The following is a 72,089-nucleotide window of genomic DNA, read 5'->3' on the forward strand; positions in this document are numbered from 1 at the left end:
TCAAACTTCGATACCGACATGGTAAATGATCATATGTCTTTCTCCTTTTAACCAACTTTATGAAGGTATAAAATTAATGTCTACATCAATGTGCAAATTCAAGTCTAAAATAATAAATAAAAAAATATAAATATAAATTTTAAAACCATCTTAGCCAAAGATTGTCCACCAGAAGAATTTGATGAAGTTAAAAATAAAAATATGAAATTAAAAGAACAATTAGAATATCTTAAAAATTCTACAAGTTTAAATTTTTCACAAAATCCAAATTCTAGAAATTATGGTGGGCTTAATTGGTATTTACAAAATTATAGGACTCAAATACTATTTTTTAATATTTCATTTTAAACAATAATTTTATTTATTTAAAATATTTGTTATGGTTAAAATAAAAATATATTGTATATGAAACTTTGACCATGCCTTCAAATACTTATGATTGTAACTGAAAAAAAAATTTCAAGATTTTTTTGACACTTTAAAATAATTTTTTAATTATTTTTTTTATGTGATCAAAGGAGAGTAATATAGGGATTAAATTTAGGGGGGATTTTTTTTTGTATTTTTTATCACACAATTCATGCTTTAATTGTTATTTTATTTCACAAAATAAAATATAATGTCTTTGCTTACCCTAACTTTAACTTGAGTTGATATATATAAAAAATGAGAAGATTGCAAGGACCTCAAGATAATTTTGATGTGGTCAACTGAGTTAAAGTTAGATCCTGTTGTGTCTGATCTTTGTGTCTAATGACCAGAGAATGACCCAAGCGACCGGAGCAACGGCCAGACAAGTCAACACGGAGTTGACTTATCCAGGTACCTGGAGTCCAACGCTCGGACAAGTTCGGGCACTCAGACCAGCCTGGGTCAAAATAGGCGCCCCTTTCGACCGTTGTGGTGAGAATATCTTTTGAAGTTCATGTCAGCACCAATCTAGGCACCCAAATTGGTCTAGGCGCTAAGGCAAGAATAAATACCTTATCACAAAGTTGTTGTGAAGAAGATTGAGGCGACCAATGGAGGCGCCCATACCTGGTCCATACTCTGAGAGACTGCCACTTTATCAAATAGCTATTTTGACCAATGGATTATAAATAGAGCTCTAGTCCTCTTAGTTAAATACAACACTTGACCATAAACATTGTACTTTCATTTCAATATTATGTAGTTTCTTTTCTGCTCTTAAACGTTGTAAAAGGATACTCTGCCTTCAATGAAGGAGCTTGATAATGCGCATTCTTCTGCCTTGGATTAACAATCTCTCGGTTATAACTAAGTAAAATTCGTTGCCTCTCATTCTTTTAGTTTATATTTTTATTGTTCAACTAGCTTGTGTTCGTCTTTGCTAAAACTAGAAAGCAAAAGAATTTGGTAATCCAACTTGCAGGCTATTCACCTCATCTATCCGACCTCATCGGGACTAATACGGTATTCCAAAACCATTATATTATTCTTCCAGAAAATATATTACTCAGCTATTATAGTAGCTTTGCTACAATAATAGTGCTGCCACAGTAACTACTACAATGTTATTACGCTACAGTATACCAAAAAATCAACCTCATTTTCCTGAGCAATCCCAATTTTGGATGCTACAGTAAGTGCTATAGTATCTATAGTACACACAAAAATATAATATTCTCGAAATCAATTTATTCATCTGGACAATATCATCAAATATCTCCGAGCAATATACTCAAGTGTTCCAGAGTAATACAAATAAATCTCACCGAGCAATTAGTCAAGTTTTGCCGAGCAACAAAGTATTTGAAGCTTCTAGTTGTGAATGCATGCCAATCATTAAGTGGATATGCAAGTAGTTGATGTTAGATTTGATTCTCTTGATTTGTTCCTTTCGATATGTGGAAATCAATAAATGGATAAGTGAATAATGAATTGTCAAAGGTTGTGTCTTCACTCATATGGGAGAAAGTGGGAAGGACGTGAAGGATCTGATGTGGAGATGCCTTTCTGATAGCTATATAAGCATTAGGAGAGGTAATGTATAGGTAAGTTGGTTCTCTTCTTCTCACACACGGAGGCGACTTCTTTCTATTAGCATTCTTCTTTATCTTTTTCTTTAGTTTTCTTTATTTGATTGATGACTGACTTGAGTATCGGAGGAGCTGTACAATGAGCGAAAAAATAATCCATCATATATCACCAAAAAAAGCACAATTATACAAAAGAACCCAAGTCCTCGCTCATGTCATGCCTGACAAAGTATCATATTTGAGATGACATCTAAGGTATATCATACAAGTGTTCACATGCATACCATCATTCTCCCTATGTCTCTATAATCAGGCGCACAATGATTAATGGCCCAGTTCCCATGCCGAACATGGGAGGTCAGGTATCAACTGACCCTGTCATCAATATTAAAGCCAAGGGCCACCTCCTGGAGGTGCCTCAATGTCTTGTGTGTCCTAACATCATAGTCCTCATCCTCTAGAGAGTAGGTTTATCTGGTGTCCAATACGGCTTGGTTGAAGGCTGACGGATGTGAGTAAGCTCGATCCCACCTCTCCTAACCGAAAGCGTGGTCTAGGGTCTTCAACCTCCACCAGAGCCAAGCTGCACTCGAGTCACCATCACCTTCTCTCATTCTTTTCAATCCTACACTTGCTGGTTCAAATGCGGTAGATAAATTTTTTATGTTCCTTGGTTTTGAAACCCTGGGTGCATAGGGAGTCCCAAGAAGTACTTACCACTACACCATAGTTGGGGCAGTGTGAATGATTCGTAAACAATATCCATGAATACAATTTATGAACTATATCATTAACAGAGTTTTTTTTTTATCATGCTTACTAACTAATTGAATAAACTTAAAAATATAAAAATTTTAAACAATCATTATACTCAAATTGAGAGCTCGAGAATATCTAAATGAATTAAGTTCAAACTAATTTGAATTGAGCTTGAGCTTAAGCTCATAAAAAATTGAGTCAAACTTAAATAATCACTTCAACTTTCATTCTAGACTCAGTTTAGCTCCCATGGGCATGGTGCAATGGTAAGATGTTACATGATTTGATCATGTTCAATAATTTTTAAAAGTTTATATATTGAAGTAATATTTATCAAAATTAAATAAACCTTGTAATAAATAAAAAACAATTAAAAAATTCAATAGACATAAAATACAATTCCTAAATAAACTTTGAATATATATACACAAAAGAATTTCAAAAGAAAAAAAAAACATATATGCTAATATTCAACTTAGAGGGAAAAAAGTGAAAATGAAGCTTAGTATCATAGATAGATGTAATACATAAAATACAATAATAAACTTAAAAAATAAATAATAATTTGTGAAAAATACAAATTTACAAATTAGATTCATTGGAAAAATTTACAAATCTACCACCCAAATCTAAATACTTACAATTATATCACCATTAACACAAAAGAAATTTGTCACCTTATGAAAACTAAACTAAGAAACAGAGAGGGTTGCTGGAATTATTGAGAGTAAAAATTTGTAAAAATAATATGAGATACATAAACCTCATTTTTATAAATTTCGGTTATGATCTTCAGAAGTGGTCTTAAACTACTCCAAAAAGTAACTTATAGAATTGGTCATTAAAAATCGATTCTAAAAGTGGACAACATAAACTGTTTTATAACCACTTCTAAAGGAATTGAAGCGATTTTAGGAACGATTAACTATGACCGATTCTATTGTTCTACTTTTACAACCCCTTTATCGACCATTGTCAATTTTTCATCCCAATTTTTTTTTTAGTGGGAGTTAAAGTGGATTCCTAAAGCACAACAGATCAATCCTTAACTGGGATATGTGTGGACACTTAATTTGGAGGAAAATACTTATATTAAGGGATTTATGATTAAGTACTGACATACTACTGTGAATGCTTTTAGAATTACTTGGTGGGCAACTCAGAGGAAGGTTGCCCGTGAAGTTACCCGCCTTCACGACTAGTAGAGTCTGTAAAAATTTAGATATCTAGATTAGCAAATTTTTTTTAAAAAAAATTCTAGACTCAATTTTAACTTCATTACTTTATCAAATAAGATTAGATAATATAAAGTTGAACTGGGCTCGTTTAGGATGCCATATCATAACAATTTTAAATCTAGACTTAATTAGAATAATTTTGATAATTTAAAATATTTGAATTAATGTCAAAATAATTTTATTTAGTAATTTTCTTTTAATCAAGAAAATTATAATAATAATAAAATAAAAAATATTTTGGGATGAAGATCAAAAAGGGACTTTTTATAATAACAAAAAAGGAAACACTCTTTGAATATTTGCTTGAATACATATGCCATATGCATGAGATAAGATATGTTATCCAACTCCCGATGGATGATTTTGTCCGTGATTAATTTATATTTTCGAATGCCTAAATCATTTTCAAACATTCTATACATCCAGGGAAAAAAAAACAAACAACATATTAATATCAACTAGGGATTATAATTTTTTTTAATTAAAAATATAATATCCAATCCAAATAAAAAAGAGTATGATAAAACTATTAATATTTGATATCTAATCTGAATACTTGATTAAATAATATATATATTATATTATTTTTTTTAAAAAAATTATTTTTATTGATATGATGAGTAAATTATATAAATGTTTAATTTGATTTTTTTTATTATGATGTTAATTTTAATATATTTATATTAAATGATAATAATTAGTTGGAAAAAAAATTATTAATATAAAATATATTTAATTCTTTAATAAATATTGGTATGGAAATAAATATTCAATACTCGATAAATATAAGAAAAAAAGATATAAAAACCTATTCGAATCCGATCTATTAACCTCCCTAACGTCGACATATTGTGTAAAATGGAAGGTGTATATTCATGATTCACTTCTTTCTTTATTTGTATAAGCGGGAATTTCAAATTTCAAAGCAGTAATAAATGCCGCCTCTCCTCCGCTCCGCCGCTTGTGTTCACGTGACGCGATGACGGCCCCTCTCTTCTCGTGACGCTCCGTCGATCTGCTGACGCGATGACGGCCCCTCTCTCCCCGTGACGCTCCGTCGATCTGCTATCGCACGGAGCTCAACGGCGGTCATGGCGTCCCTCACGCCGGGCGTCCTCCTGAAGCTGCTCCAGTCCATGAACACTGACGCCCGTGTGGTCGGCGAGCATCGTTCCGCCGTGCTCCAGATCATCGGCATCGTCCCCGCCCTCTCGGTCCCCACTGGTGGCAGCTTCCTGCCCTCCCACGGTTTCTACCTCCAGCTATCCGACTCCGCCAACTCCACCTACGTCTCCCTCTCCGACGCTGATGCCGACGCCGTCCTCTCCAGCCGGCCCCAACTGGGTCAGCTCGTCCACGTCGATCGTCTCCAGTTCGCCCACCCTGCGCCCCGCGCCGTCGGTCTCCGACCCGTTCCCGGTGCCCGTCCCCACCCCTTCGTCGGATCCCCTGACCCTCTCATCGCTCTCTCTTCCCCCGGAAACCGCGGCTTCGTCATCCAGCCGGCCACCGCCGCTGACGCTGGTCCTCCTCTCTTCCCCTCCTTTTTCGGGGCCAATCAATCCCACCAAGTAGAAAAAAGATTCGTATTTGCTTCAAAGGAGAATGTTGTCGTCGGATTAGGCAAGAACCAGGGAGATTGCTCAGGAAAGACAACGCGATTCTCCTCCCCCGTCACAGAGAAATTGTCCGTCGTGAAGAGTGGTGCCGTTAGCGCTGATACAAAAGTGGAGCTTTCACGCGAGCCATCTCCTGCCTTGAAGGCAAACTTGCGGCACTCTTCTCCGGCAATGGCGGCAAGGGCCAACTCGAGGCAATCGTCCCCGATCCCATCCAAGTGCGAGGTGCCTAGCCTTGTTGCGGCCAAGGAGGAAAATCGGAGATCTGTGAGAGAGCCCGCCATTGTCGTCCCATCAAGGTACCGTCAGCCATCACCAGCGGGGCGGAAGTCCTCTGCTTCCCAGATAAAGAGGCGCAGCTCTGTGTCCCCAGCACGAAGGCTGTCGATCGGGTTGAAAGTGCCATCGCCGGCAACTGGGGACGGCAGTGAGAAGAAGAAATTCGGAGTGGTCGTTGCTGGGATTGCTATGGGGTCTGATGCACTCATAGGTTCTGCCAAGTCCACAAGAAAGAGTTGGGATGATTCAACCATGACTAGTTTGGTTCTGCCTTCCGAACCCAAGGAGAAGGGAGGATCGAAGAGAAAAATGGATAAAGAATCAATTTTGCGAACTCAGGTACCTGTCGAAAACTTTGCTATAATATGTTCATATGTTTAATTGTGATTCAGAGCATGAAAGAATAAACTCCAAGTTAATTGGATTAGAGAAACTTATAAAAATAAAACTTCTTTTTTAACTTCATTAGATCTAAGATTGAATATGTATAATATAATTTCAACGTGTAGCAATATTAAGATGATTGAACATATTTGAAGAACAATAATAGATTCTATAATTAGACAAGTTAAACAATTAAGACAAGGTGAAATACATGGCAGTATTAACAAGTATTGGATAAGTAGAACTGTGAAAATCAAAATTTTAGGGAAAACTCAATCAAGTGATTTTGCGTAAAGAAGGTGGCAACACCTCTCAACTTTTAATGCGGAAGAAGAAGAAGAGTTATTGTGGTTCGACGATGTGCCTACTCCACAAAAACGGTTGAAGCTTTATTAGAATTTTCTCTATTCAAGAGAATTACATTCAATGATTCTTGTGATTGTATACTATGTTTACAATGATTCTTATAAATAGTGTATAAATCTTATACCTAATAAAATCGTAACAGAATTTTGTTATGAAAAATCACATCAGAATTCTGTTATGAAAAATCGTAATAGAATTCTATTATATAGAATCGTAAAAAAAATTTATTAAAAAAAATCTTAATAGATTTTTCTTTCATAATACTCTCGCATTGACCTTTATTTAAATATGAGTTATTCGTCAATAATCTCCACCTTGATGAATATTCACCCATTTGAATAACACGACTATTTGAATAGAACTCTACCTTGATCTCTGGGTCTGGATTTCCTTCCTCTAGTATCTAGAGATATGGATTAAGTTCAAGCAATGCTAGAATTTCTGTGTGGTCATTGGCTTTGTCAGTATATCTGCAGCATTTTCTGTAGTGTGAACTTTCTCAAATTGAATTTTTCCGAAAGCAATCAGCTCTCTGATTTTGTTAAACTTCACATCAATGTGCTTGATTCTCGCATGACATACTTGATTCTTCGTCAAATAGATAGCACTTTAACTATCACATAATAACTTGACCTTATCTTGCTAAACTCCTAATTCTCTGTTTAACCTTATAAGTCATAAAGCTTCCTTCTTTGCTTCAACTGCTGTCATGTACTCTGACTTCGTAGTAGACAATGTTTAACAAATATGCCCTCTTGATATAGTGAACATGTATCTTATAGTAGACCTCCTGTCATCTAAATTTTTTGTATAGTTTGCATTTGTGTATCCAGCAACTGAAGGATCTTCCGATTGTCTACTGAACATGATGCTATAATCAATTGTATTTTTCAAGTATCTGAAAATCTACTTCATTGTATCCCAATGTGGTCGATCAGGATTTGAGAGAAACTTGCTTACCATACTAACTGCTTGCACTAAGTCTGGTCTCGTGCAAACCATAGCATACATCAGACAACCAACTGCACTGGCATAATAAACCTTTGACATCTCGTGGATCTCGTCATCTGTCTTTGGATACTGTGTATTAGATAACTTAAAGTGATGCGCCAGGGATGTGCTCACCAACTTTGCATTCTTCATGTTAAACGTATTCAACATCTTCTCCACATAGTTACATTGAGACAACCATAATCATCCTGCAACTCTATTCTTGTGAATTTCTATCTTAAAAATCTTCTTGGTTTCTCCCAAATCTTTCATGTCAAATTCTTTGCTCAATAGCCTCTTTAATCTGTCGACCTCTTTCATCTTCTTTGCAACAACGGACATGTCATCTATGTATAGTATTAAGAAAATCAGTGATTCATCTTCAAGGTTCTTCACATATATGTAACAATTATACTCACATCTCCTATATTCGTTTTGAATCATATACGAATTAAAACGTGTGTACCATTGTCTAAGAGATTGTTTCAATCCATTGAGTGATTTCTTTAACTTGTAAACCAATCGCTTTTATTCGGGTTGACTAAATCCCTCAGGTTGTGATATAAAAATATGCTCCTTCAAATTTCCATAAAGAAATGTTGTCTTCATATCCATTTGCACTAGTTGCAAATCGTGATGTGCTACCAAAGTCAACACTGCTCTAATTGTGTATGTCTTATTACTGGAGAGAATTTCTTCATAGTTAACTCCCTTTCTTTGTGAATACTCCTTTATTACTAACCGAGCCTTGAACTTCACTTCTTCTCTCTCCGACATTGTTTTTTTCTTTTTGAATATCCATTTGCACCCTATAGCTTTCTTTTCTTCGGGAAGTTCCATTAGATCCCACGTTTGGTTTTTATGCAATGACTCCATCTTTTCTGCCATAGCACTTGTTCACTTGTCCTTCTCAGAGCTGTGTATTGTCTCCTGAAAAGACATAGGATCTTTACTACTAGTGATAAGTGTATAAGATATCAAGTCTTTAAATCCGTATCTGGTGGGTGGTTTTACGACTCATCTCGTTCTGTCACTAGCTATAGTGTGATGCTTCGCGTGCTCTGAGCAAGAATCATCGGAGACTCTCTAGCTCCACCTGCCCAATAATTTTCTCCATGTTGCTCTGTGGTGTTTTCTTTCCTTCTTCTTGAGTACACTGTAGTATAATTTTTTCGTCAAACACCACATCTCTGCTGATCACCATCTTGTTTGCCTTTGAATCCTAAAACTTGAAGCCTTTAACTTCTTTCTGATACCTTAGAAAAATGCACTGTTTTAACTTTGTATCCAGCTTTGATCTTGCCTCACTAAATATGTGCATAGAGGTTGGACATCTAAAAACTCGAAGATGAGAATAATCTATTTGATTTCCTGTCTATACTTCCTCTGATACTTTATTTTCTAGTGATACCCTTGGTGATCTATTAATGAGATAATGTCATGTTAACTGCTTTTGTCTAGAAATTCTTTGCTAGCCTTTAACCTGAGACATCTTACCTTCTTAATGATTGTCTTGTTCAATCTTTCCACTACCCTGTTCTGCTGAGGTCTCTTGCAAACCGAGAAATGCCTCATTATCCCACGCTGTTCATAAAATTTCTAAAATTTTGAATCTGTGTACTCAATCCCATTATTTGATCTAAGACATGTGATCTTTCTTCCAGTTTGATTCTTCACTTCAGTTTTCCATAATTTAAATTTTGTAAAATTTTTTGATTTGTGACACATAAAGTATACTAAGACTTTTCGTGAGTAATCATCAGTAAAAATCACAAAATACAAGTGCCCTCCATGTGATGTTACACTGGCTAGTCCCGCGAGATCTGTATGTACGTAGTCCAGAATCTCCTTCGTCTTGTTTGTTGTCGTCTTAAATTGCACTTTGCTCTGTTTCCCAAAAATACAGAATTTGTAAAATTCAAGCTTGCATGTCTTGATATCCTTTAACAAATCTCTCTTGTGAAGTTCTAACATCTCACGTTACCCATATGTCCTAGCCGCATATGCCACAAGATTATACTGTTTGATTCAGACTCCACCGAGGTGATTTCACCTACAACTATAGTCTCTACCACCTTATAGATGTTCCTTGCTATTTTTTGTCTTTTCATTATCGTTAGAGCTCTCTTGCTGACTTTCATCACCTCGTTTACTGATTTATAACTATAACCAATATCATCTAGTGTGCCTAGCGAGATCAAATTTTTTCTTAGCTCTTGTATAATCTGACATCATATAGGATTTTGATCACACCATCAAACTTCTTGATTTTGATGTTCCCTATGTCGATAACTTTGCATGATGCATCGTTTTTTATCAACACTGAACTAGAATTCACTGTTCTATAGGTGTCAAATCAATCCTTGTTTGAAGTCATGTGATATGAACATGCAGAATCTAAAATCCATGCATCTATTAGCTGCTTTAAACTCGATATAACTTAATAGCATATCTCCATTACTGTTCTCTGATTTTTCCTCTTCAACTATGATCTTGTCCGAATCGCTGAATCAACGGATGCTGGGCACGTGACGCTCTCCTAGTTGCTGGCGCAGGTCTCCGACCGGTCGTGCGGAGCTCCAGCGAACCTGCAAAGAAGTCGGGCCGGGAAGGGGTTCTCGGCGACGACCCTCCGACGCTCAAGTCAGGCAAGTGGACAACAAAGAAGTGACTTCGAATATCGTAGAATGCGTACCTCCGGCGAAGTGTGAGGCCCCTTATATAGAGCTGGGAAGGGGCTCACGCACACACACAGAGGCTAATACGTGTCCTCAGCCCATACCTCAGTATGGGCTTGTCAGAAAAGCTTACCTGACTCCATACTGCTAGGGAGAATCCCGGTAGTGTACTCCGTGGACTGTTCGCAGTATTGCTACTTTATGCCTTCGGCCGAGTAAGCCACCCGCTCGGCCATATGACCATGTTCCACGAGCGTCGGAACCCCGACTCCCTCCGGGGCACCTTTGCTTTTAGTTGGACACCGGTAGCCGGTCGGTCCAACCACTTCCGGTCGGCCGGTCAGTCCACCCTTCTCCGATAGTCTTGTTAACCATTTGACCTCCACGTGGCGTTGACTTCTTGGAACGGGGGTCCCCTGTTCTTACCGCCGGATCAAACTATATTTGCAGACTTTGTCAAACTATTTTTGTTCTCTGTAACATGTTTCTTTATCTCTGGACAATCTCTCTTGATATGACCTTTGCTTTCACACTTGCAGCACGTGATCACCTTCTTCCTTCTCAACTTAGAATGAGCCTTGTTGTTGTTACCCGATCCATGTCGAGATTTACTCCTACTACGCTCTTGGTTGCTATTTATCATAAGTCTTTCTCCTTGAGAAACTTCATCGCTTGTTTTCTTCTTTTGGTGAAAACCTAGTAACGCACTTGTGATCTCCTCTAATTTGAGAGTTTTCTTACCTCACATCAACGTAGTAATCAAATTCTCGTACGTAGGAGATGAAGGTAGTGAATTCAACAACATCAAGGCCTTGTCTTCATCTTCGATCTTTATATCAACCTGCTTCAAATCACTTACAATGTAGTTGAATATGTTGATGTGCTGGCTCAGATCAGTTCTTTCTATCATCTTTAGCTCGAATAATTTTTGTTTAAGATACAGCTTGTTTGTCAATGATTTTGACATGTACCAGCTTTCTAGCTTTTGCTAAACTGCTACTGGTGACTCCTTGTCCATGACATGATACATCACATCATCCGTAAGACAAAGCCTGATTGTTGCCATTGCCTTCGCTTGAGGTTTTTTCCAATATGATCTCTCCTTGCTTTTCAATTTCCTTCTCCTAGCACCTTCACTATGCCTTATTGCACTAACAAGTTCTTAACTATTTTTTTGTCATAATATGAAGTTTCTGGTTTCGTCAAACTTCATTATATCAAACTTAGCAGAACTCGGCCCTGACATGTTGAAGAAATCCTTCAAAACACGTAACTCTGATATCAATTGTTGCAGAAAGAAGAGGGCAAACACCTCTTAACCTCTAATGCAGAAGAAAAGGAAGAGAAAAAGAGATTGCATGGAGCAACAAGACAAAGACACAAAAGGAGCAAATACGAGGAAAGAGGAGAAGAAGAAGAGCAAGAAGAAGAGTTACAGTGGTTCGGCGATGTGCCTACTTCATAAAAACGATCGAAGCTTTATTAGAATTTTTTCTACACAAGAGAATCACATTCAATGATTCTTGTGAGTGTACAATAGGTTTACAATGATCCCTATAAATAATATATAAATTTCAGACCTAGTAAAATCGTAATAGAATTTTGTTATGAAAAATCATAATAGAATTCTGTTATGAAAAACTGTAATAAAATTTTATTATATAAAATCGTAATAGAATTTTATTACGAAAAATGTTAACAAAATTTTCTTCCATAACATCTCTTGTATTAACTTTCATTCAAATATGAGACACCCATCAACAAATGAGAAAATAGATAATTTTAACACAAAGAAGGTAAATGCTATTCAATCAAAATAAAGATATATATTATGTGTCATATTATTGAATAATTGATTAATTAATAGACTAGTCATATTAATAAAAGCAACATTACATCTCATGACAAATAGTAGGGGTGAGAATGTAGCCCCAAGGGCTAGCGTAGATGGTTTTTGCAGGAGAGTTACCATAGATAAGTCAGGGTTGATTCTTAATAGGTGTGAAATACCCCATTGATTGTCTTACCCTTATATGCATGCTCTACTGTTGTTGGGCAACATGATGGTTTTATCTGTAGGTACTCTGGGTTAGTTTTGATGTTGATCAATTAAATTAAGTTAGGTCCTGTATGTTTAATACCTTGTGTCTAAGTGAGTAAGAGCTTAGGAACATAAGAAGTTGAGCGGAAGACGCAGTGAGTGAGAAGGATAGTACGAGAAAGGAGTCGACGGATTCGTTGCATCTAAGGAACAAGGAGTTATAGAAAAGTACACTGGTGAAGCTAGAATGATGTACGCAGTGCATCTGAGAAATGAGAAGTCGGGAGGAAGTTTGTTCGAGGAGAAGATCGGAATTGAGTTAGGATAAACTTAATTTCGGACAACCGAAGCATCATCAAGCGAGTGGATTAAAGAATGGTTAACTTTTGATGTTGATCACTCGAGATGCCTCGGATGACTCGAGGCACCTTGAAGACTCAAGGCGCCTCAAATGACCTAAGGCGCCTTGGATGACCATAGTTAGAGTCATTGCTGCGGATGATAGCTATGGGACTTGAGGTGCCTCCATTCACTTAAGGCACCTCCGAAGAAAAGAGGCGTTGCGACTCGAATAAGAAGCGGGAATCCACATCAACCCACTCGAGACACCTCTAATGAATCGAGGTGTCTCTAATATCGACAGTTTAGTAGAAAGATGTTGCGTGGATAACAACTCACCCTATTGGAGGCGTCTTGGATTACTAGAGGTGCTCTGGATGGCCACGTTAGCAAAACAGTCACTTCGACCAAGAGGCTATAAATAGCGTCCTAAAGTGAGTTTTGAAGTAACACGCTTTGTATTAAGTTCTGTAATTTCATTTGAAGCTTCAAACTGTTATAAGAAGTTATTCCACCTCTGACCTTGTCGAAGAAAGAGCTTGATAGTGCTTTCTACAATTTTAGATTAATAATCACGCAGGTTGTAACCAAGTAAAATCATCATAGTCTCTACTTTCTTTTGTGTTATTTATTTGTTAATTAATATATGTGTCATTACTAATGTAAGTACCCTGTGGTAGTTTTGATGTGATCAATCAAGTCAGGTTAGATCCTGTTATATTTTGATGCCCTGTGTCTAAGTGTGCAGGAACTTAGAAGTACAGGAAGTCGAGCGAAAGACGCAGCTAACGAAAAGGATGACACGGGAGAGAGTTGAAGGGCTCGGTGCGTCCGAGGAATGAGGTGTTGCGGAAGAGTACGTTGGCGGACGAGAAGGGAGTGTGTGGCGTTTCCGAAGGACGAGAAGCCGGAGTAGAAGCTTGCTCGAGGAGAAGGCTGGAAGATGAGTTCAGGTGAGCCTAATTCCGGATGGACGAAATCATCCAGGCGATCGGCCAGCGTAAGAGTCAACGGGGAGCTGTGGAGCTGCTGGAGGCGCCCTCAATGTGGTGGGAAAGCGCCTTTAACATGATTGAAAGTGCCTTCAACTACCATGGAAGACGCCTTCAACCCCTTGAAGGTGCCTTCGACTGATCAAAATTAATCGTTAGTGAAGATAAAACCTTATCTTCACTTACCTCACTAGAGGCGCCTTCCACCTTGTAAAAAGCTTATCCGCCTTCAACGAGTTGTTGTCTATTTTCTAGGTCCAGGGGTTTTTTTTATAACCCCTGAAAAATCTTATCCAAGATTGGAAGGTACCTCCAAGAAGGATTTTTAGTGCCTTCAACGAAGAAGATTTTTAGTGCTTTCTTTTGCCTTGGATTAACAACCATCTAGGTTAACCAAGTAACTCTTTTGCCTCTTTCTTTTTAAAGTTGTTCATTTAATTTGTTATTATAATTGTGCTACTAATTAGAGTTGGAACTCGAGAAATATTTGTAATTGTTATATAGGTAATTCATCCCCTCTTGTTTACCTCTAAGGGATCAATAATTAGTATCAGAGCAAGAACACTTCAGAAGGACTAACTATCGACCGAATCAAAACCAATGGCCGGACCAAGCCTCATTCGACTAAAGTTCAAGGGGGAGTTCACACACTGGAAATGTTAAATGGAGATATTCTTAAAAGCTGACTTTGAAATTCTTTTAATAATTAAGTACGATTTTGCAGTTTCAAAAGATTAACAAGGCGTAGAGAAAGAAGAGTACCTCTGGATGAAAACGGAGCAAATAGCAGAGTGGAATATCACCTTTTAAGTGTATTACCGTCTTAAGAAGTAAATCACATCGGAAGCTATATATTGGCAAAAGACCTTTGGGAGAAATTTGTGGAACTCCACGAAGGAACATTCGAAGCGAAACTCGCACGATGGGACATTCTTCGAAACAAATTGACGAACATCTATCTAGAAAAAGGTGAGAAGATAGCCAAACTGCACACGAAGATCAAGGAGCTGATCATCGGACTGGGCAACCTCGATGAAACGGTAACCAATCGGGACTTGGTACGCTATGCATAAACGCCTTTCCCAAAATCCCTGAATGGACTTCGATCGTAGATGCCTACTATATCTCGAAGGACCGACAGGTAAGTACCCTAGAGGAAATGTTTTCAACTTTAGAATTACATGAGACTTAATGTGCAGGTACAACAGTAGAGTCAAGCCAGAATTTGGCACTAAGAGCTACCAAGAAGGACGAACCTGAGTCAAACTCAGATATGGAAGGAAACCAAGAAGCGTACATGATAAGAAAGTTTTAAAAAAAATTTAAGTTAATAAATTTAAAGAATTGCAGAACAGAAAAAATCAAAGAAATAGTAAGAAGGTTCGATGCTACCAGCGTCGAAAAGGACACATAAAGGAGGATTACCCGGAACTCAAAAAGGAAAAAGGCAAAGGCCCCAAGCAAAATAAGCACAAGAATCTCAAGGCGACTTGGGACAAAAGCTCGTCATCTGAGTCAGCAATAGAAGCATACGCTGAACTAGCATTAATGGCTAATCACAAAGAATAAAGCTCCTTATAAGCGTATTGATGAAGGGGGAGCTACATCAGACGAATATAGCGAAGCAGGGGGAGAATCAAACTTCAGATCTAACATGGTAAGTGAGGTATGTCTCTAATCTCCTGATAAACTTTACTTTGATATTAAATCTATGACTAAATTAATATGCAAATTAAAAACCAAAAACAAATTTGAAAAAATAAGAAAATTTAAAAATAAAAAGAATCTTAACAAAATCTTGCTTAATAGAGGAGCTTGATAATTGAAAATTCAAAATGCTACGTTAAAGGAACAAATAGAAAAATTTTAAAATTCTGTATGCTCATATTCTATATATTATCAAGGACTTAATTGATATTTTAGATATTATAAGGATCAAATTAGAAAGTTATCACTAAAATATGTTCCTAAAAGATATTTGATCAATCCAGTAAAAAGAAACCTATATTGGATTCCCAAATCCTGCTTAGAATAAATTATTTTTTTAAGGTTAAAATTTGTAGAAAGAAAATTAAATGTTTAATTTCTTTAAAAAACTTTGTCTAGAAATGACTGTTGTTTTAATATTCAAGAAGACATAGTGTCTCGCCATAGCCTGCAAACTAATTATTGAAATAAATGTTTAATTCACTAACTGTTAAATAGTTAGCTGTTATAAAATTTTTTTTAATTTGTCAAATCTAAAAATATTTGTTATTTATTGAAAAAGGGTAGGTATTAAAATTTAAATTTTTTTTTTGAAATTATTTTCTTCTTAAGGTAACTCGTTTGTGCAAAAATATTTTTTAAAATTCATTTATACCTTATTAAAGTCTAGATTTTGTTGAAATTTAAACTTTTATTATTTCTTGGATAATCGTTATTATAGTATTTTTCTTTAAACTTTGTTTTGGACTGACTTCCAAGTCATTTTAAAGTACCTTATTTTTTTTAATGTGATCAAAGGGAGAAAATTAAGATTAAGTCTAGGGGGAGGGTAAATTTATTTAATTTTTTACACATTTTTTATTTGTAAAAATTATTATCTTACTGTTATTTATATTTGATTTACTCTAACTTAACTTGGGTTGCTCATATTAAAAAATGAGAGATTATAAGTACCCCATGGTAGTTTTGAAATGATCAACCAAGTCAGGTTATGTCCTGTTATGTTTTAATGTCCTATGTCTAAGTGTGCAGGAACTTAGGAGCATAGGAAGTGAGCGAAAGACGCAATTAACGAGAATGACGGTATATGAAAGAGTCGACGGGCTCGGTGTGTCTGAGGGACGAGGTGCTGCGAAAGAGTATGCTGGGACGAGAAGGGAGTGCGCGACGTTTTCGAGAGACGAGAAACCGGAGCGGAAGCTTGCTCGAGGAGAAGGCCGGAAGATGAGTCTGGGTAAGCCCAATTTCTGATGGATGAAATTACTCAGGTGATTGGCATAGCGAAAGAACCAACGGTGAGCTGCGGAGCCGCTGGTGGCACCCTCAATATGGTTGGAGGTGTTTTCATGCCTTTCTGTGGGAAGGCGCCTTCAACCTTGTTGAAGGTGCTTTCAACCACCAATAGAAGGCGTCTTTAATCCTTTGAAAGTGCCTTAGATCGGGCAAAATTAACCATTAGCTAAGATAAAACCTTATCTTCGCTTGACTCGCTGGAAGTGCTTTCCATCTTGTTGGAGGCGTCTTTTAGCTTCGGATAAGATTTTTCAAGAGCTATAAAAAGATCCCTTGACCTAGGAAATAGAGAATAACTCAAGTATTTATTTCTTAACTTACTCCTAAACGTTCAAAAAGTGTAAGAAGCTTATCCACCTTCAACGAAGGAAATTTTTAGTATTTTTTTACCTTGGATTAATAGCCATTTGGGTTGTAACGAAATAACTTTTTTACCTCTTTCTTTTTAAAGTTGTTCATTTAATTATTGTTATAACTGTGCTACTAATTAGAGTTGGAAGTCGAGAAAGGTTTGTAATTGTTATACAGCCAATTCATCCTCTCTTGCCGGCCTCCAAGGGACCAACAACTAAATGTAAATTAGCAAGAGAAAGATTAAATTTTTAAGTTGTAGGCTATTCACACTCTCTAGCCATTCTATCGGTCTAATCGATCTTACAAGTGGTATCAGAGACCGTTCGCCTTAAAAGGGCAAACTGCCGACTAAAATAACAAGGAAGATGGTCAGATCAAGCTTTTGCCCACTAAATTCGAGGGGAAGATCATGTTGTGGAAACGTCGAATGGAGGTATTTTTTAAAACTGATTTCGATATTTTACTAACTATAAAATATAATTTTGAAAAGCCTAAGGATGAGAACGGAGAAGAAAAGGAAGTACATTTGGAACAAAAGGCAATAGATCGAGTTTATGACAAATGGTAAGGTCAAGTTGTATCTTCTAAGCGTATTACCGCCTCAAGAAGTCAACTGAATCAGCGTTAACAATTTTGCCAAAAACTTTAGAAGTTTTTGGAGCTTAATGAAGGAATCTCAGAGATCAAGTTACCTAGACGAGATGTGCTCCACAACAAACTCAGTAACCTCCAACTGGAGAATGGTGAGTTAATTGATCAATTATATGTAAAGCTCAAGGAGTTGATCACCACACTCACCAATCTTGGAGAAACAGTGTCAAATCAGGATTCCCTCTCATATGCATTAAATGTATTTCCAAGAACCTTGGAATGGACATTAATTATAGACTCCTACTACATCTCTAAAGATCTCAAGATAAGTAATTTAAAAAATTTATTTTCGACTTCAAAACTTCACGAATCTCGATGATCAACACTAAGAAAAGAAAAGGAGTGAATTAGAATCTAGCGTTTAAAGCTAAGAAGAACGAATCGGATTTAGAGTCATTTCTTGTTGGAGCAGTGGGGGCCGGCAAGAGGGGGGTGAATTGCCTGCAAAATTAAAGATACCTTCCTCAATACTTTCAACTCAAAATAAATAGCAATAATAATAAAGTAATAAGACAAAAAGAATCAGAGAAGACCAGAAGTTGACTTGTTTACAACCAAAAAATGCACTAACGATTTCCTTCTCTGAAGGCGGATAAGCCTTTTACACACTAAAAGCTCAGAACTATTGCTAGAAATGAATACAGAGTTGATTGCTTGAATTAATGAAAAGATCTGGATCAAGACTTTATTAAGCCTTGGTCGGAGCACCCTGAAGGGTTTCGGGCGCTTTGGGGGGATAAAATTTTATCCCCCAATGTTCAGATCGAGCTTTGACTCGATCTGGTCAAAATCCAACTCCGGGCGCCCCGAGTTGTTTCGGGCGCTCGGACATGAAAGTTAGCTCAGTTTTGATTTTTGGTCCGGGCCTTTTGCTCTGTTTTCAACTCGCCTCGGTCCGGGTCTTTTCTACTCCGGCTATATTTGTTTGGGTGATCTCGTTATTCGGAATAGGGCTCATCGGAACCTGTCTTTCGGTCTTTTCCTCGAGCAGGCTTCCATCCTGGCTTCTCATTCCTTGAATGCCGCGCACGTTCTTCTCGTCCACTGGTGCACTCTTCCGCAGCTCTCTCGTCTTTCGGACGCACTGAGCTCGTCGGCTCTCTTCCCGTGTCGTCCTTCTCGCTAGCTGCATCTTCCGCTCGACTTCCTGCGCTCCTAAGTTCCTGCACACTTAGACACAGGGATCAAATAACAATCAGGACTTAACCTAATTTGATTGATCACATTAAAACAACCACGGGGTTCAACAATCTCTCCCTTTTTGATGTTCATCAACCCAAATTCAAGTTAGGATATAAAAATAAATAGTAATTCCAAAGAAATTACTAACTAACAGTTTAAGCATAAAAATTGTAAAAAGAAATTTGCAATACCAAAAAAAATTTAATTTGTCAATTTTCCTAACTCCCCCTTAACTCGTATACCTACTTCTCTTCCTTTGATCACAGCAAAAAGAATTGGGTAAAAAAAAGTAAAAGGTAAGGGTTTTTTTTTTAAATGAAATTTTTTTAGAGAATGTTTGAGAAAATCAAAAAATTTCTGAGTAGAAAAATCAGTTATTTTCAAAAATATTTCTAGGAATTTCCTTAAGATTTAGCAAAAATTCTAAGTTAATCCAAGGTTTTAAGTATAAAAAAATTCTAATTGTTAGAGGATTTTTTAACTTAGGAAAAAATAGTTTTAAATATTTAAAAAAAAAAAAAATTTAAGTTAAAAAAATTTTTGCAGGAGAATTTTTCTAAGAATAAATTTTAAAAAAATTTAACTTAAACAAAATTATTTTCTCAAAAGATATTTTTGAAAAAAAATGTTTGAAGAACTTTTACAAGCATTATTTAATTCTAATTTTAATGCTTTTCAAGAAAGTTAATTAAACATTTCATTTCTATATTTGGCTTCTAGGCAGTGGCGATGCACTAGGCCTTCTTGGTTATTAGAGCAACAAGCACTTTCTAGTCAAAGCCTCATAATGAAATTCACTGTTTAATTTTTTCATTGAAAACCTTTAACTTTTTAAATTTAATCTAGCAATGGTTTTGGAATCCAGTAAAGGTTCTTTCATACTGGATTAATTAGAAACTTAGGGGGTATATAGTTTCTTGGAACTTTCCTAAGTTGTCCCTGATGTTTTCTAATATACCAATTTAATTTTCCAAAAGTTCTTAGTTTGATTTTGGAAATTTACTTAAGCATGCATGATTATTTTTCAACTTCTCAATTTCAATTTTTAATCTTTCACTTTCTAATTTTAAATTATCATACATTTCTAGTGGGCATGCTTTTGTTAAGTTCAATTTCAATTCAGCATTTTGTTTTTCTAATTTTGCTAGATTTTTCGTAAGCACTTTGATAAATTTAAAGGACTGAGTAGGGGTGAGATCGCGTACTTTACTTACCTCTCTTGGTAATGCTCCCCCTTTGTTGCAGCTTTCTTCTTCTTCTGAGGATCCTCCCCTTTCATCTATACTCATCTCCGAGTCAGAGTCATCTTCAAGGAGATGGTTGGCCATCAGTGCTACTCCAGAGAAGGCTTCGACTTCTGATTCGGATGATGAAGAATCATCCCAAGTGGCATTCAGACTTTTGCGTTTAGTGGATATCGGTCTCTCAGACTTATCCTTTTTCTTTAATTTGGGGCAGTCATCCTTGATATGTCCTTCCTCGTTGCAATTGTAACATAGAACTATCTTTTTATAGTGTTGATGCTTTTTCGACTGCAATCTAAATTTGTTAGTTTTAATAAATTTATTCAATTTTCTTACCAGAAGAGCCGTTTCAGTTTCGTCGATCGATGCTTTAGAATCGAGATCGTCCTTTTCGGCTTGTAGGGCAATATTGAGGTTCGTCTTCTCCGTTTGTTTTGGCTATGCGATTCGAGACTCGTGAAGTTTAAATGTAGAGAATAAATTTTTTAAACTACTTACCTCAAGGTCCTTAGAGGTGTAGTAAGCATCTACTAAGGGCAGCCACTCTGGAGTTCTTGAGAAGGCGTTGAGCGCATATCGGATAGAGTCTCGGTTCGTTACCGGTTCTCCGAGGTTGGTCAGTTGAGTGATCAACTCTTTAATTCTTGCCTGGAGTTGCGCTACCTTCTCGCCGTTGTTCATCCGGAGGTTCGTTAACTGGGTCCAAAGGATGTCGCGCTTCGCTAGCTTTGCTTTTAAGGTGCCTTCGTGGAGCTCCGGGAATTTGTCCCAGAGGTCTTTGACGGAGTTGTAACTTCCGATCTGACTTACCTCCTGGGGCGGCAGAACGCTGGGCAGGTGAAATTCTGCTTTTCCGTTGGCCACGAAATTGGCCTGCTCCTTCTTCGTCCACTTGTATTCTTTGTCTTTTGGTGCTGTATATCCATATTTCATTATTAAAAGGATATCAAATTCGGTCTTAAAAAATACCTCTATTTTTCGCTTCCAAGTAGCGAAGTCTCCGTCGAATTTCAGGGGATGAATGTTCGCGCCGGCCATCGTTATGATCTTTGTGCTTCAGTTGGCGGTTAGTCCTTCTGAGGCTATCGGGCTCTGATACCACTTGTTGGCGCAGCGGGGGCCAGCAAGAGGGGGGTGAATTGCCTGCAAAATTAAAGATACCCTTCTCAAGACTTTCAACTCAAAATAAATAGCAATAATAATAAAGTAATAAGACAAAAAGAATCAGAGAAGATCAGAAGTTGACTTGGTTATAACAAAGATAGTTGTTAATCCAAGACAATGAAAAACGCACTAACGATCTCCTTCTCTGAAGGCGGAGAAGCCTTTTATACACTAAAAGCTCAGAACTATTGCTAGAAATGAATACAGAGTTGATTGTTTGAATTAATGAAAAGATCTGGACCAAGGCTTTATTTATAGTCTTGGTCGAGGCGCCTTGAAGGGTTTCGGGCGCCCTGGGGGGATAAAATTTTATCCCCCAACGTTCAGATCGAGTTTTGACTCGATTTGGTCAAAATCCAACTCCGGGCGCCTCGGGCTGTTCCGGGCGCCCGGAGGTCCGGGCGCCCGGGATTGACCCGAGCGCCCGGACATGAAAGTCAGCTCAGGTTTGATTTTTGATCCGGGCCTTCTGCTCCGTTTTCAGCTCGCCTCGGTCCGAGTCTTTTTTGCTCTGGCTCTGTTTGCTTGGGTGATTTCCGCTATCTGGAATAGATCTCACCCAAACCCATCTTCCGGTCTTTTCCTCGAGCTGGCTTCTATGTCGGCTTCTCGTCCCTCGAACGCCGCGCACATTCTTTTCGTCCATCAGAGTACTCTTCTGCAACTTTCTCGTCCTTCGGACGCACCGAGCCCGTCGGCTCCCTTTCCGTGGCGTTCTTCTCACTAGCTGCGTCTTCCGCTCGACTTCCTGCACTCCTAAGTTCCTGTACACTTAGACATAGGGATTGAATAACAAGCAGGATCTAACCTAACTTGGTTGATCATATCAAAACAACCACGGGGTTCAACACTTATCTAGTAAGAAAAATGAGTCAATTTTTTAAAACTAACGATTTTGATAAGAAATAGGCGACAAAGCTAGTTCGAAGGAAAAAGAACAGAGACATAAGATGCTACAACTGTGACCAACAAGGTCACGTCCAGAACAATGGTCCAAGAATGAAGAATAAAGGAAAAGAAAAGGACAAAGGGTTAAGAAAGTCCAAGTAAATAAGTCTCAAAGCGATGTGGAGTGAGTTGTCGTCAAAAGAATCTGAGATCGAATATACTGGACTATCACTAATAGTGAACCATCAAGAATCAAACGACAAAGACACCTCAGTAGAGAGCATCAATGAAGCAGAAGCATCCACTTGCGAGTTTGACACAGTGAGGTACAACTCTTACGCTCCGATAAATTATATGATGTAATAAAAATGTTATATAGATCTTTAGGTAAATCTAGAAGCAAGTTTCTTGAATAGAAAAATGAACAGTAAAAACTGAATTGGAAAATACATGCTTAGAACTAGAAAAGTTCAAAAAATGAAAATAAAAAATTAAAAGAAATAGTGAAAACTCAAAAATTAGAGATCAAACAATTTTCTACAAATTTAAACTCATTTTTAATATTCCTATAAAACATGTTAGAAATTATGAATGACTTAATTGGTATTTAAGAAGTTATAGGGGCAAAGTTAGAAAATTTTAAAACCTTAATATTCCACGAAAATATAAGTAAATTCAATAAGTAGAAATTTATTTTGAATTCCAAAATCTATTTTAACCTATTAAATTATCTTTATTTGCATGCTAGAAATTTACTTTAAATATTAGTAAAATTATTTTTCGTAAAATTTCTGTTCAATTTTCTTTAGGTTTAAATTTTTTGTGATGAACAAATGTGTTATGTTAGTATAATTTTTTTTAAAAAATTTAAAATTAAATATTTTTGGCGATTAATTTTTGAAAAAATTGATTTTTCTATAAATAACCATTATATTTTGAATATTCAAAAAAAAATAGTAAGTTGGTTTGATGTTGAAATTTATTTTTAAATATTTATTTTCAAAAATACCTATTTCTGCAATGAAAAATATTTTCTCTCTAACAGAAAAATATTTTTCTCATGAAATTTTTTTCCATAATCAGTTTGATTATGTTTAACATTAATAAAAAAATTCAGTATTTTTCAACAATTAAAATTAATTTTAAAATTATTTTTGTCAAATATATGGTTTAATTCTTAAATATTATTTTATTTGTAAAATAATTACAGTAAAATTATACAAACTTGCATCACCTATTTACATCTGTTGGAAAAATTTTCAATTTTTTTATCTACTATTTTCATTCTTTTTAAATATTTTTGATGTGATTAAAGAAGGAGAGTAGTGTTAAAAATAGTGTTAAATTAAGAGGAGGACTTAATTACAAAACATTTACGTTATGATTGTATAATTGTTTTTAATTGTTTTTTTTCATATACAATTTCTTATTTGTTTACCCTAATTTTAGCTCGGGTTGATGTATATAAAAAATGGGGAGATTGTAAGTATTTTGGGTTAGTTTTGATATTGATCAATCAAGTTAAGTTAGGTCCTGTGTGTTTCATACCTTATGTCAAAGTAAGTAGGAATTTAGGAATATAAGAAGTTGAGATGAAGATGTAGCGAGCGAGAAGGATGACATATAAAGGGAGCCAACGAGTCGATGCATCCGAGGTATGAGGAGCTGCGGAAGAGTATATCGGTGGAGCGAGGACGAACACGGTGCATCCAAGGGATGAGAAACTGGGAGGAAATCTACTCGAGGAGAAAATTGAAGTTGGGTTCAAGTTCAACTCCGGACGACCGAAGCATCACCCATTCTGATATTGACCATTCGAGGGGCTTCGGATGACTCGAAGTGCCCTGAAAACTCGAGGTGCCTCAAATGACCCGAGGCATCTCAGATGACTAGAGTTAAAGTCGTCGTTGCGGATGACAGCCGTGGGATTTGAGGCGCCTATGTTCACTCAAGGCGACTCCAAAGAAAAGAGACATTTGATGCGCATAAGAAACGAGAATCCACACCAGCCCACTTGAGGTGGCTCCGATGAGCTGAGCCACCTCCAATGGTGAAAGTTCAACAAAAAGATGTTGTGTGGATAACAACTCATCTTATTGGAGGCATCCTGGATCATTGGAAGCAACCTAGATGGCCACGTTAGTAAAATGGTTAATTCTACTAAGAGGGTATAAATAACATCCTAAAGCTAGTTGTGAAGTAACACACTTTGTATTAAGTTCTGTAATTTTATTTTGAGCTTCCAATTGTTGTAAGGGGCTACTCTGCCTCTGACCTTGTCGAAGAAGGAACTTGATAGTGCTTTCTACAGTCTTGTATTAACAACCTGTTAGGGGATGCCTGATGTATTGTGTGCTTAATTAACATGTTTCGCAAAACATGCAACGGAAACAAAAAGACTATAATAAAACTATTTTATTACAAAACACACACCACATGCATACAGGATACAACTCACATAGACATAATCGTAAAACAAAAACTTAAGAATAACAATTATTCTAGGTGTAGCACATTAACTTAGCGACGTAGACCTCACCTCTATTCATATATATGTCGAGTTCTTCAAGACAACTCCGGTGAGCAACAAAGTTCGCCTCCGATTAGTACTAGCCAAGCATGGAGGCGATGCGATCCAAGAGAAGGAAGAAGAAACAAAGAAACTTAGGAAGAAAACCATCCTTGGCTTCTTGGTGGGCGGCGGTATAGAAAGGAGGGAGCGGAGGGAGAGGTTAGGTTTCAAAAACTTAAACCAACGAATAATAAATTGGTTCTTTAAATTTCTCTCTTCTATATCAATATATAGATTCTCTTGATAAGTTGGTTTAAAAAGTTCAAACCCAGCCCAAAATTCCTTAACCAAAATTTGGCCCATTGACCTCTTGGTGTTTGGTTCACAACTAAACCAATTTGGTTTAAACCAAATCAATTTGGTTTATTACTAAACTAAATAGGGTCTAATTTTTCAATAAAAGATGTGGTTCATCCGTGCTTCCGTTCCCATAAAATATCTTCCATATTTATCTTTTGTCTGGTCCAATCAAATATCTTATCTTTTGATCTAAAAGTCAAATTCTTAAACTTGTTTTATATATCTTTTAGATATTCGTAGTACATGTGACCCAATAGATTCTCGATTTATCTTGATCGTCTATAATTAATTATTTAATTATGAATTGATCATGAGTGACACTTAGTAATACATCATGATTTTCAATTAACCGAAAAATCACAGTTGATTCTAGAACTAGTTCTGAACCATTGAACAACTACAGTGAGTTGTGATTTGTTTCTTTCACTCGTTTTATATCCACTTGGTGCAGAACATGGTTTATGTGTCTTTCCCCACTAGGTTGACTATGTCACACATAGCCCAGGTAACTCATCCCGTGGATTCAAATTACTCCTACATGTATCTAAGAGTCTCATACTCTTAACATGTGAAGCTTTGTAAAGACTTTGAGCTATAATCCTGACAAGTGACCATTGGATATATGTCTTCTCACAAGGAGCGGTGAATTTTTTGTGGGTTATCCAAACATCTTCGGGCACTTCGACTTATATCCAATCATCTTTGGCCCACATCTTCAAGGCGATGCTTTGCTCAAGATGCCAAAGTATAAGTCTCCATGATCAAGTTGAAGGAAACTTGCACTCGAGCTGCATTAATAACTTCATAAACATATTCATATATGTAGAGAACTATATGAAGTCTTACAGCAAGTCACTCCAATGAACTAGTTATCATAACTAAAATCCATGCTTAACTCCTGACATTCTAATGTCTCCAACTAATGAGTAATAACTGTTTGGTTATATCAAGGAGTATAACCTATGTTAGTTTCATAGAATTGGTGATGTTTGAATATATCAATTTATTGACTAGGAAATATTTTAATACTTTCATAATTACATATATAGAGATGCTCACTACTTGTGATTCAATCACAAGTTCTTTTATGTCATGAATCGTATTGCGGACATTCAATAAGTAAGTTTAAGAGCATTCAATCACACAAGTAAAGTGCACTTAAATAGTGAATATTTATTTATCGAAATAAATAGTACAAATTATAAGGCGATTGAATGTGTCTGTCATTGCTAAAAGTAAGTTAGCAAGAGAAAGATTAAATTTCAATTTTCTACCAGGACCTATATCACCTTTTGCCACAATAAGTGGTGAGAGGGATTTAACTTAAAAGTCACTAGAGTAACAAAAAGTATTTTCCTCTTATGTATCCCCTTGCTAGTATTCAAGCTAAAATCTAGAAAAAGTTTTCTAGATTTGACGAGTTTGTTAAAATCAATTCAATTTGACAATTTCAAACTATTGGTCTTTATTCTTCATGATGACTATTGGTCTTTATTCTTCATGATCTATGATTTTTGTGACAATCAGTCTTTATTCTTCATGTTCTTTGTGAACATTTGTTTTTATGGTTTAACTTGAACAAGTGGGAGATTTTGGCATTACTGTGCTAGAAACGACGCTCATCATAAACCACCTCCAAGAAATTACTACTGCGATAGTAATGTAAGGTGATTAATGCTAATAACTTCATGTCGTAATAGTTATAGCGTCCAAGTTATAAAAGAAGAAGACAGGAAGAAGAGAAGATGAACGAGAGAGTAAGGTTCAATTCTGGATTTGGTTCATGAAAGTTGAAGGGTTTTTTGGTTTCATTTGTGATTATTCTTCTGACGACAAGATCTTCTCTGATTTCTTCTCCAAAGAGCACTGTAAGTTTTATTTACAGATTCATGAATTATGTATTTCACGCTTTAGACGAACACTATCCTCATACATACAACAGAAATTGTTTGTTTGTGTAATGCTATAAGAAGGTAAATGGTGGAGTGATTATGTCATCTTAATTATTTTTAGGCTACAGTAAATTTGTAAGTAGATACCAATTCCAATTAAAATTAAGAGAAATTGCTACAAAATTATTGGCCTATTAATTTCTTGACTCGAGATTCAGTTTAGTCTCAATTAAAATTTGACGTGTCCACTAGTTTAGGCCATTCAAGCATCATCTCGTATGTTGGGTTTTCGAACCCCAATTTGTTCATCTCTGTGTTTTAATCAAAGAAATAGGCAATCTTCCCTAAGCTGATCTTCATTTCTACCATTTGAGCATGTGATTTGGGCATCATTTATTAGTTTTTTTAAAAATCTAAACTGCATGAATTCTAAAACACAAAGAACTCACATATAGAAAATACAAGAACAAGAAGATCTAGTTTCATCAATTAAATATGACATAAAAAATTAATATATAAACATAAAGACAAGGAACCTGATTGAAGAATCATTATCCTTGTCCTAGTGTCATCATCCCTATGGAAGAAGATCCAGCGGAAAGAAGAGGGGCTTAGGGGTTGACGACGTCGAAAAGCTTATTATCGATGGGGAATAAAAAATTAGGTCAAAATATCCTAAACCCTTGGGGGCCTCTTATTTATATAGGAATCTAATCCGTTATCAACCCATAGATGATAACGGATTAGGCTAAAAGATTCTATACATTGAATTCACATCCAATAATTGAAAATCCAATAAACATAAGTTAGAACATTTTAAAAAATTCGGAGTGTATTCATATGTTCAATTTACAAATAATTCACTAACCTTTCTTTAACATTTAAGTTAAAAGAAAGTTTTTAGGTTTGTGAACATATAGTCCTTCTCATTCAGTGTTTAAGTTTACAATTTTGACTGTTTTAGGTTGCAATTTCAAGGCGACTGAGTGATGCTGAAACAATGGAAATAAGTGCTATGGAGTTGTGTTCCATGCAAACGCCAAGAGCAACCAATAAGTCTGACTCCTCAACTTCGTCGGAGAAGTCAAGCAACATGGCCACAGGAATTACACTTCATGATAAGAAGTGGACTGATGGCAGCATATCTTTCGACTCCATCCCTGATCACCTTGCAAGATTAGGAAAAGTATGCCTTGATCATTCTTTTGCCTTTCATGATGAACAATCAAGAAACCCAGTAGTTTGTTTGTTTGCTGTTTTGATTGTGCATTGACACATGCAGGAGGCTTTTCAAAGAAGAAATGTTGCCTCTATAGCTGCAGCAGATGCTCTGGAAGAAGCCTTGGTTGCTGAATCTCTTATCAGGAATCTTAGGTAACCTTTTATATATGTTGTTTCGATAAACCATCGACTAACTTAGCTCCTAACTCCCATTTGCAGCATGTTTTCTGAACTCTGTTCATTGTCCCAAGCCAACAATCCTGTGCCAACAATCAACCGATTTCTATCAACTTATGACGACGTTCTAAGGTGTAAAGCTGTCGCTAAATCTCTCTCAGCAAGCCGCAACGATGATGGACTAAAGGATGCAACTCCAACCGAGCAAGGCAGATTGGCCTCCCTCTGGGTCCAGGCAGCATTAGCCACTGACCTCAAAGCTATCCATTTGCTGAACACTGATACCGAATGCCCACTAAATCAAAAGGCTTCCGAAAAACTTGCATCCCCACAAGTCGATCATCCTCAGAGAAAGAATGTGCCAAAGAAGCACTCATCAACCAGAAAATGTCACTCAAAGGGTCTTTCCATTGCCTCAATTGGCACTTGGACTCACGGTGATGGTGCACATGAAGCTGTGGATTTTGCAAATATGTTCAAGTACGAAATGCAAGCTTGGTTTCTGAAGTTTGTAGAGGAAGCAATTGAGGCTGGATTTCGCCTTTTCGGCGAGAACTCTGACGATAACAGAGTTGCAGCAGTTTTGTCACAGTTGAAAAGGATAAATGATTGGTTGGATGGGGTTGGGAAGACATCTGAAGGGGAGGTGCTGAAGGAAAAGATTGAGAGATTGAAGTGCAAGATATATGGGTTTGTTATTGGCCATTTAGAGCTTGCTTTTGATACAACAATTTCACTTGCTAAAGCTTAATTAAGATTTTAGGCGATTTATTTGGATTGTATGTATGAACTGTTTGTTATTTGTCATAAGATTATTGTGATTGATCTTCTTGCGAGATGTAATTCCTTGTTTATGTGTAACTGTTTTGGTTCTATTTTATGTTTATCAAGAATAGATTATGGACTTATTAAAGAGAAGTCTCAATGTAATATAGTAAAGTTATTACCGTGAAATCAATTTCTTACAATGCAAAATAAAATTACGTACAATAAACTCTCCTCTAAGAAATTGTCCTCTAGAAGATGGACTCATTTTTTGTTTGTTGTTTTGGTCATCAGGTGATCATTTTTCAGTTTACAATGATCTATGTTTATGGTTTATTTAGACTTAATATTAAAATAGTATAATCAAATGTAATTAATTTAGTTAATTGTTGGCAATGAATATTTACAAAAATTTTAAGAGGGTGTTTGGCTGAGCTTATAAGTTCTCTAAAACAACTTATAAGCTGTTTTGGAGCTTATAAGCTTTTCAAATTTGTTTGGTAAATTTTTTTTCGAACAGCTTATAAGCTGTCAAAATAAGCTGTTTTGGAGTTTATAAGCTGTTTTTAAAAAAGTATGGAAGACCTTACTTTTTTAAAAAAGATCTTATTTTAATAATTTTTTTCTCTAAAATATCCTTATATAATTTCATAAATCCTCATCTTATCCTCCATAAATTTTTATAAGGCTAATATCTTTTTATCTCCGCCGACTTTTCTTCCAACGCTGTGTCATCTTCTCGGCCAATGCCTCTTTCCCTCGAAGAGCAAACAAAAAAAAACGTCTCTTTTAAATATCATTTTATGCTCCACTTTGACACAATTTTAGTTAAAATTGCACCATTTAAAAATAATTTTAACTAAAATTATACCATCTTAAAACAGCTTATAAGTCTAGCCTTGGGGCTACATTATTTTGACGGCACAAATAGGTTTAATCAAAATTCACTATCGCCACTCCTATCGCCAATATACCATGTTCACCGCCTTCCCATCACAGTTTGACGAACCTTTTGATGCCCCCAGGGTGTAGCACAGACGGTGGGTGCATGACATTTCTAACGTAATGACCAGGGGTCGATTCTCAGGAACTGACGACCTGAGATTTATTCCACCATGCGTATAATGCCTGTATACCTACATGTATCTCCTTCCATATTCATGAGACCGACACTAGGGGGTCATTAATATAGCGAATCTACATTTGATGAACCTTCTGAATTTACTCAATAGATAAAAGAGGAAAAAACCATTCACTTGGAATTAGTTTAATAGCAAATTATCCTAAAATTTTTAATAGTAAAATTAACTTCTTTTGCCTTATAGTAGAAATAATTTATTTGCACTCTCTGCTAGGGCTGTAAATGAACCAAGCATTCGTGAACAAGCTTGGTGTTCACCTTGGTAAAAGCTTATTTATATTCATTCAATATACATAAGATTAATTAAACAAACAAACTTGAACAACTCGTTAAGCTAAATAAACAAACTTGAACACATATGTATTCAACTTGTTAACGTTCGTGAACAACGTTCGTGAATAACGTTCGTGAATATTGTTCACAAACCATATTCATTAATAAAACTCTTTTCAATATGATAAATAAATAATAAAATAAAATAAAATAAATAAATAAATTTAAATTATCAAACTCAATAATCAATCAAACAACTAAAAGTTTCAAACAATCAAACAAGCTTGAATTGAGAGTTTGATAACATCTGCATGAACCAAGCTCAGGCCAAGCTTCAAACAAGCTCAAGTTAAGCTTGAATTGAGAGCTTGATAATATCTAAACGAACCAAGCTCAGACCAAACTTCAAATAAGCTCAAGCTCATAAAAAATAAACTAAGCCAATCTTGAACACTCATTTCAAAAGCTTAGTTCATTTTAAGCTCGGATCGGCTCGATTTGGTTACCTTATTAAATAAGTTTAAACACCTCAGGCTCGACTCAGCTTGTTTACAACCCTACTCTCTGCATATAAACTTTTTTTTTACTTTAACTCCCTGCTACACACAGATTTACCTAATTGATTTTATTTTTTTAGATATAAAAAGTCTAAAATGAGATATAATTCCTCCTAAACACAACACATTTAAATTAAAATCTAATATATTTTCTATCAAATTAAATACAACTCTTTTTTCGCTTGACAAATCGATTGATATATTGGATTATAGTAAAATGATACTAAATTTAGAAATAATTATACCTCATTTTAAACTTTTTATACTTATAAAAAATAATAAAAGATTTTGTTCTATAAAAATAATGATATAATTTCTTATAAATTTAACACTATTTAATTAAAATTTAGTATATCAATCGATTGATCAGATTAAAAAAAATAATCTTACTCAATTTAATAAAAAAATATATTAAATTTTATTCAATTTAATAAAAAAATATTTTAGATTTTAATTTAAATGTGATGAATTTAAAAGAATTATATTTTTATTTTAAAATTTTCTATTTAAAAAATAAAGATAATTAGATAACTTAATTATATTAAAGAGTTAAAGTAAAAAAAATTTACAAATAACTATAAAAATAAATTTTTTCTCACTCATAAACGGATGAGAAAATTAAATTTACATGCAGGCAGTTTACCTTTAATTTAATAGGTGAGGATTTAAATACCTGTATTATATCATGTTTTCTTTACCCTTAAGAGGCAACTCATTTTCCATAGGTTCACTAAACATCAAGCACCCTACAACTGTCACCGCGGCGTGTCGGTGTCTGCCTGACTGCCTCACCTCCAGCTATGGAGCTCGTCAAACCCCAAACACCTCCATTTTTCCCCGCCTTTCATCTGCACACGAACTGTACTTTCACTGTTGATGCACGAGAGGGAGCATTCTGAACCCTTTTCAGCTCCACTCATGCCCATCTTCCACGGCTTTAAACAATTGCTCAGGTACTGCAACAGGACGCAGAGTCTAAACTCTAGAGACAATGACAGGCACCCTCTCTCTCACATGGACTGTACTTCCACTGTTGATGCACGAGAGGAGAGGAGCATCCTGAATCTTTGCATCTGTGTTTGTGTCCATTTTCTATGCCTTTTAAGGACTGTGCCATGCGCTCTCTCTCTCTCACACACACACAATTCAAGGTGTGTGGTAGATCAAGTGCCAAAAGGAGTGAATTGAAAGGGTTGGAACTAGTGCAGCTAGCTGCATGAGCAAACATGTTTTGTTTACTTCAAGTTCCAAGCAAAACCTGAATTCATGGACTGCTGCCTCCTCCTTATCAGAAAGTATTCAAGGTCCTAAATTGTTTAGTTTAAGGTTTCAGGGTTTTAGAATTTTAGGGTTTTAGAAATAGAATTGTAGAGAAGTTTACATGTAGAATTTGTAAAATTTGGAAGAGGATGAGAAAGGAGCTCCCTTCAGTCCAAATGTGGAATGGAAGGGAAGGAATAGACTCCCGCATCATTCACTCATTCACATAGTAGCTTAAGTTTCTCGTTTCGCTACCGTGTTTGAATGAATGAGTCGGCAGCTAATTCAAACCCTAGCCATCCATGAGTGGACTAAAGGAAGCTCTTTCGAACACACTTTTTAATCTTTTTATTAAGAAATAATTATAAAACAAATTAATAATTATTTGGAAAAAAAACATATTATCAAAATAAAAACTTACAAGAACTTGCAAGTCCATAGAGCCATGCATGCAAATATAAATGGTTGGATAATTAAGATCATAATAGAGCTAAAAAAAATAAGAATAAAATGACACAATAAAAGCTATTGAAAAGGATACAAACTCCTTCCCGACAAGCATCAAGTAAACAAATAAACAATTAAGGTTATATAAGAAACTGAAAAATGAATGAATGCAAATGAATAGTTTTGATCAAGTACATATAAACAGTGAGGTAAAGTTAATCATATAAAGACAACATATATATTTATTCTCTAGGGAAATTGGAGATCCACCAGGATCATAAATATTCAACACAAAAAGATTACTTTCATCATGCACTTGTTGATCAAAACCCTAGATTGTAGGAAAGAAAGGTGAGAGGAACAGTTTTTACCAAAAGGGTGAAGAACATACCTAAAGATCACAATATTTGCTGTGTAGATCTATATATCAGAAACAAACCTCTTGGCCAGAAGCATAGTTATTAGTACTTTGTTGGAGGTTTCTATTTGGTCTGCTGGAAGAAAACCCTAGGGTTTTGATCTAGAGGAAGAGTTCCTCACAGTCACAGTAACAGATCCTTCAGCCATTAATTCCATACCCTAATCCTTACAGATCTTCCCCTCCAGCCAAAACTGCACAGATATATGTTATTATATAGCAAGAAACACTTGTAATTAGTTTCTAAATATTGAAGAGAAATCAAAGGGCAAAGCTAAAGGTTTCGTGAAGGAGGAGTAGAAGAAAGGATCAGATACATTTTTTTTGAGAGTAGGAAGGGAGATATAGGCCATGCTCATCTGAGAACTGGAGACAAAAGAGAGAGAGAGAGAGAATAAAATAGATAAAATGAAGAAGACATGTGAGGTGGATTCATGATTAGTTCTTTGAGTTTATCATGGAGATTAGATGTATAGCAGTGTGTCCAAAGTCTACAATGAGGCAGGGGGTGTACTGTGTGTGCTGCCATTCTTGACTGTCTGTTTCACATTATTATTATTTTTTTAATCCAACATTTGAATTTTAAAGATAGACGGTCTTTGGTTTAAAATATTCATTTAACTTGATAAAAATTTATTTATATTCATTTAATACACATAATTAATTAAATAAATAATTTGAATAATTTATTAAACTAAATGAATTCAAATTTGAATACATATATACTTAACTGATATTTTGAACTGTCCATAAATAAACTTTATAAATCATATTCATCAATAAATTTTTATCAACATCATATATAAATAAAATTTTTTTAAGGATGAATAAATAAGTTTAAATTCAATAATAAATCAAATAAATTTTAAAATGTACAAGTTTTAAATAATTAAATAAATTTAAATTGAGAATTTGATAATATCTAAACGAATCAAACTCAATCACATAAAAAAAAAAAATCAAACTTAAATAATTATTTTAAACTATTTTAGACTCGATTTGACTAATTTGATTATCTTATCTTCAAACAACTTTGAATACTATAAACCTTGGCTCGGTTTGCCTCTTTACAACCCTATTTTATTTATATTTGAGGACTTGGACACGTTTGTGTATATCAATTTTTATAAATACTAGTGATCGTGCACACACGTCACGTGTGTAATATAATATATTTAAATCATATTGACCCTTTATAATGAAATTATATTAATTAAAGCATTTTAGCATTAAAATACTAAAGTAAAGTCATTAGGGTAAAGTACTGACTTTTGAAAATCTGAATTATTTGGGTCTTTGAAAATCCAAATTATTTAGATTTTAGAATTAATTATTTGGGTAAGATTCGTCAGACGCATGCAATAGTACAATAATTCGAGTGTCACTCATACGTTCAGAATCAAGAATTAATTATTTGGATATCAGACCCATGCAATAGTGTAATAATGTAAGGGTGACGTTAGAGAATCCCAGTAACAAATTACTGTAATGGGTTTCCCTATGAAAAAAATAATTTAATTTAATATTATACTTATCTTAGTAAAAAAAATAAGAAAAATATATTTTTTAATATTGTCGGCCTAAAATATTTATAGAAGTTTTTTTGATCATAGTGTTATCAATTTTAAGATGTGAGACTAAAGAGAACTAATTTTTTTTATATAAAACAACCAGAGAAAATTAATGATGAGAAAAATTCATAATAATGCGTCGCAGCTGAGTCTCGAACTCTAGATCATTGATTGTTTCGCTTGTGGAATTACTAATAAATCTTGGAATTTTTTTAGTGTCAATAGAAAAAAAGGATAGTAACGTAAATTTATTTTAGACTTTACCAAAGTTAGTTAGTAAAGGGAAGAGATTTTTAATAAAATAGTAAGATGAAGTGTATAATAAGCATAAGGAAAGTCAAGGTAAATCAGTTAAGAGTGGATCGATTGAATTAAGCTAGTCACGTACGTGAGCTAAGTCAGTTGATTAAATTAATTGAACTGAGGTGATTGGATTACTTGGCTTAATTGTCGGTTGAAATATCAAATTTGTCTAGCCAAGTAAGTCAAACATAAGAGAGCTAGGTAAGATGATTGGATTGGGTGAGCCTAGTGATTAGGTAGGGTAGGTTAGATAGTTGATTGGGGCAAGATCGACTATACAATTGACCCAAGTGAAACGGTTGGACTAGTCAAAATGATTAAATAGTGAACTAGTTAATTAATGAACATTATTTTGATAAAATCACCCCGGGCTACGTTACGATGGTAAAAGATCAGCAATATGAATCATGGAAAAAAAATTCAAATTCAGACACCCATAAATTAGAGAAATGGTCAAAAAAACAATTGATCCGGGGCAATGGTATAATGGTAGAATATCTTATTAGTTTTTTAGATATCGAAGGATTAAGTCTCAGGTTTGATGAATTAACGGATAAATTTAATGGACAATTGATCTAAGAACAATGAGTTGATGGATTGCTCACTGTGAGTACTTCCTACTTTACTCTAGTAAACTATAGAAAACTTTTATGAGGTCGGATTGGTTATTTCCAGAATTAGTTGATGTAAGTTATATACCTGATGTCAATTAAAAAAAAGATGGCAAGAGATAAGACATATGGCAAAAGGCGATTCGCTCGCCCCCAGCGCCCCCGTCAACCCGTTCCTAGGCCAACACGGAGGAGGTAAATCACGGATGGCTACTAGCCATTAGTGCAACTGGCCAAGACATGGGGGAGGGGCAAGAGATAAGACGACATGCTTCTAGACAATGAGGCTCAAATTTCACCTACGACATATTACATCTAAGAAGTTTAAAAAACTTATGACGTTAGACCTTCCACTAAGACTCATATATAGTTCTCGATTTATTCTAGTTGCTAATAAAAAACTTCTATAGGATTATACTAATCACTTTCAGAATTAATCAGATCGTAAGAGCTTATTCTAAATTACTAATTTTTATTTTTAGATAAAACCTAATTACACTAGATAAATTTTTAGGTTATCATTATTTTAATAATAAGGAAGGATATGGGCTACATAAATTGGCATTCTCTTATAAGAGTTCAAATTGCAACCACTCAAACAAACCTTGTAAATTAATACATTATTAGCACTTAAACATATCTAGCAAATCTTTTCTTTTGTCAATATCTTTTCTCAAATGGAGACAAGATCTAGAAAAAGTTATTCCTTGTGGTAGGTAGATGATTAAGGTTCTTTCACTTATCTTTTTGATGGTATCTTTATTTTCTGAATATTGTCCTTTTTATGTTGAATTCTAACAACAGATATGAAATAAACATTCTAATATATGCACATGATTAGTCAAATATATCCTCAACTCTAGGAGTTAAGACTCTAATAAGGTTAAGAGAGATTATATTCATATATTGTAAACTAAACTTGAGTACAAGTTTTAATCACAGAAACTGCCACTTACAATGTAAAATAAGACGGTATATAATTACGGGACCCAAATTAATAGAAACTTTATGGACTACCCTTTTAAATTGAACGTGAGCAAATTATTGTATTTTAACTTAAGAGGATATTGAAGGAAAAAAAAAATTAGAACAATAAAATATATTAGAATTGATGAAAGTCAATTTCAAGATTATAATTCACAATTCTGATTAATTTCAGGCACTAATGTAGTAGAAATGGCAGAAATTAATAGAAAAGAAAAGTTTATTGAGACATATTTTTAGTACATTACATTGGACCGAATTGAGATAAATCTTGGGATATTATTATTTCTATTGATGCAGGGATGAAGAGGAGTCCCATTAAAGATAGGTCAGAGCAAGGAAGATCGGCTGACGTGAAAGTCAAAGTCAAGGAAGAAGTCAGAGTCAACCGAACAGGCGAGTTATGGCAGAGCGGATGGCATGTTAAAGCGGACGAACAAGGCCAAACAGATAACTTAATATTAAGAGATAAACAGGCAGTACATCCCCTGTCGTCGTCCCTGCCGAGTGAGAGGCATGTCCGTCCAGATGAGAGACATTCCTCCAACTGTAAGGATCTAGTGCGCTAAACACGTAGAAAGTGCAGGGAAAAATAAACTAGATCCTCTCCAAAAGATCCATGCGAAGGAGAAAACCTACATATACTAAGTTTGATGAGAAAGAGTTATACCTTTGTTGCGTGAACACAAACTTCCGACAGCTAGGATCTCAGCACGATCACGTGTCCATGCCTCTTTCGGTATCCACATGAACAAACTTCTCGTCTGTCTCACGAACTCAAGAAGTGGAGAAGAAAATCGCCTAAGGTTGTGCTAGCAACTAAGAAAGGAGGTTTCGATGGAGGAAAGAAGAGGAGAAGAAGGAAAATGAACACATACACATTCAATGGCCGAAAATCACCTTTCGTACTCTCATAGAATACCAAAAGTCCCTTTTTAGTTTTGGATCTTTCTTCGTGAATTGACTCTTAGTCATCTTTCATGAAGAGGTTTTTCATCTTCCATGAAGAGCTTTTTAGTCTTCTTCTTTTACATGATCAAATTCATGTCAAAGACCGTTCCTCTTCCTTGGTGAATTCAAGTTCATCCAATGAGTCTAACTCATTGACCCTCATCAATCCAAATTGATCTCATGAGTCTAATTTAAATTAGACTCAATCCAATAATTAGATCTAATTGAATCTAACTCAATAAGTCTAATTCAGATTAGACTTAATCCAATGGTCCATCATATGAATCCATTTCCAAAATAACTTGTTCTTTGTGTGTAACCCAATAGGCTCTTGTAACGTTGACAATGTATCTAAAACCACTTTAGATACATAAGTAATGAGTGACATCTAGCAAGGTATCATTGCTACCCAAATGACGAGAATGTTGAGATCCGACTTAACTTTTCCATGTCTATTATTTTGTATGACTCAATCCTTCTATCCTTGATAACTAGATTGATCAATGCTGCATATACCGTGTCATCCTCTTATCAATCTTTGTTGATCCCCTCCGAGCGCTGAGTCGACGGACACTGGGGACGTGGCACACTCCGCTGTCTTCGACTGGTGGTGTAGCTTTCCGGCGAACCTGCAAAGAAGCCGAGCCGGGAGGGGTTTCCCGGCGACGGCCCTCCGACGCTCAAGTCAGACAGCGAGAGAGGCAGCGTAACTGTGGCTACAGTAGAGATTTGCGCATACCTTTGTCGACGTCTGGGGTCCTTATATAAGACCCCGGGGAGGCGTGGACACGCTTCTCTATGTGTGCACGCTTCCCCAAACATACCTTAACGAGCCCCTATCAGAAAAGTACCTCTGGCGTCATTCCGCAATCGTCCGAGCATATCCCGGATGTGACGGTGGAAGCTTCCACCGTATGATCCTGTGTACGGCTCGGCCGCCAACTCTGCTGTTTGTCGACGGCAGACGTCTCGAGGATGATGTTATCCCCTGTCTCCTTTGTCCTCTTGTGCTTCTTGTCTGTTCCGGACCGAGCGGTTCGGCCGCTCGGCGGACATATCACTCCGCCTCGGTCGTATGCTCGGATGAGATTGCTCCTGATTGTCTTTGTTGCCTTATGCCCTAGCCGAACGGACATCCCGCTCGGCCTGGAAACCTTTCTACCTTGAGCATCGGAAACCCGACCCCTAGTCGGGTTGTCTTTCATTTGGCTCGGGGGATTCCCGCCGGTCAGCCATCTCATTACGGTTGGTCGATGCCGGTCGGCCTTCTCAGTCCGGTCGGTCGGGTCTCAGGGTTGCATCTCTTGACCTGTGACCTCCACGTGTCGTTGACTTTCCGCCAACGAGGGTCCCCCGTCCTTATCACCGGATCACATGCCTCCCCCTCAAGTCTAGTCGAAGGAGGCGCTAAGTCCGACTGACTGGACACCCGGTCGGCTGGAGTAACACCGCTCTGCCACTCCTGGAAGTATATCTTCGCTTGGCCGACCGACGAGTTAATGACTATGTCTTGTAGTTTTAGTTTCCATTCGCTGCTTGTTGCGCTACTATTTTGGGGGCGGTCGGAGTTGTCGGGTCTTCTCGGAATTCGTGTCAATCCTCATTAAGCTGCCCACGCGCGAGTAATGGCGCTCATTAAATGCCGCCCAATCGCTGATCGCCACTTGGCAAGTCCGCCGTCATCGTACGGCGAGGGCATAAGCTTCGATTTGACAGGCGTCGGTTCAAATCTGATGGTCCGATGCTAACGTTTGTTTCGATGACCTGGATCGAACGGTTGTGGTGGACTGAGCCCGGAGTTTATGAAGCGCCGACGCAGATTTTCCTTCCATCGTTCCTGCCTTCATGCTTTTGGCGCTTCCTCTCGTGCCCAGCTTCCCGACGCTCGCTTGTCTCGGTGCTCCGACGAACTTTCGACCTCTTCCTTCACGCTTTGTTCCAGTAAGCCTTCTCCCATCTCTATTTTCTTCCGTTTTCTCCCTTCTGGTGGTCTTTGCACCCGTTCAATATAGTTTCGCTCTCCTTCGTCAACCTTTTCATTCTTCTTTCCTCGGTCCTTTCTTCCTTGGTACTGTTCCGGCGATGGCTAGCACCTCGCAGCCTTCGGATCCCTCTCCCGGCCTATGGTATATGACCATGGTAAGCCGGTTTGACGAGACTGACGCAGGACACTTCCTTAACGAATTCGAACTTCCTCCTGACCATAGACTAGCTTTGGTCACCTCTTCCGATCGGCCCCACAATCCGCCGACCGGCACCGTTTGCTTCTTTCGTGACCAATTTGTGACCGGTCTGCGCTTCCCTCTACATCCCTTTATCCGTGAGGTTTGTAATTATTTCCGCATCCCGCTCGGCCAACTTGTCCCCAACTCTTTTAGGTTCCTGTACGGCGTAGTAATCCTTTTCAAGCTGCACGACATTCCCTTAGTCCCCAGAATTTTCCATTACTTCTACTATCCCAAACAGTCCGAGTGGGGGTACTTTCCTCTTCCAATCGCGGATCGGCCTCGTCTTCTTCGATAAGATGCCGACCTCGAACAAGCACTGGAAGGAAAGTTATTTTTACCTTCGCTTTCCCGAACTGCCATCCTTTCACACCCAATGGCAGACCACTGTGTCGAGCCCGCCGGACCTCAGTAGATACAAGAGCCAGCCGAATTATCTTCATGCGGCCAATCTATTAGCCGGCCAGAGGTTCAACATCAACAAGCTACTTCACGAGGGGGTGTTGTACATATTCGGCTTGAGCCCGATCCGAACGAAGCTTTCGAGCAGCATGGGTAAACACTTTCCTTGTCCTTTTTTCCTTTTGGTCTAACTGATTTATTCTTCTGTTATGCAGCTGACATCATGTGGCGCGCCAAGGTTGCTGATCAGCTGAAGTTGAAAGCTACCGAAATGGAAGCGGTGGTGGCCAAGGAGATGGCCGATCGAGGCATCGAGCCGGTCGTCTCGCATGAGGGCGAAAGCGGAGGAACTCCAACTGAGGCCCGAGATTCTGCCGCTCAGGTCCCTGCAACTGGAGCGGCTGGGGATGTTAACTCTTCGGCCGGTCAGCAGTCTACGTCAGAGGACGCGGAGCGGTCGGTAGGCGATTCCCCATTGATAATACACAAGCGACGCCGGACGGCCATTGCGCATGAGGAGCCGGTGGTTGGGCCAGTCGACGCCCCCTTAGAGGCAATCAACCCGCTACCCGCTGCACCTGAGGCCATCTCGTCTGATCGGACTCCCTCCCAGCTCGACCAGCCAGCAACTTCAATTGGGGCGCAACCCGTTAGTTCTTTGCCCCGGGTTCGCCTTCGGCTCAGACGCTCGGACATTATTTTTGCGCCGCTCGGCGAGTCATCTAGCTGAGCCGTCTCTTCCCAATCCGATCCGAGCGGTCGTCGAGTGATCAAGTTCGTCCTCCGTCTTCCTATCGAGGAGTTCCTTTTGGCGGCAGATCGGCCCACTGCTCCCGAGCATCAAGTTACCATCCGAGGGCCACTTTCCAAGACGTGGGAAGATGCGAGGGCTCGAGTTGCCCTGATGACTCCCGGTCAGCTAGCGGACAGCCATATACAGCAAGCCACCGGGGTATGTTTCTTAACACGCTATTATGACGACTTCACCAGGTTCCTGACATTATCCCATCCAAACGCAGCAATGGGTGGAGAACATTACGGTCAGCAATCGTCTAGCCGCACTGGAGGAGGAGTTGAAGAAACTCCAAATTTCTGGAGGGGCGCCGGCTGAGGGACCCTCCTATGCTACGCTTAGGTCCAAGCTGACCAAGACGGAAAAACTGCTAGCGACCGAGCGACACAAGTCTTCCGGCCTGGAAACCAGGGTATCTGGAGTCGAAGTCCAAGTCAAGTCCCATGACCACCAGATCACTGTGGCCACCAACAGAAAAAATAGGGTCGTTGCTGATCTGGACGCGATGAAGGTGCAGGTCCGAGCGCTGGAGCAGCGCGTTACAAAATTGACCGACCTTTTATCTGCTGAGAAAGAGGGTCGATCTGCCACTAAAGCTAAACTTCAGGCAGATAAGAAAGATCTCCAAGGAGCTCTCGACGCCTCCCGAGCGGCGCTAAAGGAATACCAGGACGGAGAAGTTGACCGCTTCAAGGTGATGAAACAGAACTACCTTCGATCGGACGCGTTTGGTGACAAGTTTAGCGATCGACTAGTTCTGTCCTTCGAAGGGGACATCCAGGCGACAACTGTCTACCTGAAGGCCAAGGGCCATCTCCCTGAGGATACCTCTATTCCTCCTCGAGACATGGCCGACCTGCTGGAAGCTGTTCCGGAGTCCATCTTCGAGCCCCTAGAGTGAGGAGCGCCTTTGTTCTTTGTCTGTTTCAAGGTCTTCTTCGTCTGCCTACCGTTCGGCGTGTTACTGTTATCTGCTTCATTTTTTGCACTTCTAGACAATTAATCAATATCAAAAACTTATTTTTGTTGCTACTGTTTGAGCCCATACTTTCCGGGCAACATTCGTTAGTGTGCTCCCGGTCGGCGAACAGTTGAATGTAACTTGGAATGCCAACTTTTGCTTTGTTAGCCCTTCTTTTGGTGCTCCTTGTGACTGCGTCATCCAGTTAACCTTTTTCCCGTATGGCATTTCTTACCTCGGTCGATCGGTCGAACGACTTCTTACTATGCCTGGTCTCTCTTAACTTCTCAACTTCATCGCCCGGTCTAACGACTTTCCATTTTACATGGAATTTCCGCTAGCAACTCGTTGAAGTGCTCTTGCGAGGCGCTGTCTCGACTGGGGGGTTTATAGTTGCCGGCCGAATCGACTCTAGGGTTTAACGTCGGTGCTCGACGGTCTTCCGATCGGGGGGTTTATAGTCGCCGGTTCGACTCTAAGATTTAACGTCACTGCTCGACGGTCTTCAAGCCGGAGGTTTATAGTCGCCGGTTCGACTCTAGGGTTTAACGTCGGAGCTCGACAGTCTTCCGGCCGGGGGGTTTATAGTCGCCAGTTCGACTCTAAGATTTAACGTCGCTGCTCGACGGTCTTCAAGCCGGGGGATTTATTGTCGCCGGTTCGACTCTAGGGTTTAACGTCGGAGCTCGACGGTCTTCCGGCCGGAGTGTTTATAGTCGCCGGTTCGACTCTAAGATATAACGTCGCTGCTCGACGGTCTTCAAGCCGGGGGGTTTATAGTCGCCGGTTCGACTCTAGGGTTTAACGTCAGAGCTCGACGGTCTTCCGGCCGGGGGGTTTATAATCGCCGGTTCGACTCTAAGATTTAACGTCGCTGCTCGACGGTCTTCAAGCCGGGGGGTTTATAGTCGCCGGTTCCACTCTAAGATTTAACGTCGCTGCTCGATGGTCTTCAGGCCGGAGGGTTTATAGTCGTCGGTCCGACTCTAAGATTTAACGTCGCTGATCGACGGTCTTCAAGCCAGGGGTTTATAGTCACCGGTTTGACTCTAAGATTTAACGTCGCTGCTCGACGGTCTTCGAGCCGGAGGGTTTATAGTCGCCGGTCCGACTCTAAGATTTAACGTCACTGCTCGATGGTCTTCGGGCCGGAGGGTTTATAGTCGCCGGTCCGACTCTAAGATTTAACGTCGCTGCTCGACGGTCTTTAAGCCGGGGGGTTTATAGTCTCCGGTTCGACTCTAAGATTTAACGTCGCTGCTCGACGATCTTCAGGCCGGAGGGTTTATAGTCGCCGGTCCGACTCTGAGATTTAACGTCGCTGCTCGACGGCCTTCAATAATGAGCTTACAGCTCGGATAATATACGCCCGGCCGAACAACACGGGGTCTTCGCCATCGAGCCTATGGCTTGGATAATATACGCCCGGCCGAACGGCACGGGGTCTTCGCCATGTCTTCATATAGATAACCGCTGGGCGCACAATACTCGTGCCTTTGTTTTGTTCTCATAACTTTCATTCCTGCAGCCAAAAGATACATCCGAACAGAATATTCTTGAAAATATGTTACATCGGCGCACCTTTCATCCTGCCCGATAGGGCTGGAGGTGGTTTGCGCTCCATGGCCTATCCAGCCGCCGTCCATCCTCATCCTCCAAGTAGTAGGCTCCAGATCGGAGCTTCTCGACGACCTTGAAGGGTCCCGCCCAGGGAGCCTCCAGTTTGCCTACGTCCCCGACCGGCTTCACTTTCTTCCAAACCAAGTCGCCCACCTGGAATGCTTGAGGAATCACGCGACGATTGTAGTTCTGCTTCATTCTCTGCCTGTAGGCCATTAGCCGAATGGACGCTTTGGCTCGCTCCTCGTCGATCAAGTCCAATTCTAGCTACCTCCGCTCAGAATTATCTTCGTTGTAGTTCTGGATCCGGACGGACTCTACGCCGACTTCGACTGGGACGATCGCCTCGCCTCCATACACCAGGTGGAACGGTGTTACTCTCGTTCCCTCCTTAGGGGTCGTGTAGATTGCCCATAAGACTCCCGGCAGCTCGTCCACCCAGCTTCATCCCATGTGGTCGAGCCGAGCCCAAAGAATTTGGAGTATCTCCCAGTTGGCTACTTCGGCTTGACCATTGCTTTGGGGATACGCCACAGACGTGAAGTGTTGCTCAATGCCATATCCCTTGCACCATTCCTCGAGCTGCTTTTCGACGAACTGCCGTCCTCGTGTAGCATTGGCCAGAAGTATCCGGTCAGCAGGATCTTCCTAGCCAAAGATCGGCCGCTCGGATGACCTCCGCAAGATCCTTGGTGTACCTCCTGGAGAATGTACTCGGCGTCTTCCAAACTGACACACTTCAGCAAAGGTCGGGAGAATGCCTTTTTGTAAAGTTGATCCCCGATGAGCGTGAACCGGCCGGCTCTCCTCCTCAGTAGCTGAGCTTCGTCCCGATCGGACGGCGTGGCCCCTGAGCGCAGAAACTCCATGATGGTTGTTCTCCAATCGCTCGGGAATGTGAGGCCTTCCATCCGGTCTATGTGCGCTACCAAGGATACTTGCTCGATTGGTTGCTGGATGACGACCGGCGCTATCGAGCTTGCGAGCTTGGTTAATTCATCTGCCGCCTGGTTCTATGCTCGGGGTATCTTCTGGACCACCACCTCGGTGAAGCTAGTCTTGAGTGTTTCAAAGGCGTCTGCGTACAACCTGAGTCTTGCATTGTTTATCTCGAAGGCCCCCGCGAGTTGTTGAGCGGCTAGTTGGGAATCTGAGTGAATCACCACCCGGCTGGCTCCAACATGTCGTGCGGCCTGCAATCCGGTTATGAGGGCTTCGTACTCTACCTCATTATTTGTTGCCCGATAGTCCAACCGGACAGACAAATGCATCCGCTCTCCCTGAGGCGAAAGTAGCAGGATCCCAATTATGCTTTCGAGCTGAGTGGACGATCCATCCACATATATTTTCCATGTAGTTTCGGGCTCAGGCTTTTGTACCTCGGTCACAAAATCTGCCAAGGACTGTGCTTTGATCGCCGAGCGGGGCTGGTATTGGATGTCAAATTCGCTTAGCTCCGTCGTCCACTTGATGAGTCGTCCGGATGCTTCAGGGTTCAGGAGTACCCTTACCAGCGGGCTATTCGTCATCACAATAATGGTGTGCGCCAAAAAGTAAGGGCGCAACCTCCGAGCGACAAGGACCAATGCGAAAGCCAACTTCTCGAGACCGGTGTAGCGAGACTCAACATCCTTTAAGATATGGCTCAAAAAGTACACTTGTTGTTCTTCGCCGCTCGACATTACTAATGCTGAGCCCACAGCATGCTCAGTTGAAGATAAATAAATGCGGAGTGGCTCACCTACGGCTGGTTTTGCCAACACGGGTAAGGAATTCAGGTAAGTCTTCAGTTCCTCGAATGCCCGATCGCACTCCTTGTCCCATTGAAACTTGGTGGCTTTACGGAGAATCTTGAAGAATGGCAGGCTCCGGTCGGCGGTCTTAGAGATAAACCTTGACAGCGTCGTTATCCGACCGGTGAGACGCTGTACCTCTCGGAGATTTTTGGGAGGCGGCATGTCTTATAATGCCTTTATCTTGCTGGGGTTCGCCTCTATGCCCCGCTCGGTCACAATGTAACCCAGGAAGCGCCCGCCTTTTGCTCCGAACAGGCACTTCTGAGGGTTAAGTTTGACGCCATATCTTCTTAATGTTTGGAAGGACTCCTCCATATCCGCATAGAGATCGACCACCCGGAAGGATTTGATAAGTATGTCATCCACATACACTTCCAAGTTGCGTCCGATCTACTCCCTGAAGACCTTGTTCATCAGACGCTGGTAGGTGGCTCCTGCATTCTTTAGCCCGAATGACATTACATTGTAGCAGTAGGTGTCGTCCGTCGTGACGAAGCTGACCTTCTCCTGGTCTTCTCGGGCGAGCGACACTTGGTGGTAGCCTTGATATGCATCCAGCATGCATATCAGCTCGCACCCGGCCGTGAAGTCCACCAGTTGATCGATCTGGGGCAGGGGGTAGGAGTCCTTCGGGCATGCCTTGTTCAAGTCCCGGAAGTCGATGCAAACTCTCCACTTGTTGCCCGACTTGGAGACCAGAACCACATTTGTGAGCCAACTCGGGAATTGCACTTCCCTTATGTGGCCGGCCTCCAGAAGCTTCTCTACCTCTGCTCGGATGATTACATTTTGCTTAGCGCTGAAGTTCCTCTTCCTTTGCTTCACTGGCCGAGCGTCCGGCCGGACGTGAAGCTCGTGCTACGCTACGGCAGCTCATGGGTCGACCAAGCGAAGATATCACAGTTTCGCTGTAGGCATTTGATCATCTTTTCCTTCTGCCTCGCCTCCAGGTCGGATGCTATAAAGGTGGTGGCCTCCAGTCACGAAGAATCAATCTGCACCTCCTCCTTTTCTTCATAAACCAAAGAAGGTGGTTTCTCGGTTATAGTATTTACCTCGACCCGCGGTACTTTCCGAGCGGACTTGGCCTTGGCTCGGACCATTTCCACATAGCATCTTCGAGTGGTCAGTTGATCTCCCCGCACTTCCCCTACTTGATCTTCCACCGGGAACTTGATCTTCTGGCAGAAGGTAGAGATGATCGCCCGGAACTCATTGAGAGTCGGTCGTCCCAAGATAACGTTGTACGCCGAAGGAGCATCAAACACGATGAAGGTGGTGGTCCTTGTCCTTCTGAGCGGCTCCTCGCCCAACGAGATAGCTAGCCGGACCTGGCCAACCGACAAAACTTCGTTCCCAGTGAACCCATAGAGGGGGGTCGTCATTGGCAGGAGTTCAGCTTGGTCTATTTGCAGTTGGCCGAAGGCCTTCTTGAATATTATGTTGACCGAACTGCCTGTGTCAATGAAAATGCGGTGAATAGTATAGTTAGCTATTACCGCTCGAATGATCAGGGCGTCATCGTGTGGGACTTCGACTTCTTCGAGGTCCCTGGGCCCGAAGCTGATCTCGGGTCCGCTCGCCCTCTCCTGGCTGCAGCCGACTGCATGTATCCTCAGCTGCCTTGCGTGTGCCTTCCTGGCTCTATTGGAGTCTCCTCCGGTCGGGCCTCCGGCAATAATGTTGATCTTGCCCCGAGATACGTTGCCCCTATTCTCCTCCTCCCGAGCGGATGGTCGAGGTCGTTCATGTGACGCCCGATGGTGGGCTCCGTGCTGCTGACGATGCTGCCGCTCGGGGGATCTCCTTTCTATCCTTTGAACGGGGCTCCGTTGTCGATGTCGCCGGTCTGGTGAAGGCGATCGATGGCGGTAGCTCCTCGGTGCAGGATGAGCGATGGGGGGAGGCTCCGACAGTCGCGGGTGTTGTGAGTAGCCGACTGATGGAGTGAACAAAACATCGGGGTCCATACCTTCCCCTTGGGCTTGGGCCGATTAGCCGCGACTTGCTGGACGGCGTGAGGCCGAGTGTGCTGATGAGGACGAGCGGCTTCGGCTCTCGATCCTCTGGGTGGCTGGTGACTAACAGGCTGCTTCCGCTCGGCAGAAGCTGGTTGGTCACTAAGGGCTTCTTTCCTTCTCGCCGCCTGAGCTTCTCCACATTGATGTATTCGTTGGCCTTATGCAGCATGTGGTCGTAGTCCCGAGGTGACTTCCGGATGAGCGAGCGGAAGAAGTCACCGTCCACGAGCCCTTGCATGAACGCGTTCATCATTGTTTCTGAGGTGACCGTTGGAATGTCCATGGCCACCTGGTTGAAGCGCTGAATGTACGCTTGGAGCGGCTCCCTCGCGCCTTGCTTGATGGCAAACAGGTTGATGCTTGTCTTCTGGTGGCGCCTGCTGCTCGCAAAATGATGGAGGAACGCCGTTCGGAATTCCCTAAAACTTGTGATAGATCCGTCCGGCAGTCTCCGAAACCACCGATGCGCTGATCCCGAAAGCGTGGTGAGGAACACTCGACATTTCACACAATCTGTGTATTGATGCAGAGTGGCAGTGCTGTCGAACTTACCCAGATGGTCGTTTGGGTCGGTTGTTCCATTGTATTCCCCGATCGCAGGGGGCACATAATGCTTCGGCAGTGGATCATGCAGGATGACATCTGAAAACTTCCGGTTGATTTGCTCGGGTGACGCGTCTGTTCGGGACGCTTTTCCTTTTCTAACGTCCCGGATGGGTGCTTCGTCCGATGAAGATCCCTTGTCTTGATTAGCTTGCGCTACCTCCGAGGGCGTCTGGAACAAAGCCCGATGAAAAGGTATCGGGGCGGGCGGCGCCCCTATCTGGGTGCCGGTCCCTTATTCTCGCCCCATATTAAGAGCGCTCGCCTGTCTTGGTGGCGCCGGCCCCGAGGTCGATGTCGTCATCGCTGCCGCCGGCCGAACTTTCTACCGCCGCCCACGATTTTTGCCGCCGTGCTTGGACGAGTGCTTCGAGCTCCTCGGGAGAGAGCGTTTGACATCCACCTTCTTCCATCTTCTAGGCTCGGATTCAGGTGTGCCAATTTGATCCTGTCCGAGCGCCGAGTCGACGGACGCTGGGACGTGGCACGCTCCGCTGTCTCGGTGGTGAACCTGCAAAGAAGCCGAGCCGGGAGGGGTTTCCCGGCGACGGCCCTCCGACGCTCAAGTCAGACAACGAGAGAGGCAGCGTAACTATGGCTACAGTAGAGATTTGCGCATACCTTTGTCGACGTCTGGGGTCCTTATATAAGACCCGGGGAGGTGTGGACACGCTTCTCTATGTGTGCACGCTTCCCCAAACATACCTTAACGAGCCCCTGTCAGAAAAGTACCTCTGGCGTCATTCCGCAATCGTCCGAGCATATCCCGGATGTGACGGTGGAAGCTTCCACCGTATGATCCTGTGTACAGCTCGGCCGCCAACTCTGCTGTTTGTCGACGGCAGACGTCTCGAGGATGATGTTATCCCCTGTCTCCTTTGTCCTCTTGTGCTTCTTGTCTGTTCCGGACCGAGCGGTTCGGCCGCTCGGCGGACATATCACTCCGCCTCGGTCGTATGCTTGGATGAGATTGCTCCTGATTGTCTTTGTTGCCTTATGCCCCAGCCGAACGGACATCTCGCTCGGCCTGGAAACCTTTCTACCTTGAGCATCAGAAACCCGACCCCTAGTCAGGTTGTCTTTCATTTGGCTCGGGGGATTCCCGCCGGTCGGCCATCTCATTACGGTCGGTCGATGCCGATCGGCCTTCTCAGTCCGGTCGGTCGGGTCTCAGGGTTGCATCTCTTGACCTGTGACCTCCACGTGTCGTTGACTTTCCGTCAACGAGGGTCCCCCGTCCTTATCACCGGATCATTTGTGTTTCTTGATCTCTAAGTGTAAGTACCCAGTGGTAATTTTAATGTGATCAACCAAATCAAGTTAGGTCCTATTATGTTTTGATGTCATGTGTTTAAATGTGCAAGAACTTAGGAGCACAGGAAGTCGAACGAAAGATGCAACTAGTGAGAAGGACGGGAGAGAGTCGACAGGCTCAGTGCGCCCGAGGGACGAGGTGCTGCGGAAGAGTATGTTGGCGGATGAGAAGGAGGTGTGCGGCGTTTTCGAGGGACAAGAAGCCGAAGCGGAAGGTTGCTCGAGAAGGTTGGAAGATGAGTTCAGGTGAGCTCTATTTCGGATGGCCAAAATCACCCAAACGAGCAGAACCGAAGTGGAAGATCCGGACCCAAGTGAGCAGAATCGGAACAGAATACTCGGACTAAAAAGTCAACAAGATGCTAACTTTTTGGTTCTGGATGCCCTGACTAGTAATTCTATCACAACGCGACGTGGCACATTCCGTTGCGATGGGGATAAAATTTTATCCCCCTGCAGGTGCCTGGAACTCTTCCAAGCGCCCGATCAGGGCTATAAATATAGCCCTGATCCTAGTAGCTTAGAACAACACTTATAAACGCTTCTCTTTTTTCTCTGATACCACTTGCTAGGACCTGTGCGGTCGACAAGAGGGGTGAATTGCCCTTCAAAATGAAAATAGAACCTTTCTCAATCTTTTGAAATAATAAGACACTTGTATAAAAGAAATTAAAAAACTAATTAAAGAAAAAGAGGCATAGATATTTTACTTAGTTTGTAATTAGGGGATTAGAGCAAGAACGCTTCAGGAAAACTAACCGCCAATCGAAGCAAAAGAGATGGTCGGACCAAACATCTACCCGCCAACGTTTAAGGGAGAGTTCTCATTCTGGAAATGAAAATTAGAGGTATTTTTTCGAATTGATTTTGATATAATGCTTTCTATGAAATTTGATTTTGATGTCCCCAAAAGTAAAGATGGAAAAGAACTCGAGGAGCATCTTTGGACTCAGAAGAAGCACGACAAATTCGTAGAAAATGGTAAGGCTGAGTTCCACCTGCTGAGTGTTCTTCTTGCTTAAGAACTTGACAAAGTCGGCAACTACCAATGTATAAAAGAACTTTGGGAAAAGTTCTTGGAGCTCTACAAACAATCAAATAAAAAAGAATTTGATTATGCTATAGATACTGACTCGTCTTCAAAAGCATCGAGATCCGAGGAGATTATCGGAATAGCGCTAATTGCCGAGTATCTACCTGAAGATGATAAAAGCACCTCAGAAATGAGCATCGAAAGTATCGATGAAGGGGAAGACACTGCAGAAGAAAGCAACAATGAAAGGAGAGCGACTACAGATGAATATATGGTAAGTCAAGTAAGTAAGCTTCCTCCAGAGTAATTATTTAAAATTATACAAATGCTAAGTAAATCATTATATAAAAAGAGAATAAAGTATATAAAGTCAAAGAAAGAACATGCATGTCTAAAAGAAAATTTTGAAAAACTAATAGATAAAAATATAAAATTAAAAGATAAAATTGAAATGGTAGAAAAAGATGATTCATGCTCAAATTGTCTACATGCTAATGATAGAAATTTTAAATATGATCAAGGATATAATTGATATTTTAGATTTCATAAGGGGCAAGTTAAAAGAATATCACAAAAATATATTCTGAAGAAATTTTTGATTAACCTAGTTGGAAGGAGTCTATATTGGGTTCCAAAATCATATTTAAGAAAATTTTCCTGAAATTTTTTTGACCATTGATGAAATTTCTATGAATTATTTATCCAAATACAAATTTCTAACATTAATTTTTTATTAAATTCAATTTTTTAAATTTGTTCTGTAAAGTTACTAGATGCTATACACTCTCAGAAAATATTTCAAGATTTTTCATGGTTAATAATTATTTTTTAGCATTGTTTTTGGAAAATATATATTTATGTCGAAACTAATTGATTTATACTTACATAATTTTTTAAAATTTTATGTCTGCTCAACTGTGATAAATTTTTTCCAATTTTTTTTTATTTTCCAAAAATAATTTATAAATTGAAAAATCTAGAATTTCAAAACTTAAAACTTCTTGATTTTCTTTATAGTCACTATATTTTATCATTTAGACTTTACTTCATTTATTCCCAGTTATTTGCATAGAGTACCCCCATTTTAATGTGATCAAAGGAGGAGAATTAGAGATTAAGTCTAGGGCGGGAGAGTACAATTTTTTTTTGTACTTGCAATTTTAATACTGTTATTTGTTGTTGGTTTACTCTAACTTAAGTTGGGGTTGCTCACATCAAAACGGGAGAGATTGTAATCAAGTCAAGTTAGGTTATGTTATATTTTGATGTCCTATGTCTAAGTGTGCAGGAATTTAGGAGCACAAGAGGTCGAGTGAAAGACGCAACTAGCGAGAAGGATGACATGAGAGAGTCGACGAGCTCGATGTGTCCGAGGGATGAGGTGCTGCAGAAGAGTACGTTAACAGACGAGAAGGAAGCGCGCGACATTTTCGAGGGACAAGAAGTCGGAGCAGAATGTTGCTTGAAAAGGCCAAAAGATGGGTTAGAGAGAGCCCTATTTCGGATGGCCGAAATCACCCAATCGAGCATAACCAGAGCGAAAGACCCGGACCAAAAAGTCAACAGGATGCTGCCATTTTGCTTCTGGTGCCCGGACTAGTAATTTAATCATAACGTGACGTGGCGCATTCCGTTGCAACGGGGATAAAATTGTATCCCCTTCCAGGCGCCTGGAATCCTTCCAAGCGCCCCGACCAAGACTATAAATACAACCCTGATCCCAGTAGTTTAGAACAACACTTGTAAACACTTCTCTTTTTGTTCTACTACTTGTTTGTGAGCTGTCAACATTGTAAGAGGCTATTCCCCCTAAGGAGTCTTTTTAATGAGCTTTAACTGCCTTGGATTAACAATTCTTTGATTGTAAACCAAGTAAAATATCTGTGCCTCTTTTTCTTTAATTAGTTTCTTAATTTCTTTAATACAAGTGTCTTATTATTTCAAAAGATCGAGAAAGGTTCTATTTTCATTTTGAAGGGCAATTCACCCCCTCTTGCCGATCGCACGGGTCCTAACACTAAGTAGACACACTCATAAAAATAAACTTAATATCTCATATTGACTCATTTGAGCATGACCATGTATTCTTGTGTCCTACTAATCATGGGGCCCACGGAGATCGCTTCCATCATATAGAAGGAATAGATCCCATCTACATTACTCACATCCCTCTGTATAACTTATTGCATATCTAGTGATCAATTTTATAGTCCACCTTGTTACATATGACGTTTGCCAATACCAAAATACATAACTCCTTATGTAGGGAACCGTAGTGACTTCAAGTCTAAGGACTATTCATACCAATAGTCACATGAGAATATTTATGACACTCATATAATGATTCATGAAATATTCTCATGGTGAGTCATTCAGTACATATTCTCTAATATATACTCATGTGTCAACCTAATATCTCATATCTATGACTTATGAGATTAAGTCATCTATTGATTTACATGCTAGTTTTAATGCATTAATATTGTCCTTGTATATTAATGCTTGACTAGGAATAATTAAGAGCAGCGTTCTATATAAATCTACAATATCCCACAATCAATTCAACCAATTGATATGTTGTAGATTAGAATCTACTGCCCTACGATATTATTATACTTATTCATTCGGCACTGAATTAAAGTAAATATAATAACCAACTTTGTCTTTTATTTATTAATGAAATATGATACAAACAAAATGCCCTATCAATCATCGCATAATTGGTACTAGGGCTAATACTAGCACCAACAACAAGAAAGCTGAGTGAAGGGAGAGTGCTCTGTGCAGCACAGCTGAGTGGGAGTGTCTCGACCGAGCCACCGCCGCTCAGCCTATAATGGGATCGACCCGAGTATCTCCTCATACTCTTTTGGAGGTTTGTGCCATTGACAATAGATTATGTTCCGCAGACAAATTATACTTTGGAAGCTTCCAGTTTGTCACATCAGAGATATACATGCTCGCTTAAGGAAAGGTATCAGAGACATTTTTTGTCTAGTCTTTTCATAGGACACTTAGGAAACGTGCACACGCTTTGAGATGCATGCACAGACACTACAATGATACTATAAAAGGGAGTTCCCATCTACAGGAAGAGGTATGCACAACTTTATCATTCTACACGCTCTTTACTACAGCATTCTTGCTACTTTCTACATCACTGGACACTGACTTAAACGTCAGAGGGCCAATGCTGGGAACCCTTTCCTACCCCGATACTGATGCTTTTTTGTTGTAGGACCACACGGAGTCTTCGCTTTGTCAACTTCCAGCTACATCCCCAGCTAGTCATCTTCTCCTCTTTCGAATAAGAACATATTTAACATCATCTGTGGGAACTTCACCTGCATCCGAAATGAAGAGATGCAAGATGCTGGATGACTCACCACCGTGACGCTGACACAAGAAGAGTTAGAGATGCTCATACATGCCCGAGCTACGCAAATGGTACAATAGCAACAAGAAGCAGTGCTTGAAGGTCGAGCGCTGAATGACCTTGCCGTGTCATTGATGGGTCAGTGGGTTGACCTTGGAGGCCAAGTGGAAAGCCCTGCCATGAGCCAACCAAATAACCGGTTAACCGGAGAATCGTTCAACGTGCTGATTCCTTACCACCATGCATTGTTTCTACGCCATCGGAAGAGCAAGGTCGAGCAGAAAAACCATAGAGTTCCTCGTCAGAGGTTGCCCCCGTTTAGGATAAATGGAAAGAAAAAGCACCATGGCTCGATGACACTCTTCCAAGCGGATTAATAGGCAATTCTCCCAGGAGATTCTTGATTACAAACTGTCGTGTCATTATAGACCATTGACGATCGGGGAATACACGGGGACAATTGACCTCGAGGACCATCTAATTAAATTTGACAACATGGCCACACTCCACCAATTTACCGATAGAGTCAAGTGCCAAGTATTCCTTACCATACTTTCTAGATCAGCATAAAGGTGGTTTAGGCGGCTGCCGATCGAATCGATATGCAGCTTTAAAGACTTTTGGATGGCATTCCTCTAGTACTTCGCAAGTAGCCGCCGCTATCAAAAGATAATGCCAACCTGTTCATAGTCAAACGAGGGTCCAAGGAAGCATTGTGGGACTATATTAAGAGGTTTAATCAAGTGGTCATGGAGGTCCCATCAGTCACTCCAGAAATCTTGGTGAGTTCTTTCTCATAGGGATTGGTCAACCGCGAGTTCTTTCACTCACTCATCTGAAAGCCCGCAAGAGATTTTGATCACCTGCTAGGGCAAGCTACCGAGTATATTAACGTTGAGAAAGCCCAGGCAGCTCAGAAAAGGGAGGTGATCCCCAAGCAAGCTGTTGTCCTGGAGTGTTGAGCGGCCCACACACACCAGCTGCCCAAGGGACCTCGAGTTGACACCGCACAACAGCACCCAGAGCCCTGAACCCACGTGGTTCAACATGTGGAGGCAGAGCGGATGAAACTCACTAGGCCATGGATGTTGCTCTTCTATTCCTATCATCGATCACTAATGCACAACACCATAGACTGTTATCAACTTAAATCGAAGCCACGCCAACCGACACCTTCAGGATTTTGTCGTCGGTCCCTGATGCTCGATCGCCACCGTCATAGCCAATCAGGAGGACGACAAGAGAAAGGCAAGCCGGTAGGGGACGAGAGTGATGTATAGTCTGCAGCAAACGACTAGCGGTAAAGACATGTCAAATCGTTTATAGCTGGCTTTGCCAAAATTCCCAAGAGGGTGAATAGACCCACCATAAAGGCTTATCTAGTTCACAGCAAAACAACTCGCGGTAAGGACAATACCAAATTCATTTATGGCTAGGGTTTTGCCAAAAATCTCAGGAGGGTGCATAGGTCCACCATAAAGACCTATCTAGCCCGCAGCAAATGGCTCGCAGTAAAGGTATGCCAAATCCGTTGATAGCTGGTCACTTGCTCAAAGTAACTTCATGGGCCATTGGCACAGGAGGAGATGGATTGAGATAGCTTGGAGTCACTGGAGGCTCACAGACACATGGGAGATGCGGGAGGCATGGAGGAGGTGCGGGGCACCTGCTTCCAGGAGACACAAGACAGTGTGGGCATTGATGAGGATGCAGACACATGAGCAGCATGGATAGAGATAGTAGGCAGTGTTGGATGATACCTCAGCTTCAGTATTTGGTACTGAGGATGAGCTACAACCAGCATGTGCAGAGAAGACATGGATAGATGGTACACAAGTGAGCACATGTACACGACCATGGTTCCCCTTCCAGATCTGATGCTTTGTCAGACATGACATAAGGGGTTCCATGATCACTTTTGTATGTTTGTGCATTTTGATGATATATATTTACCTTTTCATCAAAAAAAAAGAAAGAACAACACCAATAACAGTCCTCGCGGATAGAATACGAGAGGCCCGCACGGGCATCTGTCGAGTGGTCACATCTGTCAGTCGAGGAAGAAGAGAATCGAAGCAACATTGCTCAGGGTGACATCAGTATGATCGCGGGAGGACTGACTGATGGAGATTCCAACAGGGCTTGGAAGTCACATGATTGACGACTAGAAACACACGTTGTTAGGTGCAGTAAGGAGAAATTAGAGGGGTCAGAGATAAGTATTGGCCCTCAAAACTTGGAGGGAGTAAAAGTCCCCTGTGATAATGCCTTGATCATCAAGGCAACAATTACTAATTATAATATTCACCATACTTTCATGGATATAGGAAGTTCAATGAACATCATATTTAAGAAGAGATTCGAGCAGCTTTAGATCGAGCGGAGTGAGCTCTAGCCCATGACAACACCCTTATACGAATTCATGGGCAATAAAGTGTTGTTGATCGGCCAGGCTCGGTTGCCCATATCTCTCGGGGAGGAGTCGCTCTGACGGACGATGACGATAAACTTCATCATGGTGGACACCTTGTCCGTCTACAATGTCATATTGGGCCGACCAACACTGAACAAGTTTTGAGCGATCGTGTCAATGTTCTGCCAGAAGATCAAGTTTTCAGTGGATAACTTGGTCGACGAAGTTAAGGGTGACCAACTAGCAGCTCATCAGTGCTACATCGAAATGTCCAAGATCGAGTTGTGTGTCGCTGGGAAGGCTCAAAGGTTGGAGGCAAATACAATTCTAGAAGAGCCTCTTGCACTGGTTTACAACGAAAAAGAAGAAGCCCAAGTGTATATCAGCCGTCTGGAGGCCACTACTTTCATTGTGGCCGATCTGAGTGTAGAAAAGAAGATGGAACTGATTGCATATCTAAGGCAAAACCATGATGTGTTTGTCTGGGTGACTCACGAACTCCCGAGCATCTTTCCAGCCATAAGATAGCATGAGCTTCACGTCCGATAGGACCCAGACCCGTGAAACAGAAGAAAAGAGACTTCAACTCAGAACAGAATTATATCATCCGAGCAGAGGTAGAGAAGCTGTTGGAAGCTAGGCACATCCATGAAGTACAATTCCCGAGTTGGCTGACTAATATGGTATTGGTCTCCAAGTCGGGTAATAAATGGCAGGTCGTTATCGACTTCCATGATCTGAACAAGCTTGTCCGAAAGATTACTACTCGCTATCGTGTATTGATCAGATGGTGGATTCCACGACCGGCTGTGAGATGATCTACATGCTGAATGCATACCAAGGCTACCACCAGGTCTCGCTCTCCAAGGAAGATCAAGAGAAGGTCAGCTTCTTCATGGCGGACGGAACCTTTTGCTACAACATCATGTTGTTCAGATTGAAGAATGCCAGAGCCACCTACTAGAGGTTGATGAACAAAGTGTTCCGAAGGCAAATCGGCCTAAATATGGAGGTATATGTAGATGAAATTTTAATAAAATCCCTCCGAGCTGCTAACCTCTATGCAGACATAGAGGAGACTTGTCGAATGCTAAGAAGGTATGGAATCAAGTTCAATCCATGTAAATGTATGTTCGGAGCAAGGAGCGGACGCTTCCTCGGTTATATCATGATTGAGCGAGGGATCATAGCAAATACAAACAAGGTGAAAGCGAAAGCGCTCCAAGACATGCATGCCCCCTCCGCACAACTTGAAGGAGGCCCAGTGTCTGATTGGACGGATTACGGCCTTATCAAGATTCATTTCCAAATCATCTGACCGGAGCCATCCATTTTTCAAGGAGTTGTGTTGAGCTACGAAGTTTCAATGGAACGCCGAGTATGACAAGACTCTGGAGGAGCTAAAGAGTTATTTAACTTCCTTACTTGTACTAACAAAGTTCATCGCTGACGAGCCGCTCTGGATATACTTGTCGTCCACAGGCCGGGCAGTTCGTTCAGTGTTGGTGCCACAGAATGACACTGAACAACAACAAGTGTATTTTTTGAGTTATATATTGAAAGATGCTGAATGTTGCTACACCTGTCTCGAGAAACTGGCTTACGGGCTAGTCCTTGCTGCTCGAAGATTACGCCCATATTTTTTTTCGCATCCTATAATTGTATGGACTAACAACATTCTAGGGAAGGTTCTCCTCAATGCCGAAACGTTCGTCTAGCTAATTAAGTGGACCATAGAGCTGAGCAAATTGACATACAGTATCAGTCAAGGTCAGTGATCAAGGTGCAAGCCTTAGCTGATTTTGTCACTGAGATATAGAACGCCGAGCCAGAGGTAACTTGGAAGGTATACGTGGATAGGTCTTCCACCTAGCTGGGCAGTAACATGGGCATACTTCTGATATCACCATGTGAAGATAGAATGCAGCTGTCCGTTTGGCTGGACTATCGAGCCACGAACAATGAGGCAGAGTACGAAGCACTGATCATTGGGCTGCAAGTAGCTCAGCATGTGGAAGCCACCCAAGTTCTTATCTACTCGAACTCCCAACTAGCAGCACAGCAGCTATCAAGAACTTTTGAAATATACAATGCCCGGCTAAGGCTATATGTGGAGGCTTTTTAAAAATTAAAGGATGGATTTCAAGAAGTAATTATCCAAAAAAATCCCCCGAGTAGAGAATCAATATACGGACGAATTGGTAAAATTGGCAAGTTCCTTAACCCATGTAGTCTTGGATAAGTCGATCGAGAAAGTAATGCTGGTAGCTCACATTGAGAGGCTAACCAAAAGGGAGACTCCAAGCGATTGGCGGACGATTGAGTTCCTCCGATTGGGTAGCGTGCCGGCCGACGGGGAGCAGGCTCGGTTAATAAAAAAGAGAGTCAGACGGTTTACATTAGTTGGAGACTACTTATATAAAAGGGCTTTCTCGAGACCCTTGTTGAAGTGCATCGGGGTAGAGGACATTCAGTACATCCTACAAGAAGTTCACTAAGGCTCTTGTGACAGTCATCCGAGCGACCATTCATTGGCAAGGAAAATCTTGTTAACAGGCTATTCTGACCAACTCTGCAAGCCTATGTCGCTTGAATAGTAGCAATCTGTTGGTCTTTCTAAAGATATCAGAACATACCATATAGACCTACGGAAGAATTGAAGGCATCTATTGCCTCCTGCCCATTCGACCAATGGGGCATGGACATTGTGAGACCCTTCCCTTTGGCGACCGAATAGAGAAAATTTCTTCTTGTGGCGGTGGATTACTTATCCAAATGGGTGGAAGTCGAGCCGCTCGCCAGTAAAAAAACTAACCGAACAGATGATTATCAAGTTCTTGTAGCAGAACATTATATGTCGGTTCGGCGTCCCACACAAACTCATCTCTGACAATCGGAGGTAATTTCAAGGATGGATGCTCAAAGAATGGTGTCCCAGCTATGGTATTATACAGACCTTCACTTTTGGTGTAATTTGTTGGTGCAATCGACCTATGTTTGATCGGTATGATCATGGTTTTGATGTGTGTGTCAAAAAGTTTAAGTTAGGCTTTCATATGTGTTTGATATGTGTGTTTGGATCTTGCAAGACTTGGTGAAATACACATGAGAAGCTTGGTGTAGCTAAGCTTGGGAAGCTCATCCTAGGGCTCAGATCCTTGAGTCGGTGAAGGATGGTGTGGAAGACATCCGAGGGACTACTGGACGAGGAGCAACGGAGTGGAGCCGAGGGAAGTGGACTTCAGGGAAACGTGAAGGATGGCAAAGAGAGGAGTCGCAGACTCGAGTGCATCTGAGGGACAAAGGCCGAGGAAGAGGACTTCAAGGGCGACTCCGGAGAGGATGAGTGTGAGTGTGTAACAAGGTGTAGTCCAGTCGATTGCAACTTTTAGCAGTCAATTGCACCAGTCGACTGCATGTTTTAGCAGTCGATTGCATGTTTTAGCAGTCGACTTGCAGCGAACAGAAGTATTCTATTCGCTCAGTCAGCAGCGACCAGTTGACTGCTAAAACTAGCAGTCGACTGGTAAATGACCATTGGCCAACCGTTGGTGCTACGAAGTAGCCGTTGGCTACCTCCAATGGTAGCACCAGTCGACTGATGGTTTTGCCAGTCGACTGGTGCCGAGATGAGTTGATATGATGATCAACTCTCTCATCTTATTTATAGGAAGCTTTGGGGCTTGAAGGAGGTTACTCATGCTTGCTAAATAACTCCTTAGAAATTGTCCAAAGCTTCCAAGTCTACTCTCTTCCTCCCAAAACCTAAACTTCATCATTGTAAAGAGGAAGATATCCTTTATGAGAGGTTTGCTCCACTGAGAAGGAGAAAACTCTAGTCGGAGATTGCCGGGGATTGATCCACCAAAGGATCAAGAGTTCGTCCACCTCAAGGGCACGTCGTGGAGTAGGAGCAAGCAATCTCCAAACCACGTTACATCGAGTTTGTTAGCGATTTGATATTCTTTCTTTATTGTTTTCATTAGTTAGTTGTATTTCCGCTTGCACACTAACTTCTAGGGGAAGAAACACGATTTGGGGGTGACCTAGCTATCCAACCCCCCTTCTAGTCAGCCGCCGATCCTTTACATAATTTTCCTAGGTCAAGGTTGACCAGGTTGACTAAGCTTAAATTGGTTCAAGCTTGAGTCGTAATGTGCGAGTTTCGATGTTTGACAATATATGTAGATTATTTTGACAATATATGGAGATTGCAGGAGCAATCGTCCATTTGGGGAGATTAGTCAAGGTTGACCAATTTAATGTAAAGAAGAGTCAGGTAGTCAAGGTTGACCGGATACTTGACTAAGAAGTCCAACGGAAAGGTTGGTAGAAGATGAAAATCCAAGTGGGTCAGTCTTGACCGGACACTTGGTGTGAAAGTCTTGGTGAGTGAAGTCAGACAGATGTGAAAGTCCTGGTGAGTGAAGCTAAATAGAAGAAAAGTCTTAGTGAATGAAGTTAGATAGAAGGGAAATCATGTGAGTGAAGCCAGGTGAAAGATCTAGTCAGTGAAGCTAGTCAGATGGAAAATCCTGGTGATGGAAGCCAGGTGAAAGCCCTAGTGAGTGAAGCTAGGCAGATGGAAATCCCGGTGAGTGAAGCCAGGTGAAAATCCTAGTAAGTGAAGCTAGACAATAAGAAAGTCATGATGAGTGAAGCTAGACACGTGGAAATCTAGGTAGATCCAAGGTGACCAGACACCTAATGTTTGGAAATCCAAGTGGGTCATGATTGACCGGACACTTGGTGATGAAGTCCTAGCAGGTTAAGGTTGACCAGATGCTAGGCATGAGCGAGTCCCAATAGGTCGAAGTTGACCGAATGTTGGGTTTGAGAACCCTAAACTTGAGTTAGGCAAGTTAGGGTTGGTCAAGTTGATCAAGAGATCAATTGAACCAGAGCCCAATCGATCAGCAGATCGATTGGGAGAGTGTTGTGAGAAAAAGGGGCCCAATCGATCGGGTGATCGATTGGGAGACATTCTCGTGAGCACAGAGAGGTTCCCAATTGATCAACCGGTTGATTGGGCACCACCAATCGATCGATTGGGGCTCAGTTTCTCGTAGTGACGTGAGAAAAAACCAGAATCGATTGGTCAATTGATTTCGGGGTTTTCTGCGAAAGTATAGAAAGCTTCTGGATCGATTAGCTGATCGATCTAGCTACACCCAATCAATTGGTCAATCGATTGGATATGACCGCTGCGCAGGATACAGGTTTTGGATGGTTGGGATTACTGGGATCGAAGGTGGCAATTGATTGGGAGGAAGCCCAATCAATTGGGAGCCCTAGATCGTGGAATATAAAGGCGACAATGAGTTTAAATGAAGACAACGCTTACACGAGTTCTTCTTCGCTTCTTTACACTCATCATCGCCATATTTTGAAGCGTTCTTGGGACAAGTGTTGCTGCACTTTCAAGAGTCAAGAGGCATTCTCAAGCTACATAAGATCAAGCAAGAAGAGGTTTTCTTTTATATTTCTATATTAACTTTTTGTTTTGAGTTGTACCTTGTTGTGTGAGTTTGTACGAGGTTTCTCCACCTCCGGATTATTCCGAGAAGGAGTATTTTTGTTAGTGGAGAGTGTGCTTGTGTGTGGATCATTGAATTAGTCACCTCATCATGAGGTGGATACCAAGTAAATCCCCTGTGTTAGCATTGTGAGTTTGCTATGAGGTTTTCTGCTGCATATCATCATCTTCAATGCAAGCAAATAAGCGAAACAAGCTATTCACCCCCCTCTAGCTCCTGAAGTGACCCAACAAGTGGTATCAGAGCGAGGCCTCTCTTTACCAGACTCATCACAGGATGGGAAATAAGCTAGATGAAGAAGAAGTTGAATCCCAAATTTTATTAAGTCAAAGACTTCATCAAAGGCTCAACTTCAATATGGAATTATGAGATGGACTCGGATTTGACACAAGGGTGTCTCCACCATTCACAATAACAAGCTTCGATCTTTGGAAGTCAAGAATTAAGAATTTCTTCATGGTGGATATAGAGCAATGGTTTGCTCTAATGGAAGGTTTTGAAGATCTAAAGGATAGTAAAGGAAAAATTATCAAGAAGAGCAAATGGAGCAAGGGGCAAGGAGCAAGTTTAAAGATGTGAGGTCAATAACAAAGTGACCAAGCTATTAGTCAATTTATTGCCTAGCGACATCTTGAGCAAGATAGGGGAATACAAAGATGCCAAGGAGCTTTGGAGCAAGTTGGCGAAGATCCATAAAGAACCCTCCACTACACCATATTAAGACAAATCTAAGAGGGTAACTCATTGGATCAAGAAGAAGAGGAGTCTGAAGTTGAGAGATGCTCAACATCGGAAGAAGAAGATTAAGAAGCTTCATCCTCAATGGAGTGCAACAAAAAAGATAAAGAGGGAGCATACTCTTTGTTTCATGTGCAAGAGGATGAAGATGAAGAGACCTCCACCTCTAGGATTGAGAGGAAACATCATTCATTGACACGAGAGCAAGAAGAAGCTTCTACTTCCGGGTCAAATGGAGAGAAAGATGATGTCACCTCCACAAGTCAAGAAAAATCAAATGGAGGATCATGTGTCACCCCTACAAGCGAAGGTATAACAATTTTAATTATAAATAATAAAAGTCATATCATTTTCTTTGAGTGTAGGGAACATGGGCACTATAAGAGTAAGTGCCCCAAATTGACCAAGAAGAAGGGTCTAGTGGTACCAAAGGATAAGGAGAAACCCTAGAATGCCGACCCCATGGTACACAAGGGCAAGGAGTACATTGTGTGCTTTTTGTGTAAACAAAATAGATATTATTGGAGCCAATATCCTAAAGGGAGGAAATCAACCAAGATCAAAGGAGGAAGCACAACTTAAGAGGGAGCTCTCAAGAGCAAACCCAAGGTATCATTTATTGAACCTATTCCTCTAAATCATGATAAAAAGTATGCTAGTTCTAACTTTTATCATTTCAATGCTATTTATCATGAAAATAGGAAGCATGATAAGATTTGGGAAAAGCATGTAGCATTTCATGTCAGGACCATCTCATCTAAGGCTAGAAAGGTAGATAACAACTTAGACAATAACTCTAAGGATTTTAGATACATGCCTAAGAAAAAGAAAATTCAAGGTCTTAATAAAAAATCTAAGGTCGAGGAATTATGGAAAGAAAATCAAGTCATGAAATCAAGACTTGACAAATTAGAGAGGACTCTTAGAAAAATCACAAATGAAAAATAAGGGTCCAAGAACAAAAACCTAGGTTTAGGAATGCAAGAGTCATCCTATGGCCATAGAGGTTTGAGATACAAACCTAAGGCTAAGAAGGATGTGACCTCATATCATAGGGTTCTATATAATTATGGAACTAATCCTAGGTCTAGGGGTCAAGTAAAAGATACAAGAGAAGTTATAGAAGTATCTTTGAGAAGACCAATGTGAATAAGGCTTCAAAGAAGTCCAAGAAAGTCACTAAGAAGGTCACAAAGGAAGTTATCCCTAGATTTGACCTAGAGGAGTCCAGCATGACCAAGGCTTTTAAGAAGCTAGGAAGGTCATGAGGAAGGTAACTAGAGAACTTATCCCTATTGAATACATAACACACCTAAGGAGCACCAATCGATTTTGGGTTCCTAACAGTGTATTCTCTAGACCCTTGATGGGGTTAGAGAGTGTCAACTCCAATTGGAAAGGTAGTTAACCCAACATTGGAGAAGTTGACACTTAGAAGGCATTGTCAAGGTAGTTGTACTCCTTGAAAATGAGAAGGATTAAATGATTATTCTTTGGAAGAGTAAAATATGTCAATCTGTGAGAAATTGGACTTAATTTAAATTGGCACAAATAGGAAAGAGTCAAAGAAATGCCAAGTTGAGATTTGAGCATTTTCTAAAAAAAATAAGGGCGATCTAAGATTAATTTTAAGTTAGCAAAGATCTAGAGATACTTAGATAGATAATATATGTATATTTATTTATGCTAAATTACCATGATTGTTTGCCTATCATATGTCATGACATTATATTTCACATTCATTTTATTCTGAAAAAAATAACAAAAATATCATGTCATGTCATACTTACATCATATAGCTATAGTATATTTTTCTTTCAAAAATTACTCATTTTGATGTATGTCATATGTCATCATACATTATTTTAAATTCCTTGTAATTAAGGACAATGACATTTACTAACAAGTGTGGTAAGGGAACTTATCAACAAGTGACATTCTAAGTGGATGATCATAATCTTCAAAATACCTAGATAGATATGCATGATCCTTTAATTTAGGACAAAACCAAAGTCTACATCTCACAAAGACTATAAGATGACTTGTATGTGTTTTAGTGTACATTAGATACAAGTGAAATATTAGGATGATAACTAGACTCAAGATGTTGATTTAGTGCATCCATTTGAGTTTTAGTTTCATCAAAATGCATAGTTATATGTTATCCAATCATTGGGAAAGCTAATGTACAAGTCATGTGCATTTAGCCGAAATAACATGGTTGGAAATTGATTCTGAAAATAATTTCAAAATATTTTTAGAAAGTCTTGGTGTAGACTATCTTTTGATAATAATCATCATTGAAAAGTTTAACACAAACTAGAGAAAAGCATTGAAGTTTTCAAGAGTTTTCAATTTTTTATCAATCTTCGAAAATATGAATTACTTTCTTAGAAAACTATTTTTCCTTGATAGTATGTGTCTTAAATAATGTCTACAAGAATTTTCATAATTTTTAGAATTTTATAGAATTATTAGGGCATTTCTGAATTTCGGTTGAAATTTAATTTTGAGAAATCAGAAACTCAATTGATCAGCCGATCGATTGGAGGGTTCATTTGATCAGTCAATCGATTGGGAGAGTTCAATCGATCAGCCAATCGATTAAAATAGGTTTTCTCATGAGCAGAAGCTCACAGAATCGATCAGTCGATCGATTGACCTTGCCTAGATCGATCAAGTGATCGATTCAAGGGCATTTTCTATGAATAGAAGCTTGTGGAGTGGATCGATTGAATGACTTCAATCGATTGAGTCTCAACTTCAATCGATTGGAAAGGTTGATTTTAACTGGAAATGTCTGATTTTAGCCCATGAAGTCATTTTTAGTGACATTAACCATTCCTAACCCTATGAAATTCATTTTTGAACATTTAAGGGTAGTTTTCTTCATGAAAACAAGAGTGGATTGGTTAAAGAAGACTAAGTTGAAGTTTAGGATGAGGTTTAGTTTCATTATTAGATTTTTGACCTCAAAAATTTGAATTTTGGGTTTCCTAAAGTTTTAAGAACTCTAAGTTATTATTGGTTTAATGATAAAAGTTTGGAGCATGTTTTGAGGGGGAGCTACTCCTTAAAGATATGAAAATAATTTTTGAAACAACGAAAGGTTGTAAAACATTCGTTGTAGTAAATGTTCAAGGTTGAGCATTGAAAAATAATGGAAGAGTTGATATCTTCATTGTTTGAGTGTTAATGCTCAAGGATGAGCATTGAAGACAGTTTGTGATGTTGTGAACAACATATGAGGTTGTGAACACGTATGGATAACTCTTCAGGGGGGTGTTTTTGATGTGTACCAAAGGAGGAGAATGTGGGGATTAAGTTAGGCCTTCATTATCCAAAGGGGGAGTTTGCCCTCTAGTAAAGGGAAAGAATGAAGAAAAACCCTCATTCATGCTTTGACATGAAGAAGAAGTTGAGGTTATGAATTAGCCTAACTTAAAAATATTGTCAAACATCAAAAAGGGAGAGATTGTTAGTGCAATTTCCCTAGGTCAAGGTTGACCAGGTTGACTAAGCTTGAATTGGCTCAAGCTTGAGTCATAATGTGCGAGTTTCAATTTTTAACAATATATGAAGATTGTTTTAACAATGTATGGAGATTGTAGGAGCAATTGTTCGTTTGGAAAGATTGTTCAATGTTGACCAATTTAATGTGAAGAAGAGTCAGGAGGTCAAGATTGACCAAATACTTGACTAGGAAGTCCAACGGGAAGGTTGGCAGAAGATGAAAATCCAAGTGGATCAATCTTGACTGGACATTTGGTGTGAAAGTTGTTGGTGCAGGAAGCATCCGACGATCAAACCTATGTTTTGATTATGTCAAAGGGTTCAAAGTTAAGGTGTTTTGTTATCTGATATATTGAATGAGCTTTACAGGAAAGCCCTAAGGTTTCTTAGGCAAAAGTCCTAGTTGCGGTTAGGCAAGTGGAAAACCCTAGGGGGCAGTAACCCTAGGTCTCAGGGGGTGGTAACCCTAGGCAGAAAGTCTTGGCGGGTCGGAGCATCGGGCAAAAATTCTAGGGGGCGGTAACCCTAGGTTGAAATCCTGGTGTCGCGAACCAGGTGGAAGTCTGGACGGGTCGTGGACCGGACATCCAGCATGAAGACCGGAAGCACTGGACGCTGAGCAAAAGTCCAATCGATCTAGAGGGCTGAACTGGCAAAAGGTAACTTCTCCTGAGTAGAGTAGGTGAGGACGTATTCCCCGGAAGAGGGAACAGTAGGCGTCGGTTCGACCTAGAGTTTCTGTGTTAGTATTAGCCCTAATACCAATTATGAGATGATTGTAAAGGGCACATTTTGTATCATATATCACTATTAATAAAAGGCAAAGGTTTTGGTTATTATATTTATTTCAGTTCAGTGCCAATTGAATAAGTATAATAATGTCCTTGGGTAGTAGGTTATTATCTACAGTATATCAATTAGTTGAATTGATAGTGAGATATTGTAGAGAACACTACTCTTAACTATTCCTAGTCGAGCATTAATATACAAGGACAATATTAATGTGTTGAGGCTAGCATGTAGGTCAACGGATGACTTGATCTCACAAGTCATGGATATGAGATATCAGGTTGACACATGGGTATATATTAGAGAATATATATTGAATAACCCGCCATGAGAATATTTCATGGATCGTCGTATGAGTGTCATAAACATTCCCATTTGACTAATGGTATGAATAGTCCTTAGATCTGAAGTCACTACGGTTCCCTACATAAGGAGTTGTATATTTTGGTATCGTTAAACGTCACCCGTAATAGGGTGAACTATAAAGTCAATTACTGGGTATGCAATAAATTATGCGAAGGGATGTGAGTGATGTAGATGTGATCTATCCCTTCCATATAATGGAAGTGATATCTGTGGGCCCCTTGATTAGTAGGACATAAGAAAGCATGGTCATGCGTAAATAAGTCAATATGAGATATTGAGCTTATTTGATAAGTGTGTCTACTTGGAGATCAAGAAACACAAAGATTGATAAGAGGATGACACGGTCTATGCCTCATTGATCAATCTAGATATCAAGGATAGAGAGATCAAGTCATACATGATGATAGCCACAGACAGGTTAGGTTGGATCTTGACTTTCTCGTCACTTGGGTAGCAATGATGCCTTGCTAGATGCCACTCATTGTTTATGTATCGCAAATGTTGATTTGGGTACATTGCCAACGTTACGAGAACCTATAAGGTCACATACAAAGAACAAGTTGATATGGAGATGGGTTCATGTGATGAATCAATGGATTAAGTGTAATCCAAATTTGACTCATTGAGTTAGACTCAAAGGGATCCAATTGTTGGATTGAGTTCAATTGTATAGGAATCAATGGGTTAGACTCATTGGGTGAACTTGAGTTCACAAAGGAAGTTGAATGGTCAAAATTCAACCATTGGATTGAATGGTTGATTTTGAGCCATTGGATTAGAAGATGAAAGGGTGGAGACTCTTGGTATACCATGGGATGATTATATAAATCATTTTGGAAGTGATTTTCATTAGAGGTGAATGTGAAAAGTCCCCTTGATCTTCTTCTTCCTCCTTCCCTTTTCTTGGCCGAGACACACATATAGGTTGCTAGCACAACCTTGTGTGGTTTCCCTGTCTATCTTGCTTTGTTTGTGAGACAATCAAAGACAAGACTTGTTCGTGTGGATACTGTAGAGGCGTGGACGCTTGAACACGCTGAGATCTGCATCTAAACAAGAAGAGGTTGCTGTCGGGATTGTGAAGGGCACGCAATAAAGGTATAATCCTATTATGTAGCTTAGTATAGATTATGAATAGAAATTGTTTCTTCCCTTCGCATGGATCCGCTAGATAAGAGGATCTAGTAATTTTTCCGCTACGTTTGCGCGTGTTTGGCGCGCTAGATCTCAATATTCTGGTTAAAAATCCGAAGTCAGAACCGAACAGCTCGGAGACTGACAAAATATTTTTGTTACTATGTTTATTATGTGCTAACTTTGTGTTGCAGGATATGTTGGTATTTTTTGAACTAACATATTTTCCATGGACGAAAAAGCAAAGTATGCCTCGGATGAACAGTACCGGAGGCGTCCTCATGGAGCTTGGAGGCGCCTTGGGTGCAAAGGAGAAGATGTGCGTGCGGCAAGGCTGGAGGCACCCTCATGGAAGCTTGAGGTGCCTCGGATAGCCTTGAAGACGCCTTCAAGAGGTATGGAGGCGCCTTCAAGTGGATCAGCGTCGACTTCTTCAGCGTTCATCCACACGGCTGACTCAGCAGTGATGGAGGCACCCTCAAGAGGCTTTGAGGTGCCTTCAACAGCCTTTATATGGGGTTCTCGACCAGCAACTTCAATCAACAATTCCGAAGCGATCATTCAACTGTTTGCTGCTCAAGAGACGACCTAGAAGTGTTGTAGCAAGTCCCCGATGACCCAGAGCTCCAATTTCTATAATTCTGTTGTCGGTATTGTTTAAATTTCTACTGTACTTATTTCACACTTGTACTCTTTATGATATTATAGTTGTTGCCCACCGAAAGCGATCAACAATCATGGGCCTTGGAGTAGGAGTCGCCCAAGGCTCCAAACGAAGTAACTACTTAGGTCTTTTTGTGTGTTTTCTTATTTTCGCTGCCTTACTCGTCGAATTTCCGAATACGAAACAAGTGAAAGCCATGAGCGTTATTCACCCCCCCCTTTAGCGCTTCTCGATCCAACAATTGGTATCAGAGCGGGATCGCTTCGATTTGGTGCAACCACCAGTCAAGCACATTTTTCGTGGTGTTTTTAAGTTTTTCGGAGTTGATCGGAATCGGTATTCTTGTCGTCTTCCGACCTAGTCTTTCGTAATCAAATTCTTTTCTCGAAGTCGGTGCAACACCACTCGAGATTGTAATTTATTTTCTATTCTTACTCCCACACTACTAATCCAAGACCAAGTCTTGGAATAATTTTTTTTGTTTTTATGTGTGCGAGATATCTGTTTTTGATTAATGGCCCATCAAGAAGGCTACAGCACAGTCCGCCCGCCGCTCTTCTCTTGCGAGGACTTTGGCTATTGGAAGAACTGGATGGAATACCACCTCAAGACACAAGTCGAGATGTGGATCATTATCCAGACCGGTCTCGAGCTTCAACGTGACGGCACTGGAGAACTAGTCTCATGCATCAACTGGGATGCTAGCATAATGAAGAAAGTTGAAGCCGATGCCAAAGCAACCAGCATGCTACAATGCGGGCTGACAAAAGAAGAACTGAACCGAGTCGGGTCATTCTCAAGTGTGAAAGAGCTATGGGAAAAACTAATTGAGCTGCACGAGGGAACTCCCGACAGAAAGGTAAGCAAGCGTGATTTATTGTTTAATAAATTGTATAACTTAAAAATGCAGGAAGGAGAGACGGCGAGCCAACTTCATGAGCACATCCAAGACCTGTTGAACGGTCTTCACACAATCGGCCAAAGAATAGAAAACCGCGACGTAATAAGGTACGCGCTTAACGCTTTTCCGAGGAACACTTTGTGGACATTAATGGTTGATGCTTACAAAGTTTCTAAGGATTTATCTTTAATTAAACTAGATGAACTTTTTTCCTAGTTCAAATTGCATGAACAGACTAATGCACGTCCAACCGAGAAGGGTATTACCTTGATTGCAGGTACAAGCAGAACCCGGGAAGCTAAAACAAAGCACAAAACCAAATCCGAGTCCAAAGACGAATCGGACTCAGAAGACGACAATGAGATTACCTTCGAACTAATAAGGCTCATACGAAAGATATGTAAAATGAAAAAGGTGACTCAAACGAACACGAAAGTCAAGCCTGGAGTCACCTGCTACGCTGTAACCAGAAGGGGCACTACAAGCCGGATTGTCCAAATAAGAAGCAATGAAGAAAGAAAGTGTGGAAGGCAACTTGGTCCGAGCCATTAGATGAATCCGAGTCCGACGAAGAAGAACCGGCAAGCTTCCTCACTTTACCAGTGCAAGCATATGTTGTTGAAACCGAGTCTGATTCAGAATTCGAGAGTGAATCAGAAACTGAGTCCGAGCGAAGCCATGGATCTGTATCCATTTCCGAAAGACCTAATCCCACTGTAAGTGCTCTACTCGTCGAGACTCAATTAGACGATTTACAAAATTTAGTTCCTTATTTGTTAAAGAAATTGGCTAAATCCAATGTTCGGGTCAAGTCGCTCCAAAAGGAGGTAACAACCCTTAAGGAAGCGACTGACTCGAGTTCTTTGACCGAGCCGGTTCAAATTGGAAATTCAACTCAAGTCCAACAACTTGAGGAAGAAAGTTCTAATTTGAAAATTCAAGTTAAAGAACTCAAGGACATGTTGGAACGGTTCACCCTGCGTTCCAAGAATCTTAATTTGATTCTTGGAAAACAGCAAGTCGTTTACAACAAATCCGGACTTGGATTTAAAACTAAAAGAAAGTACAAATCATACTTATCCCCAGTTAATAGAAATAATAAAAAAATAGTCCAAGCATGAGTCCCCAAGTCAAACTTGGTTAATCAAGTCGGACTTGGACACTATTGGGTCCCCAAGGATCAAATACATTACCTTGATAGACCATATCGAGGCTATGATTCAGGGGGAGCCAATAGAAAAACTATCTTTATAAACAAATAGTATTATTTGATGATTGTTTATGTTTTTTATAATATGCATGTTTAGATTAAGATAGATTAAGGATCTAGGCATAATTTACACTTGTTTAATTAAACCTAGGGATTTCAAAAGGAAAATTAAATATATAATTTCTTTGAAAGGCTCTGTCTAGAAGTGGTGAATGATCTCATATCCAAAAAGGCCTAGTGCCTCGCCACAGCCTGGGAGCCAATCTTTGAAATGTACATTTAATTGACTAATTGGAAAACTTAAATCTAACTCAAATGTAAATTAATCCTTAGAAGGAATTTAAATTAAAGATTAAAGATAATTATCTCACAAAATTATTAAGGTTCCCTGATCGATAATAAAGAAAAGGGTGAGACGGAACTAGGATTAAAATAGTTAATCAAATCAATTAATTTTAATTAATTTCAAAATCCTATTTAATTCTATAATTAATCATCCTAAAATCATAATTAATTTAGTAAAAAATTACTTCATTTAAAAATTATTTTAAAATTATTTTAAAAACCTTTTACAAATTATTTTAAAAACCTTTTAAAAATTATTTTTAAAGCATTTTAAAAATTATTTTTAAAGCATTTAAAAATAATTTTAAAAAACCTTTTAAAATTCATTTTTAAAACATTTAAAAATCATTTTAAAAAACCTTTTAAAAATCATTTAAAAATTATTTTAAAACCCTTTTACAAATTATTTTAAAAACCTTTTAAAAACCTTTAAAAATCATTTTAAAAACCTTTTAAAAATTATTTAAAAATTATTTTAAAAACCTTTTACAAATCATTTTTAAAAACCTTTTAAAAATCATTTTGAAAAACCTTTTAAAAATCATTTTAAAAAAAATCCTTTAAAAAACTTTTAAAAATTATATTTAAAAGATCAAATGATATTTTTTTATTCAAAATATTAAATAATAATTATTTTCAAATCATATTTAGTTTTCATGTAACGACCCAATTTTTCCTATTTCAAGTTTTAAAAGTCCATAAAAATATTTGGAAATGCTTTTAA

The 72,089-nt window shown here is 39.8% G+C and overlaps 1 protein-coding gene and 1 long non-coding RNA gene across 2 annotated transcripts; one reads left to right on the forward strand and one right to left on the reverse strand.

Moving 5' to 3' along the window:
• The first annotated feature begins 4,923 nt into the window (after positions 1 to 4,923).
• Positions 4,924 to 29,168, forward strand: LOC122030458. Its single transcript, XM_042589668.1, has 4 exons — positions 4,924 to 6,234; positions 27,897 to 28,118; positions 28,215 to 28,306; positions 28,373 to 29,168. Exons 1-4 carry the CDS (start codon positions 5,089 to 5,091, stop codon positions 29,079 to 29,081), a joined length of 2,169 nt encoding a protein of 722 aa, XP_042445602.1. The 5' UTR covers positions 4,924 to 5,088; the 3' UTR covers positions 29,082 to 29,168.
• Positions 29,169 to 32,964: 3,796 nt separating this feature from the next.
• Positions 32,965 to 33,619, reverse strand: LOC122030466. The gene is made up of 2 exons (XR_006125432.1): positions 33,509 to 33,619; positions 32,965 to 33,385 (listed from the first exon to the last, which is right to left on the reverse strand). It is a non-coding gene; the product is annotated as an uncharacterized LOC122030466 (long non-coding RNA).
• Positions 33,620 to 72,089: the final 38,470 nt, after the last annotated feature.

The sequence above is a fragment of the Zingiber officinale genome, chromosome 1A (genome assembly GCF_018446385.1).
Source record: "Zingiber officinale cultivar Zhangliang chromosome 1A, Zo_v1.1, whole genome shotgun sequence".
Lineage (NCBI taxonomy): Eukaryota > Viridiplantae > Streptophyta > Magnoliopsida > Zingiberales > Zingiberaceae > Zingiber > Zingiber officinale.

Excerpts from the sequence above, each read along its gene's own strand:
- LOC122030458 (XM_042589668.1), top strand. The coding sequence starts at position 5,089 with ATGGCGTCCCTCACGCCGGGCGTCCTCCTGAAGCTGCTCCAGTCCATG. Across the intron at positions 28,119-28,214 it reads ACCTTGCAAGATTAGGAAAA|GAGGCTTTTCAAAGAAGAAA; the intron begins GTATGCCTTGAT and ends TGACACATGCAG. Across the intron at positions 28,307-28,372 it reads TCTCTTATCAGGAATCTTAG|CATGTTTTCTGAACTCTGTT; the intron begins GTAACCTTTTAT and ends TCCCATTTGCAG.